The sequence below is a fragment of the Capsicum annuum genome, unplaced genomic scaffold (assembly GCF_002878395.1).
Source record: "Capsicum annuum cultivar UCD-10X-F1 unplaced genomic scaffold, UCD10Xv1.1 ctg3002, whole genome shotgun sequence".
Lineage (NCBI taxonomy): Eukaryota > Viridiplantae > Streptophyta > Magnoliopsida > Solanales > Solanaceae > Capsicum > Capsicum annuum.
Window position 1 is genome coordinate 83,694 of NW_025836553.1, and position 69,182 is coordinate 152,875.

At 31.4% G+C, this 69,182-nt stretch overlaps 3 protein-coding genes and 1 pseudogene across 3 annotated transcripts in view; 3 read left to right on the forward strand and 1 right to left on the reverse strand.

Moving 5' to 3' along the window:
- Positions 1-2,753, reverse strand: part of LOC107879291 — a 26,781-nt gene extending 24,028 nt beyond the window's left edge. The window contains exon 1 of the mRNA XM_047402894.1: positions 2,102-2,753. Within this exon, the coding sequence (XP_047258850.1) occupies positions 2,102-2,458 (357 nt within the window). The 5' untranslated portion in view covers positions 2,459-2,753. The remainder of the gene's footprint in view (positions 1-2,101) is intronic.
- A 30,187-nt stretch (positions 2,754-32,940) lies between these two features.
- LOC124891075 lies at positions 32,941-34,182 on the forward strand. The gene is made up of 2 exons (XM_047402895.1): positions 32,941-33,353; positions 33,880-34,182. The coding sequence occupies exons 1-2, from the start codon at positions 33,222-33,224 to the stop codon at positions 34,180-34,182; spliced, it is 435 nt and encodes a 144-aa protein (XP_047258851.1). The 5' UTR covers positions 32,941-33,221.
- Positions 34,183-36,998: 2,816 nt separating this feature from the next.
- On the forward strand, positions 36,999-38,767 carry LOC124891074 (calpain-type cysteine protease DEK1-like). The gene is made up of 2 exons (XM_047402893.1): positions 36,999-37,296; positions 37,681-38,767. Exon 2 carries the CDS (start codon positions 37,790-37,792, stop codon positions 38,333-38,335), a length of 546 nt encoding a protein of 181 aa, XP_047258849.1. The 5' UTR covers positions 36,999-37,296; positions 37,681-37,789; the 3' UTR covers positions 38,336-38,767.
- LOC107847374 lies at positions 38,354-52,688 on the forward strand (annotated as a pseudogene).
- Positions 52,689-69,182: the final 16,494 nt, after the last annotated feature.

Here is a 69,182-nt window from a genome sequence, read left to right on the forward strand (position 1 = left end):
CCAAATAACTTCAGAAGTTACACACAAAAGGAAAATGGTACAAAAACTAATTCCACCTTCATAATAACTATGTCTGTTTGATGTAAGCATAAACATTATCAGGAAAGACATCAAAGACTCTTATTGACATATAAATAATGGATCCCAAATAACTTCAGAAGTTACACGCAAAAGGAAAATGGTACAGAAACCAATTCCACCTTCATAATAACTGGGTCTTCTTGATGTAAGCATAAACATAAACAACATACTGACATACCAAAAAATTATCAAAATGTTCTACAATGTAGTGCATAGTTTTGTTTATTTTTTGAAATTGAATGTAGTGCATAGTTTACAAATGTGCAAACAACATTTAATGTGGCAAGTGAAACCTGGAAGGAAAATTTAAAACATAGTAGAGGCAAATGAAAGAAGGTATCTAAAAGAATGATCAGAGGGAAGGATAGAACTCCCTCATAGCAATTCAAATGAATTTTAAAACTATATAAAGAAGATGAAACTAGAGGCTTCTGTATGTGTCTCACATACTTGGCATAAACTATGTGTGAATGAGCATAATAGAATCAAATGTACTGAGACAAAGCAGGCATTTGATTACAGATCAAATGGAAGAGTCTGTTAACCGACCAGATTTAAGAGCAGCTCTGGTCCATGCACCATTTTGAGGTAAAGTTATATGGTTAAAAATTTGGACGTTACTTAATATATGCACAAACTGAACATGAACTGCCCAGTTAGACAAGTGCTTTTTGTAGCTACCCAATGACAACCTTAGTGAAAGAATACATCAATGAGAAGTTAACTCAGTAAGCTTAATGAGCTTTCCCCTGCAAGGAATGAAAGTGTGGATGACCCGACATGAAATATACGATTTTTATTATACACAAAATCTCCATACAACAACAACAACATACCTGATGTATATTCTGGCAGAATATATGCAAACCATACCTCTACCTCAGAGACGAGAAGAAAATGGTAGCATCAATCCTCACTAAATACTTCATAAGACAAAAAAAGGCCAATACTTACAAAACCAAATGAAGCAAAAGAAGTTCATGGTCTTGATCACCAGCAAGTAAAAGAAATGTTTATAATTGGAGATTCAAAAAGGTTGCAAAAGAAAGAAGAAAACTTTCTATTTAACAAGTATCAAAGGGGGGAAAGAATAAGAGTAAAACCAGTAAGTATACGAGAAGTATGAACACTATAGTTAATGAAAAAAATATGAATTGTAGTTTGGCCATTTAGCATCCATCACTCCAACAGAGAATCAGGACTTGCAAGATGGTCGAAAGGCTTGCCTATTGAGTCTTTCAAGATGTGATTTGACCCTCTTTCATAAGAAAGTCTTCGTCGAGGGTATCTACCTTCCTTTTCAACATGTTGATCTCATAATTGAACAACATGTTCATCTCACTATAGCTCTTAACCTCCTCCCACATGAAATCCCTCTTCTGAAACACTTTTGGTAGTATCGCCTTCACAACGCCAAGTTCCTTCATGCATTCGTGCAAATCATTAGTGATCTTGTTGATATTTTTGTCATTTTTAGCACATGCCAGAATCAATTGTAAACCATGAAAAAATAAGAAAGATACAAAGATCACCAATAATATTTCATCAGAAATTCAAAACAAACTCATAGCCTAGAAGTTCAACCAAATCATGAATCCTTTTTAACTGTTAAAATTCACAGTAGATAACTTGTGAGCTTGTCCAAGAATTAAGTCAGATGAATGAGCAAACTTACCGAAAACCCTTTGGGTAACTTTACCCTATCAGAGCACAATCAGATCAATGGGTTTGAGGATATCACAAAGTTTATCATGTTTTTGGTTGGTTCAAGTGATTACACATTAAGGCGATCAGACATTTCATAGAAGACTACCACATGCCAGCAACTCATGTATACAAGTTCATAAAGAAAACTGTGAACTTCAGATGGAACAAAGATGAACCTAAAATCAAACAGAAGTAGACAGCTAATGCAGAGAGAGTAATATGCGAACAGGCTATCATATATGAAGACGAGGTATTCAAAGTTAAAAAATAAAAAATATTCCATTGCAACAAAATCTTAACATTGTCTGCTTACCTGAAGCTCGAGATATTTCAACTTGGGTGTGGCATAAGAAAGAGCGTCCAGCGCATTTTGTACTTCCCATTTGAGAATGTCGTTACCTCTAACAGTTGTGGCTAGATCATCTTGAAGTTGCTTTATGTTCATCTCCTCGGAATAGAGCTTCTCCCTTAGCACAGTTGTCAGCAAAGTCTCAGATTTAAGCTCTTTAACCTTTTCCTGGTAGTTTTCCTGGACATAATCTCTATTGTCTTGAGCTACTCGATATTCTGCTTGTAACTGAGTGAGATGCTGCCTTAGATTTTGATTCTCCTCTGACACTTGCTCTATTGTCTTAGACAAATCTTCAAGGTGTTTCTCCGAAAATGACATCTTGATTCTATTATCTACTTCCTTCTCATTAAATGAAGAGACTTTCCTTTGTAGAGAGACATTCTACTCTGCAAGCTCCCTCGCCCTTTCACGGAGTCTATGTTGTTCAATTTGGTATTTCTCAAGTTTTAGAGACCAATCACTGGATCTTCTATCCAACTCCTTTTCTAGTACTGATTGTAACTCATTCTTTTTTGTCTCCAATCTTCGTGTCCGTGAATCTAATTCTGCCTATAATATGCTGGCTTCTTCCTTAGCAGAAGCCCTTTCAGCGACTTAATTCCATATCATGCTTGAATGTTCAGAAGCTATTTGTACCTTCTCTTTTGTCAATTTTCTAATAGTTCGAATCAACACTGGAACGCTAAGGTCTCTGCCGTAAAGAAACATTTGTCATTACTTTGGACAAGCAAATGCAAATTAAAACATTAGTTTAAGTGTGAAAAAGAAAGCTACAGCAAAATGATATGCATACCGACTTGAATCATGACCAGATTTCATAGGATGAACTTTCTTACTGTGACCATGGGGAGATTTGCTCAGATTCGTAAAATTCTTTTTTCCTGACACACTGTCATAGAAGGATCCAGATGACAATGAAACACTCCTCCAAAAAGAAACTTCCTTGGACTTTAATGGTGGTGAAGGGGTCTTGTTTGCATCATTAGTTGATGATCAAAAAAAGAAGAAGTTATTCTTCATCATCTCTATGTATGGAGACTGTACATGAATCAAACTAGTGTCCATGAGATTTAAAAGGACAAAGCAAAACAGTCATAAACAACCACTCACAAATCATTATCCATTCATGAAAATACTGCAAGCTAACTAAATACTTATGAGACAAAGCAAAACATCTCTCTTTCTACATGTTTCTTCTTCAACAACAACATACGTAACTACTACCTTGGCAAGTAGAAAATTTGTTTCCCATAAATCCTCAGTAAGAAAAGCAAAATCACGAGGATATTAACAACAGTAGCAAGTAAGAAAACAGAGGTATACGATACAACAAGTAGAAAAAAATATATATACCGATACTACTACCAGAAGAGGCATAATGCGAAACTAGTTACTACTAGTCTTCTAATGAAAATTAATAAAATACCCCACAAACAAATAGCACAAGAACAATTCAAAGAACTTATCAAATCCTTCTGATAAAACAAATAATCATGTTAAATAACAACAAAAAAAGAGAAATTACTAAATCAAAGAGTTGGAAGAGTAAGAGCTGGCAAAAGGTTGTCAGAATCTGTAGGATTTTGTCATTTTTTCTTGAAATGTAAAAATAGCAAAAGACTAGAATGGAGAAAAAAAAAATTCTGTGTCTTTCATTCATCATCGTACAATGCTTATATACAACTAACAAGGATCTATAAATTGCAAGTAAATATTTACAAGGATCTGTATATGACAAGTGAATATTTACAAGGATCCGGAAATATAGCAAGTGAATATTTACTTACTCATATTGAAAAACTTGATAAATACCCATGAGAGAGAGAGAGAAGAAAAGTGTAACAAATATTGTGTTATTCAATGGCTATAAATAGCCATATGAGGTCAAATTTTCCTTATAATAGAAATAAAATGTAAACTATAAAGTAACTCTTTCAAATTAGCACACAAATTAACTTAAATTATGAAATTTAAGATATTTATTTTTTCAAAATTTAACTTTTCCATATAAACATCACTGAATTGATATAAACAATATTTTGAAATGTGATAAATTAATTAAATAGCCCAAAATATTGTAATATTGTATTTCTTTTATCTCTAGATCTTTTTTTAATACATAAGAAATTCTAAAGTTATACAACGATCTCCTTTCTTTTTATAGTCTAAACTTACCATTTAAAAATTATTTCATTTGAATTAATAAGAACATAGTAGATTGTACAAAATTAGTTAATAAATGATATATATTTCCATTAAATAAATAAAGTACGATATAATTGTAATAAGACTACACAATTAACTAATTAACTTCACTTAATTAGATTAAATTTTATGATCATAATATATAGACTCAAGTTCCTTAAATTTAATGTTGTAAATTTTAAAATATATTTATGGCTAAAGTAGTAGACAGTGTTCGTTGTTTTTTTACCAATATATGTATATCAATTACGAAACTTTGCATATATTTTTTATTAAAATAATTGTCAATATTAACTGATTTCTATCTCAATTTGATCTAATTAATTTTATAACAATAAAATTATTATTAATATTATATGTTTATTTACCATAAATCTATCCTAATTTTATAACTTAATTATATTTAATTAATCTACAGTTAAATAAAGGACTCAAATATGAAAACAATTGATATTAATTACTTTTATAATTTCAAAAATTTAATCCCATGAATTTCATATATTCTTATAGTTTTGATATATCAAATTTATATTAAATTACCTTTATAATTTTGGGAAGAATTTTAAAAAGGTAACGATTATTTCTTTTCCTAATTACTGATTTATTCTTCAAAAATTTCTTATAAATTTACAATTTGATTATTTAACTATCTTTACAATTTGCTAAAAACTTAAATAAGGTGACAATTATTTCTTTTCTTAGTTACGGATTTTCTTATATTCAATCTTTCATTGTTTCACTAAAATAGTTCAAATTTAATTGTTTTGAGAGATGACCATTTTTATCTATAAATCTTTTTTAATACATAAGAAATGCTAAAGTCATACAATAATCACCTTTATTTTTATAATCCAAACTTATCATTCAAAAATTATTTTATTTGAATTAATAAAATCATAGTAGATTGCACAAAATCAATCAATTAATTATATGTATTATTATTAAATAAATGATGTATGAAATTGTTGTAATAAAACTATACAATCAAATAATTAATTTCAATTAATTAGAATCAATTTTATGATCATAATATATAGACTCAAGTTCCTTAAATTTAATGTTGTATGTAAATTTTAAAATATATTTATAGCTAACTTAAGCATGTTACTTGTTGACAATATTTATTCAAAATGGGTATAGTAAAACACTTTGAATTCTCACCGGAACAACCAAGGGAGCTGCTAATTCTCCACTCTTATGCATAGTTGTCGCAGAATTCACATTATGATTACTTATTGGCATCCAGGGTCGTACCCCTGATGGAAACCTATGATCATTTATCTGTGTCTGATACTGGGAGTCAGAAGAATCTGCATTTACCTTCTGTTAAAGACGATACCAAAATGTATTTCATCAATATAGGAATGGAACATCGGAAACTGATTCACAATAACCACAAAAGATCTTCCCATGGCCTTACATTATATGAAGAAGAAAAAGGTAAATTTGGGCCACCAGAACCAGGCATGTTGTTATTTGACATAGGAAGATTTCGATGAAAATCATGGGGAATAGGTGGTCCCTAAGGCATACTATGCATTCCTACTACAGTTCTACCAGTAACCTATTGCATAGGTTGAGGAAATTGGATTTGATAAGGTTGAGACATTGCAACATCTGCATGTCCAAGTGGCAGAAATTGTTGAGACGACCCGGAACCATAAGGTTGTGCCTGGTAGGCTGGAAACATAGGCTGGAGCTGCTAAAGATGTGGGGGGAAATAGTTATCATAATGTCTCTACATTCAAAAGTTATTTATCCCTCCCCCAAGCCTCCACAACTTTACCTGCAGTGACATGGATGGAATAGCACCAGGAGCAGTACCAGCCATAGGAGGTATAGGAGGCTTCTCAACCAATATCCATGTAAGGAAGAACATATGAAATTAAAATATAGCTACTTTTCAATAATATCTAGTTAATTTCCAATCAATGTTGAAATCTTGTATCCATGCGCAACTCCCTAAATTAATTTGAAGGACAAGGCAAGAATTTTGAAGCCAAACCACATAGTAACATGAAACCCTTTTCTTCATCTAATTAATAGAAAGCTTGAAATGAGAATGAAGAGAGATAGGAAATAGATGACCTATCACAGTGTTAGACGAGAATGGACAAAATGATAAGCATCTTTTCCATATGGATTGGGTTCAAAGGCTACTAATGGCCTAAGTATCTTTTCTTCGGGTGTAAAGAAGCACGTCTGTTAATGCAAAACTATGATCATGGAACTGAAACGTGAGGTATGAGTAGGTATTAGGATAACCAAAAAACACTGAGACTGGAATGGGTTGAGCCTCACCTTCCCTTCTGATGTTCAATGTCATACTGACATTACTACTATAATTTGAAAGCCTGACTTAGTTATTTGCTCTATTATCTCCCCCTTATCTTCAAGCCATCAAATTAAGTTTAGGAGATCCTTTACTAGACTCTATACTGAAGTACACTCACTGGATTCTGTGGTCTGGAAAACTACTATACACGCATATTATGGAACTTAACCCAAATGACTACACCTGAAAGTGGAAAACCCACTGTTAATACTACCTTCTCAGATAAACTTTATCATTCTATAGACCCAGTAGTCATCATATAATACTTTCATACTTACTAACTTCGGGTCTTCATGGGTATCCCCATAGTTGGAGTGCACGCCCTCTAGTGCTTTAACTCTTATTTCTATTAGTTCAACCTTCAAAAACTCAAACTTAGAATCTAGTACTCAACATGGATATCACCAAGCCTTCAATGAATCATACTACTTCCGACATAGCCTACCAATATCGCGACTCCAAACTTATATCTTTCTACTATGAGAATCAAGATCATATAAAAAGGCTCAACACTATCATCAAAACTCCTTAACTTGATTATCTAGAAAACCATATACCATCTAACTAGTCTTTCTCCACCTAGCAATTCAACGGTACCACCACCATTAATCTCATGCCACTATTTTTACCGCCACATTCTACATTAAATTCAAGCATATAGTCCTATACCAATCATCTATCACTACTAAAAAATGCAACATAATATGCTAGTCCATAAAATCTGGGACATACTATACAAGCACCTCAAAAATCACTACATACCTTCTCACAAGTAGTACTAGTTTACAATTACCAATGAAAAGAAGGTAAAGGGGTAAACTAACATAATAGATATGATCAACCTTAATCTTATATTACAACTTATTAGCTAATATAGCCATTTTCACACTTCAAGCAATCAAGAAATCACCCAAAACGACTAGTAGCCTCCTGCTTATAAGTGTGGTGCGCTACACACCCATAAATAAGACTCTACCCGATGAGATTTCATAGACACCCTGGGACCATGAAACGTACTTTGATACCAAGTTTTTCACGACCCAAATGGGGGCCCTAGCCATGACGACCATTCCAAACAGTGAAGGCCCAAAACACCCCTATCTATCTGGTAATCATGCACGTAATTCATATGATAATAAGATATGCGAAAGATACATAATATTACGGAAAACATGGTCATAAATCAAATGAAATCAATAAAGGGGAAATTATGTCCCACAACATATATCGATATCTGAACAACCGTCTGTGAAATCTCTAATACATGACTGAAATAAATTATTGTCTGAAAACTCGCACAAGGCCCCCAGTAGACTCAAAACTACTAAATGATAATTGAATTGATAGACATCAGGACTTCCAAAATATAGAAGGCTCACCACTTGATTCTGTAAATCTGTCGGAAGAGATCTACTGGTTATCTGGACCCCTAAACTATGCCTCCAAACCTGGGAGGGAAGGAGGTCAATACAAAAGTACTAGAACGCAGAGAAACCAAAAACAAAATATAATTTTTTTACCAAATATAGGTGAGAGCCACTATAAAGCAGTTCCATATCAAATCATTTGAAAACACATGGGCATAATGTAATAGTTTTCAACAATAATTTAATGCAGCTGAGCTAGGTGGAATTCCCTACATATAACATTTACACCAACTGTCAAATCTCGGTTGCCGCCAAGATTAAAGTATAAGTGAGGGGAAGACACACAAGATCACCTCGACCCAATAAAGTATAGTAGTGCCCAAGATCACTTAGCCTGGGCTCCTAACCATAGTCCTAATTTGGGAATGACATAAAGTCAAGTACACAAGATCACTTAGCCTGGTACCAAATCCCCATGTCGGCCAACACAGTTTCCAGCGATGAGCCCTTACACTCAAACGCCTTCTTTGGGCATCCACCTATCTCATGTAAAATTGCATCAAACTCCATTTAATTCAATCACGTATCTTATTCTATAGGGTATCGTCATATCCAACTTGCAAGCCATCAATATCACATCATTCTTTCATGAAAACATTATATTCATCATATTTCAACATAAAAACCCTCTCGTTGCAAGTCAAAACCATAACTATTTTCAAAATATTTCATGTCACGCTTGTCAAGATAATTTCAAACATTTCACATCATTTGAGAATTTAAAACGAGATCATATAAAAAGAGGGATTTCATATAATTCATGCTCTCAAGTTAATATCTTTTCGGAATACATACATATACATATATCATATATAAAACCACTTCGGGAATAGGCCTAAAGACCAAATCAATATCATAAAATGTTTAAAACGGGATTATATTCATAATTTCAAAACCCCCATTTTTAAAACATGAATTTTTAAGCCCATGAGATTTTTGAGATAACCCCACGTACCTCTATATGCGAAGATGATAGGTTCTTCTTGAAGCCTACGTTCTGGGGATTCCAAATATGCAATTAGTTTCAAAAACCATGGTTGAATCTTGAGTTGCTTGAGTTTTTATTTTGAAACCCTAAGGAGTGTTCTTGAGCAATTTTGATGAATGAAGGTGTATTTTGGGGTATTTTGGGAACTGAATTTTGTGTTTATGGCTAAATAAGGGTGGGAAAAGGACCATTTTTTTTTCCAAAAATGGAGTGTTTAGGTCACTTGAGTAATAATATATGCGGCGCAAACCTTATCGTATAATATAGGTTGTGCAGCGTACTCTTTATCGCACACATTAGGTTGTGCGTCGCACACCTTATGGCATAAGTTAGGGTGTGCGTCGCACACCTTATGGGATAAGTTAGGGTGTGCGTCGCACACCTTATGCTGCACGAAACACTCCATTTTGCAAAGCCATAACTTCTTCCTCGAATGTCAAAATTTTTGGAAATTGGTATCGTTGGAAAAATAATTTGAATACCTTTCATTTGATATGTAGTAGGCACTCTAATTCAATAAATACAAAGAGTAATGGTCCATTGAAGTTTATCTAAGTTTCAACACTCACTAAAATTTGAACGATAGGAAACTTTCAACTTGTTCTTGAGCTTGGGGACCTCTATGATTTCAATTCATGCTCAAATAGGTTTCCACACTACATAATTTATTAACATACTAAACTTGCATTGGATTTATGGCTTTTGGAACCTTTACGTGAAGAAAATGACGATTTTCATTCTCGTCCGAAATAAGGGGTGTTACAAAATTTTGTTAGAAAATGGAAAATACAACCATATGGACTACATTTTAGCTGCACCGTACTCCAAATACACTAAACTGAACTTTAAAAGTACTAATGCATTTCTTACTTGTTAGTGTGTAGCATTTAAAAGTTTTATTGTCTGTGGTCGGAAGATAGCCACAACGATGGTTTCAAGAATGGAGATTAAACTGAAAAGAAGCCATGCTCGCTCTGGAGTTCCTGCTACATGATGTAACACTACTCTACAATGTTGAAGACACTTTCCTAATCATTGGAGTCTAAGTTCTTCCAAGAATGAAATACGATTAGGTAACACATCCTCAACATTATTTTGAATCAGTGATAGGAGGGTTACTGTCGCGATGTTCTCGATCAGCATCCAAACTAATTCTTGCAACAAGGCTAGAATCATTAGGTCCAATCCATTCTCTTTCAGCATCACTACAAAATTAGGATTAAGCCCTTTATCTTGCAATAAATTAGCTAAGTCACGATCAGTGTGTCTTCCTTTCCGCTTTAACATAGATGTAATCCTGGGATCACTCAACTTTTCTTAAAATGCAAGAGCCAAATTCAAGTCCAGTATCTATTGGTTTGCAGAAGTGGATGTACTAGAATCACCGCCTTGGATTTCATGGCTACTGATAGAACAAACAACCAATGAACTATTATGCTCTAAATTTCTATCAACATATGATGATCCTATTTTAGGCTCTTGAACAACTGAACGATAGGAACTACTATGTAGAGCTAGACTTGGTCTTCCAATGTCTATGCTCTTATCACTATTAATCCCCTCAATATTATTCCAGGTACTGCCATCACCAGTGCAAGGCACAGTTGCATTACCAAGATGACTAGCATCAGCACTACTACTGCATTTGACACTTGAGAGCTTGCGGAGCTATTTTGGTCTTTTCTGCGGAAACCTTCTCTAAGGCGGATAACTGTGCTCTGCAAGGCATCTCGTCTAGCTACTAATGGGTCCATAATAGATAATGTCGTGAAACAGCAGCACCCAACAGCATAGATGCTACAACTGCATAACTGATACAATGCCCAAAGTACCTGAAAAAAAATTGTTGCAGTAAAAGACTAGAAGATTTGTTTTTTATAACAAAATATTAGAAGTTTCTATTCAACAAATAATATTAAAAGGGATGCATATTCCACAAGTATAAGAAGACTTGATTATGGAAGAAAATGAATTAGCGTGGGTTAACAACAAACCAGTAATGAACTCCAAAATACATTAGGAACACCCGATATGTACCGGCAATAAAAAGTACGACGACTAAACTTTTCAGAAGCTTAAAACCATACACGCAAGCTCCCAAGTTCTAATCTAATTCAATGAAAATCTAGTGAATTCATTACTTACCAAAAAGAAATAAGAAATTATTTCACAATACGAGTCAGAAAAGGAGACAGATATATGTAGGAAATGAACTACCAAGGATTATCACGGAAGCTGTTGTTGTAGCCCTAAGCCAGTTTGATTCCTTTGCTATCAGACTATACAGGATAGAATACACAAGAAGTACTACAACTGAACCAACATATAGAAGTCCAAGATGCAAAGCCCAGCAGAGCCTAAGTTCAAAGTGAAGAAGAGTAAATTATAGACTTCAGAGAAAATGTTGAAAAAATAGTACAGAAAATATGATGAGCAGTATAAATGAGAACCCACTGAACACATAATATAACAAGGTGACTTTCTAATCTAAAGCCGCATTTAAATTAATTTTCTTAGCAGTGGGATTTTAAGATCTACTTTTTTTACTGGACTACTGGAGAGTGTGTTTTGTTCTCTCAGAGTTAGTATTCCTTTTAATCAAATAGATTTGAGTTACACCAATTGTTTAGCGTTATTTGGCTCTTAATTTTAAAAGTTTGTTAGTTGAGAAAATTTTGGCCTATCTTTATATCTTCCATATCTTATAACAAAAATTATGTTCCATAAAAAAAAGAGTTGTCATATTAGTCATCCCTGTCCTTTATATAGAGCTCTTCCCATCTTTGTTCAAATCCCTAGCCAACAAGAATAATGTCCCCCTTCAAAAAGTATTACATCTTACTCTATATTTCTATTGACTATAAACAGTCTAGCACATCAATGATGTCTTCTGTTAGAGCTAATCATCGTGTTTACACTAAAAATAAAGAAGTTCTAAACTATTCCTGTTAATCTTCTGGACATCCTCAAAACAACCCTTGTTTTTTTCTATCCAAACTGTCCACCATATACATGTTGAAAAATTTTCCATCTCTCCTTCTTTATTACATTTACATCCCCATTCCAGCTGCTTAGTACTTTTTTAATGCTCTTAGGTTCTACCCATCTGATCACCTTTAGGTTGAAAACATTCTCTATAACTGTTCTGTCTGTTTCCAATGTAAGAAAAGATGGTTGATTGTGTAAAGAAATGATCTTGGGCCTAACTCAACCCCAAAAGCTAGCACATGAGGGAAGGATTGCTCAAGTCCATATAAGAAGACTAACAGTTCACTCCCCAATAATGTGGGACTTTCACCCACTCTAACACCACCTTCACGCCCAGGTCCAACAAGAGCGTGGTCTTGGAGCTCAAAAGTGGATGGACCTGCTGTTTGAGAAGGAATATCAACTGCTATTTGTATGTAAAAGAGAACAGATGAGCTGTTGTTACTGAATGCATTGGGTCTATCAGCACGCACAGGTTCATGCATTATGCCATTAGGTTTTGCAACAGTTCCAACATTTTTAGCAGCACCATAAGTTGAATTTTGATGTACTGCAGTAAGGAAATAAAACTTAAACATTAACTTGAGACAACAACACAAGCTTCTCAAATGCAGGTTCTAGCAAGAACAAAGATAACAAGTAAATAGAAGGCAATGAAGATAAGGATAAGTCTAGACGAGCTTAGGGACAGGCTCTAAACTAAACACAATGCTCATCATTCTTGTTGCAGATAAGATCAGACAACTTATTATTTTGATGATAAGAGTTTCTTGTAGAGGGTAATGAATCCATTTTGCAACTTTGGAGGCCTTGTAAAGCATAGAGAGGCTCATTTTTGTAAAGAAAATACTGCCAACATAGTATATATGCTATCATTTTCAAAAAAATATGGTGCTTGCTGGTTTTACCAATATCATGTATGCTTGTACCTTCCAATGCAACCTCCTAGCAAAAAAACTAACCACCAATAGGCATCTTTCAGTATAGAAGATTCTAAGACTGTCTTACTAGGAATTAGGTAAGTACAAGTTCTTGAAGGGAAATTGTTTGCATCATTGAAGATCAGAAAGCAAGGTATACAGGAGATTAGACATGTTAAAGAAAAAAATGACAGGTTTAATATCAGGAAAGACATTAAATACTCTCATTGACATATAAATGATGGATCCCAAATAACTTCAGAAGTTACACACAAAAGGAAAATGGTACAGAAACCAATTCCACCTTCATAATAGCTATGTTGCTTGATGTAAGCATAAACATTATCAGGAAAGACATCAAAGACTCTCATTTGCTTATAAATAATGGATCCCAAATAACTTCAGAAGTTACATGCAAAAGAAAAATGGTATAGAAACCAATTCCATCTTCATAATAACCGTGTCTACTTGATGTAAGCATAAACATAAAGAACATACTGACATACCAAAAAATTATCAAAATGTTCTACAATATAGTGCATAGTTTTTTTCGTCTTTTGAAATTCAACGCAGTGCATAGTTTAAAAATGTGCAAACAATATTTAATGTGGTAGGTAAAACATCAGGTACTGGAAGGAAAATTTAAAACATGGTGGAGGCAAATGAAAGAGGGTATCTGAAAGAATGATCAGAGGGCAGGGTGGAACTCCCTCATATCAAGTCAAATAAAGTTTAAAACTATATAAAGAAGATGAAAATAGAGGCTTCTATATGTGTCTCACATGCTTGGCATAAACCATTGTGAATGAGCACAACAGAATCAAATATACTGAGACAAAGCAGGCATTTGATTGTAGATCAAATGAAAGAGTCTGCCAACCGACCAGATTTAAGAGCAGCTTTGGTCCATGCACCATTTTGAGGTAAAGTTATATGGTTAAAATTTGGACGTTGCTTACTATATGCACACGCTGAACATGAACTGCCCAATTAGAAAAGTGCTTTTTGTAGCTACCCAGTGACAACCTTAGTGAAAGAATACATCAATGAGAAGTTAACTCAGTAATCTTAATGAGCTTTCCCCTGTAAGGAATGAAAGTGTGGATGACCCGACATCAAATATATGATTGTTACTATACACACAATCTCCATACAATAGAAACAACATAGCCGATGTATATTCGGGTTGAATATATGCAAACCTACCTCTACCTCAGAGATAGGAAGAAAATGGTAGCACCAATCCTCACTAAATACTTCATAAGACAAAAAACAGCCAATACTTACAAAACCAAATGAAGCAAAAGAAGTTCATTGTCTTGATCACTAGCAAGTAAAAGAAATATTTACAATTGGAGATTCAAAAAGATTGCAAAAGAAAGAAGCAAACTTTCTATTTAACAAGTATCAAAGGGGGGAAAGAATAAGAGTAAAACCAGTAATTATACAAGAAGTATGAACACTATAGTCAATGAACAAAATATGAATTGTAGTTTGGCCATTTAGCATCCATCACTCCAACAGAGAATTAGGACTAGCAAGAAGGTCAAAAGGTTTGCCTATCGAGTCTATCAAGATTGTGATTTGACCCTCTTTTATAAGAAAGTCTTTGTCGAGGGTATCTACCTTCCTTTCAACATGTTGATCTCATAATTCAACAGCATGTTAATCTCACTGTAGCTCTTAACTTTCTCCCACATGAAATCCCTCTCCTAAAACACTTTTAGTAGTATCGCCTTCACAATGCCAAGTTCCTTCATGCATGCTTGCAAATCATTAGTGAGCTGGTTGATATTTTTGTCCTTTTTAGCACCTGCTAGAATCAACCGTAAACCATGAAAAACAAGAAATACACAAAGATCACCAATAACATTTCATTAGAAATTCAAAACAAACTCATAGCCTAGAAGTTCAACCAAATCATGATTCCTTTATAACTGTTAAAATTCATAGTAGATACTCGTGAGCTTGTCAAAGAATTAAGTAAGATGAATGAGCAAACTTACCGAAACCCCTTCGGGTAACTTTACCACATCAGAGCACAATCAGATCAATAGGTTTAAGGATATCACAAAGTTTATCATGTTCTTGGTTGGTTCAACTGATTACACATTAAGGCAATCAGACATTTCACAGAAGACTACCACATGCCAGAAACTCATGTATACAAGTTCATAAAGAAAACTGTGAACTTCAGATGGAACAAAGATGAACGTAAAATCAAACTGAAGTAGAAAGCTAATACAGAGAGAGTAACATGCGAACAGGCTATCAGATATGAAGACGAGGTATCCAAAGTTAAAAAATAAAAACTATTCCGTTGCAATGAGATCTTAACATTGACTGCCTACATGAAGCTCGAGATATTTCAACTTGGGTGTGGCATAAGAAAGAGCATCCAGCGCATTTTGCACTTCACATTTGAGAATGTCATTACCTCTAACTGTTGCGGCTAGATCAGCCTGAAGTTGCTTTATGTCCATCTCCTCGGAATAGAGCTTCTCCCTTAGCACAGTTGTCAGCAAAGTCTCCGATTTAACCTCTTTAACCCTTTCCTGGTAGTTTTCCCGGACATAATCTCTATTGTCTTGAGCTACTCGATATTCCGCTTGTAATTGAGTGAGCTGCTGCCTTAGATTTTGATTCTCCTTTGACACTTGCTTTATTCTCTTAGACAAATCTTTGAGGTGTTTCTCCGAAAATGACATCTTTCTATTATCTACTTCCTTCTCATTAAATGAAGAGACTTTCCTTTGTAGAGAGACATTCTGCTCTGCAAGCTCCCTCGCCCTTTTATGGAGTCTATGTTGTTCAATTTGGTATTTCTTAAGTTTTAGAAACCAATCGCTGGATCTTTTATCCAACTCCTTTTCCAGTACTGATTGTAACTTATTATTTTTTTGTCTCCAATCTTCGTGTCCGTGAATCTAGTTCAGCCTGTAATATGATGGCTTCTTCCTTAGCAGAAGCCCTTTCAGCAACTTGATTCCTTAGCATGCTTGAAACTTTAGAAAACATTTGTACCTTCTCCATTGTCAATCTTCTAATAGTCCAAATCAACACTGGAATTCTAAGGTCTCTGTCGTGAAGAAACATTTGTCATTACTTTGGACAAGCAAATGCAAATTAAAACATCAGTTTAAGTGTGAAAAAGGAAGCAACAGCAAAATGATATGCATACCGACTTGAATCACGACCAGATTTCTTAGGATGAACTTTCTTACTGTGACCATGGGGAGATTTGCTTAGATCCGTGAAATTCTTTTTTCCTGACCCACTGTCATAGAAGGATCCAAATGACAATGAAACACTCCTCCAAGAAAAAACTTCCTTGGACTTTAATGGTGGTGGAGGGGTCTTGTTTGCATCATTAGTTGATGATCGGAAAAAGAAGAAGTTGTTCTTCATCATCTCTATGTATGGAGACTGTACATAAATCAAACTAGTGTCCATGAGATTTCAAAGGACAAAACAAAACACTCATAAATAGCTACTCACAAATCATTATCCATTCATGAAAATACCGCAAGCTAACTAAATACTTATGAGACAAAGCAAAACATCTCTCTTTCTACATGCTTCTTCTTTAATAACAACATACGTAACCCCTACCTTCGCAAGTAGAAAATTTGTTTCCCATAAATCTTCAGCAAGGAAAGCAAAAACATGAGGATATTAACAACAGTAGCAAGTAAGAAAATAGAGGTATATGGTACAACAAGTAGAAAAGAAAAATATATACTAATACTACTACCAGAAGAGACATGATGCGAAACTATTTACTACTAGTCTTCTACTGAAAATTAATAAAATACCCCACAAACAAATAGCACAAGAACAATTCAAAGAACTTATCAAATCCTTCTGACAAAACAAATAATCATGGTAAATAATCAAAAAAAGAGAAATTACTGAATCAAAGAGTTGAAAGAGTAAGAGTCGGCAAAAGGTTGTCAGAATCTGTAGGATCTAAACTTACCATTTAAAAATTATTTCATTTGAATTCGTAAGATCATAGTAGATTGTACAAAATCAGTTAATAAATGATATATATTTTCATTAAATAAATAAAGTACGATATAATTGTAATAAGACTACACAATCAACTAATTAATTTCACTTAATTAGATTAAATTTTATGATCATAATATATAGACTAAAGTTCCTTAAATTTAATGTTGTAAATTTCAAAATATATTTATGGCTAAAGTAGTAGTCAATGTTCGTTGTTTTTTTTAATCAATATATGTATATCAATTACGAAACTTTGCATATATTCTTTATTAAAATAATTGTCAATATTAACTGATTTTTACCGCAATTTAATCTAATTAGTTTGATAACAATACAATTATTATTAATAATATATATTTGTTAACCATAAATTTGTCCCAATTTTATAGCTTGATTATATTTAATTAATCTACAATTACATAAAGGACTCAAATATGGAAACAATTGATATTACTTACCTTTATAATTTCAAAAATTTAATCCCATGAATTTCTCATATTCTTATAGTTTGATTATATCAAATTGATATTAATTACCTTTATAATTTTGGAAAGAATTTTTAAAAGGTAACAATTATTTCTTTCCTAATTGTTGATTTATTTCTCAAAAAGTTCTTATAAATTTATAATTTGATTATAGTTAATTGATTATTTAATTATCTTTATAATTTGCTAAAAACTCAAATAAGGTAACAATTAATTTTTTCTCAATTACAGATTTTCTTAAATTCAATCTTTTATTGTTTTACTAAAATAGTTCAAATTTAATTGTTTTGAGGCATGACATCTTTTTGTCTATAAATCTTTTTTAACACATAAGAAATTCTAAAGTCATATAATAATCTCCTTTATTTTTATAATCCAAACTTACCATTTAAAAATCAGTTCATTTGAATTAATAAGATCATAGTAGATTGCACAAAATCAATAAATTAATTATATGTATTTTTATTAAATAAATGATGTACTAAATTGTTGTAATAAAACTATACAATCAACTAATTAATTTCAATTAATTAGAATCAATTTTATGATCATAACATATGGACTCAAATTCTTTAAATTTAATGTTGTAAATTTTAAAATATATTTATGGCTAAAGTAGAAGTCAGTGTTCGTTGTTTTTGTAACCAATATATTTATATCAATTACGAAACTTTGCATATATTTTTTATTAAAATAATTTTCAATATTAGCTGATTTCTAATTCAATTTGATCTAACTAATTTTATAACAATAAAATTAATATTAATATTATATATTTATTACCATAAATCTGTCCTAATTTTATAGCTTGATTGTAGTTAATTAATCTACAATTACATAAAGGGCTCAAATATGAAAATAATTGATATTAATTACCTTTATAAGTTCGGCAATTCAATCCCATGAATTTCTCATGTTTTTTTATTGATTGATTATATTAAATTGATATCAATTACCTTTTTAATTTTGGGAAGAATTTTAAAAAGGTAACGATTATTTTTTTTCCTAATTACTGATTTATTTCTCAAAAAATTCTTATAAATTCATAATTTAATTATTATCAATTGATTATTGAATTATCTTTATAATTTACTAAAAACTCAAATAAGGTAACAATTATTTTTTTTAAATTTTGAATTTTCTTTCATTCAATCTTTTATTGTTTTACGAAAATAGTTCAAATTTAATTGTATTGAGGGATGACAATTTTTTGTATCTAAATCTTTTTTAATACAAAAGAAATGCTAAAGGCATACAATAATCTCCTTTCTTTTTATAATCCAAACTTATCATTTACAAATTATTTTATTTGAATTAACAATATCATAGTAGCTTCCACAAAATCAATTAATTAATTATATTTATTTTTATATAAAAAATGATGTACCACATAATTGTAATAAAATTACACAATCAACTAATTAATCTCAATTAATTAGAATAAATTTTATGATCATAATATGTAGACTCAAGTTCCTTAAATTTAATGTTGTATGTAAATTTTAAAATATATTTTCACATATTCTTATAATTTGGTTATATCAAATTTATATTAATTACCTTTATAATTTTGGAAAGAATTTTAAAAAGGTAACGATTATTTCTTTTCCTAATTACTGATTTATTTCTCAAAAATTTCTTATCAATTTACAATTTGATTATTTAATTATCTATACAATTTGCTAAAACCTTAAATAAGGTGACAATTATTTCTTTTCTTAATCACAGATTTTCTTTTATTCAATCTTTCATTGTTTCACTAAAATAGTTCAAATTTAATTGTTTTAAGGGATGATATTTTTTGTCTATAAATCTTTTTTAATACATAAGAAATGCTAAAGTCATAGAATAATCACCTTTATTTTTATAATCCAAACCTATCATTTAAAAATCATTTCATTTGAATTAATAAAATTATAGAAGATTGTACAAAATCAATCAATTAATTATATGTATTTTTATTAAATAAATGTTGTACAAAATTGTTGTAATAAAATTATACAATCAACTAATTAATTTCAATTAATTAGAATCAATTCTATGATCATAATATGTAGACTCAAGTTCCTTAAATTTAATGTTGTATGTAAATTTTAAAATATATTTATAGTCAAAGTAGCAGTCAACGTTCGTTGTTTTTTTACCAATATATGCATATCAATTACGAATCTTTCCACATATTTTTTTATTAAAGTAATTGTCAATATTAACTAATTTCTAGTTCAATTTAATATAATTAATTTGATAGAAATAAAATTATTATTTATATTATATATTTATTTACTATAAATCTATCCTAGTTTTGTAGCTTGATTATATTTAACTAATCTACAATTGTATAAAGGTCTCAAATACGAAAATAATTGATATTACTTACCTTTATAATTTTGGAAATTCAATCCCATGAATTTCTCATGTTTTTATAGATTGATTACAGTAAATTGATAACAATTACCTTTTTAATTTTGAAAAGAATTTTAAAAAGGTAACAATTATTTATTTTCCTAATTACTAATCTATTTTTCAAATATTTCTTATAAATTTATAATTTAATTATAGTCAATTGATTATTATTATCTTTATAATTTGCTAAAAACTCAAATAAGGTAACAATTTTTTTTTTCCTAATTACGGATTTTCTTATATTCATTCATTTATTTGTTTACAAAAATAGGTCAAAATTAATTATTTTAAGGGATGACACCTTTTTTAAATAATTTTTATTTAGAATTATTACAATATTTTCTATATAAATTGATTAGTTACTATTTATTAATTGGTTATTCTCTTAAATAATTTTTTCTTGTAATATTTCTATTAGTCAATTGTAATGAAATCATTCATATTTATTTTCTTATAATACTATTATTAAAAACATATGAAATGTAATTTAATAAATATGAAATATGAAATATGAAATAATATTAAATAGTTAAATAATCAATAAAATAGTTTTCTGTTATGAAATGATGGTTTATTGTTGTAAAAATTCTAATAGGTAGTTCTCAATATGACCCTTGTCTTAGTTTTAGGCTAGACTATCCTCCTTTATTATATAGATAGATAATTTCAACAAAATTAATTAGAGTAATTTCTTATAAAAATAATATAAAATATTATTTTATAAAAATAATATAAAATATGGTATATTAATAATATTTGCATTAATTATGCTTCTATTTTCTTACGCAGTATTTGATTCTACATTTTAGACTTAACATTGAATCAATGGTGAAAGTGGAGGGACTTCTTTCTTTATTGGGGTTTTTCGTTTTGGGAAAGCTGACACTTTCTTGACTACCAACCACCTAACACAAAGCTGACACTTCTTGGTAGATTGACTATTTTTTTATACGGTACTAATTTATATATATTTTCTTTGATATTTGTTATATTGTTAGTTTTATTTTGCGCATCGTATTAGTTTATATGCATTTATCTTTTATGTTTCGTATATTATTATGATCCTAAGTTAGGGATCTATCGGAAACATCCTCTCTACTTCACCTGAGTAGTGATATGATCTGCATACACTAACCTCCCCAGACCACACTATGTGGAAATACACTGGGTGTTGTTGTTGCTGTTGTTGTTTCTTATACAGTATTTGATTCAATGTATTAAAAATAACACGAATTACATAATTTTTCTTTACATAATACCCCCACTTTAAGCATGTTAATGCATGCATTAGATTCATTGCATTACTAATGTCATAAATTTTGAGGTATTAGTAATACACACCTCAATACACAATAGAGTATATAACTAATTTTTGCATTAGTTATACATAAAATAAAAAGATATATATCAAACAAGGGACTACTAATACACATTAAATCAATGGATGCATTGATTTATACGTAATACATTCCATTCTTTATCACATATTTGATTATTATTCCTTGTCTTTAGCCGGGAGTCTATCGGAAACAACTTTTCTACTTCTCCGGAGGTAGTGATATGGACTACATACATCTTACCCTCTCCAGACTCCAATATGTGGAAATACACTGAATTTATTGTTGTTGTTGTTGTTATTAATTTTTTAATACACTCTATCAAAAGACTCCATGCTTCTCATTTAATTATACCTTTAGCTCCTCTTTAATTATGATAATTGCTCTCTGACTCCACCTTGCTTTTTTAAAATATAAATAAATAGCAATGAATTTAATTTTTCTCATTACTCTACTAATTGTAGTAATGTTAGGTGAATTCATCAACTTAAAATTAGAGTACATTCACTCATGCTACATGTTATAACTATAGTTCAAAAAAGGAATTATACGTTTGACATAATACATAAATGTGTTTTCAACTTGACATCATCAGCAAATATTATATATTTTAATTTTGAGTGTTGCACAAATAAATACTTAGACTATCATATAAAGTTAAAATAAATATATATATATATATATATATATATATATATATGTGTGTGTGTGTGTGAGTCTTGTATCGCAAATTGTCATGCAAAATGTGTGCATCTCATACAATTTGTCAAGTAATTAAAGCGTTTGTGTCTAGGGGAGTGCATCAGTTGGTTCGGTTGGGTTTTACATATTATCGTTAGATTTATCGGTTTTTGATTTTTAAATATGCTAAACCAATAACCAAACCAATAAAATATTTTTTTTCGGTTTTTAGTCCTTAACGATTCGGTTTTCGATTTAACCGATAAGAAAATACTCATAAAATAGAAATAGTAGTAACTAACATGTAAAAAATGAATCTTAGTTGCAACAAAATCCTACATGAAGTGTTTAATTTACAAAAATCTTCCAGTTTGAACTAAATGTTGTTAGGAGAAATTAAGAGTTTATATAATTGAAATAATAGGTTTGTTAATTTGTTAAAATAAAAGATAAATATATAATAAGTCATATATATTTTCTTATTGGGTTATTGGTTTACCCAATAACCCAATAAGAAAAAATCGAACCGGACCAATAACCCAATAATTTTTTGTAACATCCATACTTTCAGACTTGAACGTAAATTGTCATTTCTAGTTGTACACATTCCAAAAACCATAAATCTATTGTGAATATAGTATTTTAATCAACTATGTGGTGTATAAATCTAGTTGAGCATGAATTGAGATAATAGAGGTCCCCTAACTCAAGGACGAGTTGAAAGCTTTTCCATCTATTGAGTTTTAGTAAGCATCAAAACTTGGGTCAACTTCAATCGGTCATTACTCTTTGTATATATTTAATTATAGTGCCTACTATATATCAAATGAAATTCCTTTGAATTATCTTTCCAACGATACTAATTTCGCAAAAATCTGACACCCGAGGAAGAAGTTATGGCTTTACAAAGTGGAGTGTGTCGTGCAGCATAAGGTGTGTGACGCACACCCTAACTTATGCCATAAGGTGTGCGACGCACAACCTAATGTGTGCGATAAAGAGTGCGCCGCACAACCTATATTATTCGATAAGGTGTGTGCTGCATACATTACTACTGAAATGACTTAAACACTCCACTTTTTAGGGCAAAATGGTCCTTTTCCCACCCTTATTTAGCCATAAACACGAAATTCAGTCCCCAAATACCCCAAAATACACCTTTATTCATCAAAATTGCTCAAGAAATATCCTTCGGGTTTCAAAATAAAAACCCAAGCAACTCAAGATTCAACCGTGGGTTTTTGAAACTAATTGCATATTTGGAATCCCCAGAACATAGGCTTCAAGAAACACCTATCATCTTCGTATATAGAGGTGCGTGGGGTTATCCTAAAATCTCATGGGCCTTTAAATTCATGTTTTACAATGGGGGTTTTGAAACTATGAATATAATCATGTTTTGAACGTTTCTATAATATTGATTTGGTCTTTAGGCCTATTTCTGAAGTGATTTCACATATTATATATGTATATGCATGGGTTTCAAAAAGGTGTTAATTTGAGAGCATGAATTATATAGAATCCCTCTCTTGATGTGAATTTGTTTTAAATGTTCATATGATGTAAATGTTTGAAGACATCTTGAAAAGCATGACATAAAATATTTTGACAATTGATATGGTTTTGACTTAAAAATGATAGGGCTATTTGTGTTGAAACATGTTGAATACAATGGTTGAATGAGAAGAATGATGTGATATTGATGGCTTACAAGTCGGGTATGACGATACCCTACAAAATATGATATGTGATTGAATCAGATAAAATTTAAATGCATTAATTTTACATGAGATAGGTGGATGCCCGAAGAAGGTGTTTGAGTGTAAGGGATCATCGCTGGAAACTGTGTTTGCCGACATGAGAATTTCGTACCCTGCTTTGTGATCTTGCGTACCTGACTTTATGTCATTCCCAAGTTGGGACTATGGTTAGGATCCCTGATTTGTGATCTTGCACACTACCATTGGGTCGAGACACCCTGTTGTGTGATATTGTGTGTTTTCCGCTCACTTATACTCTAATCTCGGTGGCAATCGAGGTTTGATAGTTGGTGTAAATATGATATGTAGGGTATTCCACCTAGCTCAGTTGTATTACATTATTGTTGAAAACAATTACATTATGCCCATGTGTTTTCAAATGATTTGATATGAAACTTCTTTATAATGGCTCTCAACTATATTTTGTAAAAATATTATGTTTTGTTTTGATATCTCTGCGTACCAGTACTTTTTTACTGACCATCTTCCCTCTCAGGTTTGGAGGCACAGTCTAGGGGTCCAGAAAATCAATAGATTCCTCATACAAATTTGCAGAGTCACTTAGTGAGCCTTCTATATTTTGAAAGGCCTAATATTTGGTAGTTTTATTTATCATTTATTAGTTTGGATCTACTGGGGGCCTTGTCCCAGTTTTCAGATAGATATTTATTTCAGTCATGTAGTAGAGATTTCGCAGACTTTATAGAGATGTTGTGTTGAGATTGTGGGTCATTTTTCCCCGTTACTGATTTCATATGATTTTTGACCATGTTTTCGTGATATTGTTTATCTTCCATATTTCTTTTATCATATGAGTTATGTGCATGATTATCAGACAAATAGGGGTGTTTCAGGCCTTCATGGTTCGGAATGCTCATCACGGCCAGGGCCCCAGTTCGGGTTGTGACAAACTTGGTATTAGAGCACGATTCATAGTCTCAGGGTTTCTACAAAATCATGTCAGGTAGAGTCTTCTTTATGGGTGTGTAGTGCACTACACTTATAAGCAGGAGGCTACTAGGCATTTAGGAATGTCTCTCTTTCTTCATGTTCCAGTTCATGCAATAGAGTCAAAATATTCCTCTTTCATACTGTCATTCGAGCTATGGTGTCGCCCATATGAAGGTAAAGTCATCTCAAATTCTTTCCTTACTCTGATGTTCTCCGACATATCCCATTATTGGTGTGATTCAAGTGCAAAAAGTTTAGAATCTACATGATATAGTCTTTCCCAATTGTGTCATTATCACATTATTCTTCTTATTAAACCATTGTATTCAACATGTTTCAACACAAATAGCCCTCTCGTTTTCAAGTCAAAATCATATCAATTCTCAAAATATTTCATGTCATGCTTTTCAAGATGTTTTTAAATAATTTAAATCATATGAACATTTAAAACAAATTCACATCAAGAGAGGGATTCCATATAATTCATGCTCTCAAATTAACACCTTTTTGAAACAAATGCATACACATATATAATATGTCAAATCACTTTGGAAATAGGCCTAAAGGCCAAATCAATATTATAGAAATGTTCAAAACATGATTATATTTGTAGTTTCAAAAACCCCATTATAAAACATGAATTTAAATGCCCATGAGATTTTAGGATAACCCCACGTACCTATATATGTGAAGATGAGAGGTGTTTTTTTAAGCCTACATTCTGGGGATTACAAATATGCAATTAGTTTCAAAAACCACGGTTGAATCTTGAGTTTCTTGGGTTTTCATTTTGAAACACTAAGGAGAGTTCTTGAGCAATTTTGATGAATGAAGGTGTATTTTAGGGTATTTAAGGACTGAATTTCGTGTTTATGGCTAAGTAAGGGTGGGAAAAGGACCATTTTGCCCCAAAAATGGAGTGTTTAAGTCACTTGAGTAGTAATGTATGCGGCGCACACCTTATCGCATAATATAGGTTGTACGGCGCACTCTTTATCTCACACCTTAAGTTGTGCGTCGCACACCTTATGGCATAAGTTAGGGTGTGCGTCGTACACCTTATGCTGCACGATACACTCCACTTTGCAAAGCCATAACTTCTTCCTCAGGTGTCGGATATTTGCGAAATTGGTATCGTTGGAAAGATAATTTGAAGGCCTTTCATTTGATATATTGTAGGCACTATAATTCAATATATACAAAGAGTAATGACCGATTGAACTTGATCCAAATTTTGATGCTTACTATAACTCAATCGATGGAAAAGCTTTCAACTCGTCCTTGAGTTAGGGGACCTCTATGATCTCAATTCATGCTCAACTAGATTTATACACTACATAGTTGATTAAAATACTATATTCACAATAGATTTATGGTTTTTGGAATGTGTACAAGTAGAAATGACAATTTACGTTCAAGTCTGAAAGTATGGGGTGTTACAAAAAATTATTGGATTATTGGTTCGATTCGATTTTTTTTTTATTGAGTTATTGGGTAAACCGATAACCCAATAAGAAAATATATATTACTTATTATATATTTATCTTTTATTTATACAAATTAACAAACCTATTATTTCAATTATATAAACTCTTAATTTCTCCTAACAACATTTAGTTCAAACTTGAAGATTTTTGTAAATTTAAACACTTCATGTAGGATTTTTGTTGCAACTAAGATTCATTTTTTACATGTTAGTTACTACTATTTCTATTTTATGAGTATTTTTTAATCAGTTAAACCGAAAACCAAATCGTTAAATACTAAAAACTGAGAAAAATATTTTATGGATTTGGTTATTGGTTTAGCATATTTAAAAACCAAAAATCGATAAATCTAACGATAATATGTAAAATCCAACCGAACCGACCGATGCACTCCCCTAGACACAAATGCTTTAATTACTTGACAAATTGTATGAGTTGCACAAATTTTGCATGACAAATTGTGATACAAGACTCGCATATATATATTTATTTTAACTTTATATGATAGTCTAAGTATTTATTTGTGCAACACTCAAAATTAAAATATACATAGTCCATATCACTACCTCCGGAGAAGTAGAAAGGTTGTTTCCGATAGACTCCCGGCTCAAGACAAGGAATAATAATCAAATCTGTGATAAAGCATGTAATGTATTACATAAAAATTAATGCATCCATTAATTTAATATGTATTAGTAGTCCCTTGTTTGATATATATCTTTTTATCTTATGTATAACTAATGCAAAAATTAGTTATATACTTTATTGTGTATTGAGGTGTGTATTACTAATACCTTAAAATTTATGACATTAGTAATGTAATGGATCTAATGCATGCATTAACACGCTTACAGTGGGGGTATTATGTAAAAAAAAATCATGTAATTCGTGTTAGTTTTAATACATTGAATCAAATACTGTATAAGAAACAACAACACCCAGTGTATTCCCACATAGTGGGGTCTGGGGAGGTTAGTATATGCAGATCATATCAGTACTCAGGTGAAGTAGAGAGGATGTTTTCGATAGACTCCCAGCTTAGGATCATAATAATATACCAAACATAAAAGATAAATGCATATAATCTAATACGATACTCAGAATAAAACTAACAATATAACAAATATCAAAGAAAATATATATAAATAAGTACCGTATGAAAAAATAGCCAATCTACCAAGAAGTGTAAGCTTTGTGTTGGGTGGTTGGTAGTCAAGAAAGTGTCTTCTTTCCCAAAAAAAAAACCCAATAAAGAAAGAAGTCCCTCCACTTTGACCATTGATTCAATGTTATTTTTAATACGTAGAATCAAATACTGCGTAATAAAATAGAAGCATAATTAAAAATAATAGTTTATATTATTTTTATAAGAAAATACTCTAATTAATTTTGTTGAAATTATCTATCTATATAATAAAGGAGGATAGTCTAGCCTAAAACTAAGACAAGTTTCATATTGAGAACTACCTATTTGAATTTTTACAACAAAAAACCATCATTTCATAACAAAAGGCTATTTTGCTGATTATTTAAATATTTAATATTATTTCATATTTCATATTTAATAAATTACATTTCATATGTTTTTAATAATAGTATTATGAGAAAATAAATATGAATGATTTCATTTCAAATGACTGAAAGAAATATTACAAGAAAAATTATTTAAGAGAATAACCAATTAATAAATAGTAATTGATCAATTTATATAGAAAATATTGTAATCATTCTGAATAAAAATATATTAATAAAAGTTGTCATCCGTCAAAATAATTAAGTTTGACCTATTTTTGTAAACAAATAAATGAATGAATATAAGAAAATCCGTAATTAGGAAAAAAATAATTGTTACCTAATTTGAGTTTTTAGCAAATTATAAAGATAATAATAATAAATTGACCATAATTAAATTATAAATTTATAAGAAATATTTGAAAAATAAATTAGTAATTAGGAAAATAAATAATTGATACCTTTTTAAAATTCTTTCAAAAATTAAAAAGGTAATTGATATCAATTTAATGTAATCAATCTATAAAAACATGAGAAATTCATGGGATTGATTTTCTGAAATTATAAAGGTAATTAATATCAATTATTTTCATATTTGAGCCCTTTATACAATTGTAGATTAATTAAATAAAATAAAGCTACAAAATAAGGACAGATTTATGGTAAATATATATATAATATTAATAGTAATTTTATTGCTATCGAATTAATTAGATTAAATTTAACTAGAAATTAGTTAATATTGAAAATTACTTTAGTAAAATAATATATGGAAAGATTCGTAATTGATATGCATATATTGGTAAGAAAAACAACGAACGTTGACTACTACTTTAGCTATAAATATATTTTAAAATTTACATACAACATTAAATTTAAGGAACTTGAGTCTATATATTATGATCATAAAATTGATTCTAATTAATTGAAATTAATTAGTTGATTGTATAGTTTTATTACAACAATTTCGTGCATCATTTATTTAATAAAAATACATATAATTAATTGATTGATTTTGTACAATCTACTATGATTTTATTAATTCAAATGAAATTATTTTTAAATGATAAGTTTGGATTATAAAAATAAAGGTGATTATTGTATGACTTTAGCATTTCTTATATATTAAATAAGATTTATAGACAAAAAAGTATCATTCCTCAAAACAATTAAATTTGAACTATTTTAGTGAAACAATGAAAGATTGAATATAAGAAAATCCATAATTAAGAAAAGAAATTGTCATCTTATTTGAGTCTTTAGTAAATTGTAAATATAATTAAATAATCAAATTGTATATTGATAAGAAATTTTTGAGAAATAAATCAGTAATTAGGAAAAGAAATAATCGTTACCTTTTTAAAATTCTTCCCAAAATTATAAAGGTAATTAATATAAATTTGATACAACCAAACTATAATAATATGTGAAATTCATGGGATTAAATTTTTGAAATTATAAAAGTAATTAATATCAATTGTTTCCATATTTGAGTACTTTATGTAATTGTAGATTAATTAAATATAATCAAGCTATAAAATTAGGATAGATTTATAGTAAATAAATATATAATATTAATAATAATTTTATTGTTATAAATTTAATTATATCAAATTGATGTAAAAATCAGTTAATATTGACAATTATTTTAATAAAAAAATATATGCAAAGTTTCGTAATTGATATACATATATTGGTACAAAAACAACGAACACTGACTACTACTTTAGCCATAAATATATTTTAAAATTTACAATATTAAATTTAAGGAACTTGAGTCTATATATTATGATCATAAAATTGATTCTAATTAATTGAAATTAATTAGTTGATTGTGTAATTTTATTACAATTATGTCGTACATCATTTTTTTTATATAAAAATAGATATAATTAATTAATTGATTTTGTGGAAGCTACTATGATCTTATTAATTCAAATGAAATAATTTATAAATGGTAAGTTTGGATTATAAAAAGAACAAAGATTATTGTATGCCTTTAGCATTTCTTATGTATTAAAAAAGATTTAGAGATAAAAAGTTGTCATCTCTGAAAATAATTAAATTTGAACTATTTTAGTAAAACAATAAAAGATTAAATATAAAAAAATCCATAATTTAGAAAAAAAATAATTTTTACCTTATTTGAGATTTTAGAAAATTATAAAGATAATTAAATAATCATAATCAAATTATGAATTTATAAGATTTTTTTGAGAAATAAATTAGTAATTAGGAAAAAAAATAATCGTTACCTTTTTAAAATTCTTCCCAAAATTAAAAAGGTAATTGATATCAATTTAATATAATCAATCAATAAAAAACATGAGAAATTCATGGGATTGAATTGCCAAAATTATAAAGGTAATTAATATCAATTGTTTTCATATTTGAGCCCTTTATGTAATTGTAGATTAATTAACTACAATCAAGCTATAAAATTAGGACAAATTTATGGTAAGTAAATATATAATATTAATAATAATTTTGTTGTTATCAAATTAATTAGATTAAATTGAGTTAGAAATCAGTTAATATTGACAATTATTTTAATAAAAAATACATGCAAAGTTTCGTAATTGATATGCATATATTGGTTACAAAAACATCGAACACTGACTTCTACTTTAGCCATAAATATGTTTTAAAATTTACAACATTAAATTTAAAGAAATCGAGTCTATATATTATGATCATATAATTGATTCTAATTAATTGAAATTAATTAGTTGATTGTATAGTTTTATCACAACAATTTCGTACATTATTTATTTAATAAAAATGCATATAATTAATTGATTGATTTTGTGCAATCTACTATGTCTTATTAATTCAAATGAAATGATTTTAGAATGGTAAGTTTGTATTATAAAAATAAAGGAGATTATTGAATGACTTTAGCATTTCTTATGTATTAAAAAAGATTTATATACAAAAAGATGTCATGCCTCAAAATAATTAAATTTGAACGATTTTAGTAAAATAATAAAAGATTGAATTTAAGAAAATCTGTAATTGAGAAAAAAATAATGGTTACCTTATTTGAGTTTATAGCAAATTATAAAGATAATTAAATAATCAATTAACTATAATCAAATTATAAATTTATAAGAAATTTTTAAGAAATAAATCAGCAATTTGGAAAAAAATAATCGTTACCATTTAAAAATTCTTCCCAAAATTATAAAGGTAATTAATATCAATTTGATATAATCAAACTATAAGAATATGAGAAATTCATGGGATTAAATTTTTTAAATTATAAAGGTAATTAATATCAATTGCTTCCACATTTGAGCCCTTTATGTAATTGTAGATTAATTAAATATAATCAAGCAATAAAATTAGGACAAATTTATGGTTAACAAATATATAATATTAATAATAATTGTATTGTTATCAAACTAATTAGATTAAATTGCGGTAAAAATAAGTTAATATTGACAATTATTTTAATAAAGAATATATGCAATGTTCCGTAATTGATATGCATATATTGATTAAAAAAAACAACAAACATTGACTACTACTTTCGCCATAAATATATTTTGAAATTTACAACATTAAATTTATGGAACTTTAGTCTATATATTATGATCATAAAATTTAATCTAATTAAGTGAGATTAATTTATTGTTGTGTAGTCTTATTACAATTATATCGTACTTTATTTATTTAATGGAGATATATATCATTTATTAACTGATTTTGTATAATCTACTATGATCTTATTAATTCAAATGAAATAATTTTTAAATGGTAAGTTTAGACTATAAAAAGAAAAGAGATTACTGTATGACTTCAGTATTTCTTATGTATTAAAAAAAGATCTAGAGATAAAAGAAATACAATATTACAATATTTTTGGGTTATTTAATTAATTTATCATGTTTCAAAATAGTGTTTATATCAATTCAGTGATGTTTATATGGAAAAGTTAAATTTTGAAAAAATAAATATCTTAAATTTCATAATTTAAGTTAATTTGTGTTGTAATTTGAAAAAGTTAATTTATAGTTTACATTTTATTTTTATTATATGGAAAATTTGACCTTATATGGCTATTAATAGGCATTGAATAACACAAAATATTTGTTACACTTTTCTTCTCTCTCTCTCATGGGTATTTCTCAAGTTTTTCATTATGAGTATGTAAATATTCACTTGCCATATTTCTGGATCCTTGTAAATATTTACTTGCAATTTACAGATCCCTGTTAGTTGTATATATGCATTGTACGATGATGAATGAAAGACACAGAAAAAAAAGTTTTCTCCATTCTAGTCTTTTGCTATTTTTACATTTCAAGAAAAACTAACAAGAATCCTACAGATTCTAACAACCTTTTGCCAGCTCTTACTCTTTCAACTCTTTGATTTAGTAATTTTTTTTTTTAATTATTTACCATGATTATTTGTTTTATCAAAATGATTTGATAAGTTCTTTGAATTGTTCTTGTGCAATTTACGTATGTTGTTTTTGAAGAAGAAGCATGTAGAAAGAGAGATGTTTTGCTTTGTCTCAAAGTATTTAGTTAGCTTACAATATTTTCATGAATGGATAATGATTTTTGAGTGGCTATTTATGAGTGTTTTGCTTTGTCCTTTGAAATCTCATGGACACTAGTTTGATTCATGTACAGTCTACATACATAGAGATGATGAAGAACAACTTCTTCTTTTTTCGATCATTAACTAATGATGCAAACAAGACCCCTTCACCACCATTAAAGTCCAAAGAAGTTTCTTCTTGGAGGAGTGTTTCATTGTCATCTAGATCCTTCTATGACAGTGGGTCAGGAAAAAAAGAATTTCACGGATCTGAGTAAATCTCCCCATGGTCACAGTAAGAAAGTTCATCCTAAGAAATCTAGTCGTAATTCAAGACGGTATGCATATCATTTTGCTATAGCTTTCTTTTTCATACTTAAACTGATGTTTTAATTTGTATTTGCTTGTCCAAAGTAATAATAAATGTTTCTTCATGGCAGAGACCTTAGCGTTCCATTGTTGATTCGTACTATTACAAGATTGAAAAAAAAGAAGGTAAAAATGTCTTCGGAAGTTTCAAGCATGCTACAGAATTAAGTTACTGAAAGGGCTTCTGCTAAGCAACAAGCCAGCATATTACAGGCAGAACTAGATTCATGGACACGAAGATTGGAGGCAGAAAAGAATGAGTTACAATCAGTATTAGAAAAGGAGTTGGATAGAAGATCCAGCAATTGGTCTCTAAAACTTGAGAAATTCCAAATTAAACAACATAGACTCGTGAAAGGACGAGGGAGCTTGTAGAGCAGAATGTCTCTCTACAAAGGAAAGTCTCTTCATTTAATGAGAAGGAAGTAGATAATAGAATCAAGATGTCATTTTCGGAGAAACACCTTGAAGATTTGTCTAAGAGAATAGAGCAAGTGTCAGAGGAGAATCAAAATCTAAGGCAGTATCTCACTTAGTTACAAGTGGAATATCAAGTAGCTCCAAACAATAGAGATTATGTTCGGGAAAACTACTAGGAAAAGGTTAAAGAGCTTAAATCAGAGACTTTGCTGACAACTGTGCTAAGGGAGAAGCTCTATTCCGAGGAGATGAACATAAAACAACTTCAGGCTAATCTAGCCATAACAGTTAGAGGTAACGACATTCTCAAATATGAAGTGCAAAATGCGCTGGACGCTCTTTCTTATGCCACACCCAAGTTGAAATATCTCGAGCTTCAGGTAAGCAGGCAATGTTAAGATCTCGTTGTAATTGAATAGTTTTTATTTTTCAACTTTGGATACCTTGTCTTCATATATGATAGCCTGTTCGCATGTTACTCTCTCTGCATTATCTTTCTACTTCTTTTTTATTTTAGGTTCATCTTTGTTCCATCTAAAGTTCACAGTTTTCTTTATGAACTTGTATACATAAGTTGCTGGCATGTGGTAGTCTTTTGTGAAATGTCTGATCACCTTAATGTGTAATCACTTGAACCAACTAAGAACATGAAAAACTTTGTTATGTCCTCAAACCCATTGATCTAATTGTGCTCTGATGTGGTAAAGTTACCCGAAGTTTGCTCGTTCATCTGACTTAATTCTTGGACAAGCTCATGAGTTGTCTACTATGAATTTTAATAGTTAAAAAGGATTCATGATTTGGTTTAACTTCTAGGCTATGAGTTTGTTTTGAATTTCTTATGAAATGTTATTGGTAATCTTTGTGTCTTTCTTGTTTTTCATGGTTTACGATTGATTCTCGAAGGTGCTAAAAAAGGATGAAAATATCAACCAGCTCACTAATGATTTGCAAGAATGCATAAAGGAACTTGGCATTGTAAAGATGATACTACCAAAAGTGTTTCAGGAGAGGGATTTTATGTGGGAGGAAGTTAAGAGCTACAGTGAGATGAACATGCTGTTGAATTATGAGATCAACATGTTGAAAAGAAAGGTAGATACCCTCGACGAAGACTTTATTATGAAAGAGGTTCAAATCACAATCTTGAAATACTCGATAAGCAAACCTTTCGACCTTTTTGCAAGTCCTGATTCTCTGTTGGAGTGATGGATGCTAAATGGCCAAACTACAATTCATATTTTGTTCATTGACTATAGTATTCAGACTTCTCGTATACTTATTGGTTTTACTCTTATTTTTCCCCCCTTTGATACTTGTTAAATAGAAAGTTTGCTTCTTTCTTTTGCAACCTTTTTGAATCTCCAATTGTAAACATTTCTTTTACTTGCTGGTATCAAGACAATGAACTTCTTTTGCTTCATTTGGTTTTGTAAGTATTGGCTGTTTTTTATCTTATGAAGTATTTAATGAGGATTGGTGCTACCATTTTCTTTTCGTCTCTGAGGTAGAGGTATGGTTTGCATATATTCTGCCCGAATATACATCGGGTATGTTGTTGCTGTTGTATGGAGATTGTGTGTATAATAACAATCATATATTTGATGTCAGGTCATCTACACTTTCATTCCTTGCAGGGGAAAGCTCATTAAGCTTACTGAGTTAACTTCTCATTGATGTATTCTTTCACTAAGGTTGTCACTGGGTAGCTACAAAAAGCACTTTTCTAACTGGGCAGTTCATGTTCAATTTGTTCATATATTAAGTAACGTCTAAATTTTTAACCATATAACTTTACCTCAAAATGGTGCATGGACCAGAGCTGCTCTTAAATCTGGTCGGTTGGCTGACTCTTCCATTTGATCTGCAATCAAATGCCTGCTTTATCTCAGTACATCTGATTCTGTTATGCTCATTCACATATGGTTTATGCCAAGTATGTGAGACACATACAGAAGCCTCTAGTTTCATCTTCTTTATATAGTTTTAAACTTCATTTGACTTGCTATGAGGGAGTTCCACCCTACTCTCTCATCATTCTTTCAGATACCCTCTTTCATTTTTCTCCACCATGTTTTAAATTTTCCTTCCAGTACTTGATGCTTCACCTGCCATATTAAATATTGTTTGCACATTTTTAAAGTATGCACTGCGTTCAATTTCAAAAAATGAAAAAAAAATATGCACTACATTGTAGAACATTTTGATAATTTTTTGGTATGTCAGTATGTTCTTTATGTTTATGCTTACATCAAGCAGACATAGTTATTATGAAGGTGGAATTGGTTTCTGTACCATTTTTCTTTTGCTTGTAACTTCTGAAGTTATTTGGGATCCATTATTTATATGTCAATAAGAGTCTTTGATGTCTTTCCTGATAATGTTTATGCTTACATCAAGCAAACATTGTTATTATGAAGGTGGAATTGGTTTCTATACCATTTTTCTTTTGTGTGTAACTTCTGAAGTTATTTGGGATCCATCATTTATATGTCAATGAGAGTTTTTGATGTCTTTCCTGATATTAAACCTGTTATTTTTTCTTTAACATGTCTAATCTCTTGTATACCTGGCTTTCTGATCTTCAATGATGCAAATAATTTCCCTTCAAGAACTTGCACTTACCTAATTCCTAGTAAGACAGTCTTAGAATCTTCTATGCTGAAAGAAGCCTATTGGTGGTTAGTTTTTTCGCCAGGAGGTTGCATTAGAAAGTACAAGCATACATGATATTGGTAAAACCAGCAAGCACCATATTTTTTTTAAAATGATAGCATATATACTATGTGGACGGTATTTTCTTTACAAAAATGAGCCTCTTTGTACTTTACAAGGCCTCCAAAGTTGCAAAACAGATTCAGCTCCCTCTACAAGAAACTCTTAACATCAAAATAATAAGTTGTCTGATCTTATCTAGAACAAGAATGACGAGCACTGTGTTCAGTTTGGAGCCTGTCCCTAAGCTCGTCTAGACTTATCATTATCTTTATTGCCTTCTATTTGTTTGTTATCTTTGTTCTTTCTAGAACCTGTATTTGAGAAGCTTGTGTTGTTATATCAAGTTATGTTTAAGTTTTCTTTCCTTACTGCAGTGCATCAAAATTCAACTTGTGGTGCTACTGAAAATGTTGGAACTGCTGCAAAACCTAACGGCACAATACATGAACCTGTACGTGCTGATAGACCCAATGAATTTAGTAACAACAGCTCATCTAGTCTCTCTTGTATAAAAATAGAAGTTGATATTCCTTCTCAAATAGCAGGTCCATCCACGTTTAAGCTCCCGGACCACGCTCTTGTTAGGCCTGGGCGTGAAGGTGGTATTAGAGTGGGTGAAAGTCCTATATTGTTGGGGAGTGAACTGTCAGTCTTCTTATATGGACTTGATAAATCCTCCCCTCATGTGCTAGCTTTTAGGGTTGAGTTAGGCCCAAGATCCTTTCTTTACACAGTCAACCATCTTTCATTACATTGGAAACAGATAGAGCAGCTGTAGAGAATGTTTTCAACCTGAAGGGGATCAGGTGGGTAGAACTTGGGAGCATTAAAAAAGTACTAAGCAGCTAGAATGGGGATGTAAATGTAATAAAGAAGGAGAGATAGAAAATTGTTCAACATATATATGGTGGATAGTTTGGACAGAAAGAAACAAGGGTCGTTTTGAGGATGTCCAGAAGATCAACATAAATAGTTTAGCACTTCTTTATTTTTGGTGTAAACACGATGATTAGCTCTAACAGAAGACATCATTGATGTGCTAGAATGTTTATAGGCAATAGAAAGACAGAGTAAGATGTATACTTTATGAAGGGGGACATCATTCTTGTTGGCTAGGGATTTGAACAAAGATAGGAAGATAGGCCAAAATGTTCTCAACTAACAGACTTTTAAAATTAAGAGCCAAAGAATGCTAAACAATGGGTGTAACTCAAATCTATTTGAATAAATGGAATACTAACTCTAAGAAAACAAAACACACTCTCCAGTAGTCTAGTAAAAATAGTAGATCTTAAAATCCTACTGCTAAGCAAATTAATTTAAATGCTGCTTTAGATTAGAAAGTCACCTTGTTATATTATGTGTTCAGTGGGTTCTCATTTATACTGCTCATCATATTTTCTGCACTATCTTTTCAACATTTTATCTGAAGTCTATAATTTACTCTTCTTCACTTTGAACTTGGGCTCTGCAGGGCTCTGCATCTTGGACTTCTATATGTTGGTTCACTTGTAGTACTTCTTGTGTATTCTATCCTGTATGATCTGACAGCAAAGGAATCAAACTGGCTTGGGGCTACAACATCAGCTGCCCTGATAATCCTTGGTAGTTCATTTCCTACATATATTTGTCTCCTTTTCTGACTCATATTGTGAAATAATTTCTTATTTCTTTGTGGTAAGTAATGAATTCACTAACATTTCATTCAATCAGATTGGAACTTGGGAGCTTGCTCGTATGGTTTTAAGCCTCTAAAAAGTTGATTCATCATACTTTTTGTTGTCGGTACATCTCGGGTGTTCTTGATCTGTTTTGGAGTTCATTATTAGTTTGTTGTTAACCCATGCTAATTCATTTTCTTCCATAATCAAGTCTTCTAATACTTGTGGCATATGCATCCCTTTTAATATTATTTGTTGAATATAAACTTCTAATCTTTTGTTATAAAAAAAAATCTTCTAATGTTTAACTGCAACAATTTTATTTCAGGTACTTTGGACATTGTATCAGTTATGCAGTTGTAGCATCTGTGCTGTTGGGTGCTGCTGTTTCACGGCATTTATCAGTTACAGACCCATTAGCAGCTAGACGAGATGCCATGCAGACCACAGTTATCCGCCTTAGAGAAGGTTTCTGCAAAAAAGACCAAAATAGCTCCGCAAGCTCTTCTGAGGGGTGTGGCTCAAGTGTCAAATGCAGTAGTAGTGCTGATGCTGGTCATTTTGGTAATGAAACTGTGCCTTGCACTGGTGATGGCAGTACCTGGAATAACATTGAGGGGATTAATAGTGATAAGAGCATAGATAGTGGAAGACCAAGTCTAGCTCTACATAGTAGTTCCTGTCGTTCAGTTGTTCAAGAGCCTGAAGTAGGATCATCATATGTTGACAAAAATTTAGAGCATAATAGTTCATTGGTTGTTTGTTCTAGCAGTGGCCTTAAAAGCCAAGGCAGTGATTCTAGTACATCCACCTCTACAAACCAACAGATACTGGACTTGAATTTGGCACTTGCATTTCAAGAAAAGTTGTTTGATCCCAGGATTACATCTATGTTAAAGAGGAAAGAAAGACACACTGATCGTGAATTAGCTAATTTATTGCAAGATAAAGGGCTTGATCCTAATTTTGCAGTGATGCTATAGGAGAATGTATTGGACCCAATGATTCTAGCCTTGTTGCAGAGAAGTAGTTTGTACGCTGATCGAGAACATCGCGATAGTAACCCTCCTGTCACTAATTCAAATGATGTTGAGGATGTGTTACCTAATCATATTTCATTCTCGGAAGAACTTAGACTCCAAGGATTAGGAAAGTGGCTTCAACGTTGTAGAGTAATGTTGTATTATGTAGCAGGAACTCCAGAGCGAGCATGGCTTCTTTTCAGTTTAATCTTCATTCTTGAAACTGTCGTTGTGGCTATCTTCCGACCAAAGACAATAAAACTTTTGAATGCTAAACACCAACAGGTAAGAAATGTATTAGTACTTTTAAAGTTCAGTTTAGTGTATTTGGAGTACGGTGCAGCTAAAATGTACTCCATATGGTTGTATTTTCCATTTTCTAACAAAATTTTGTAACACCCCGCATTTTGGACGAGAAAGAAAATCATCATTTTCTTCACGTAAAGGTTCTAAAAGCCATAAATCCAATGCAAGTTTAATGTGTTAATAAATTATGTAGTGTGGAAACCTAGTTGAGCATGAATTGAGATCATATAGGTCCCCAAGCTCAAGGACAAGTTGAAAGTTTTCCTATCATTCGAATTTTAGTAAGAGTTGAAACTTAGGTCAACTTCAATTGACTCTTACTCTTTGTATGTATTGAATTACAGTGCCTACTATATATCAAATGAAAGGTATTCGAATTATCTTTCCAACGATACCAATTTCAAAAAATTCAAACACCAGAGGAAGAAGTTATGGATTTGCAAAGTAGAGTGTGTTGTGCAGCATAAGGTGTGCGACGCACACCCTAAATTATGCCATAAGGTGTGAGACGTACAACCTAATGTGTGCGATAAAGAGTGCGCCGCATAACCTATATTATTTGATAAGGTTTGCGCCGCATATATTATTATTCAAGTGACTTAAACACTCCATTTTTGGGGAAAAATGGTCTATTTCCCACCCTTATTTAGCCATAAACACGAAATTCAGTTCCCAAAATACCTTAAAATACACCTTCATTCATTAAAATTGCTCAAAAACTCTCCTTAGGGTTTCAAAATAAAGACCCAAGCAACTCAAGATTCAATTGTGGGTTTCTGAAACTAATTGCGTATTTGGAACTCCTAGAACGTAGGCTTCAAGAAGAACCTATCATCTTCGCATATAGAGGTACGTGGGTTTATCTCAAAAATCTCATGGGCTTAAAAATTCATGTTTTAAAAATGGGGGTTTTGAAATTATGAATATAATCCCGTTTTAAACTTTTTATGATATTGATTTGGTCTTTAGGCTTATTCTCAAAGTGGTTTGATTTAAGATATATGTATATGCATGTATTCTGAAAAGATTTTAATTTGAGAGCATGAATTATATGAAATCCCTCTTTTTATATGATCTCGTTTTAAATTCTCATATTATGTGAAATGTTTGAAATCATCTTGACAAGAGTGACATGAAATATTTTGAAAATGGTCATGGTTTTGAATTGCAATGAGAGGGTTGTTATGTTGAAATATGATGAATATAATGGTTGCATGAAAGAATGATGTGATATTGATGCCTTGCAAGTAGGGTGTGACGATACCCTATAGAATAAGATATGTGATTGAATTAAATGGAGTTTGATGCATTGATTTTACATGAGATAGGTGGATGCCCGAAGAAGGTGTTTGAGTGTAAGGGCTCATCGCTGGAAACCGTGTTTGCTGACATAGGGATTTGGTACCAGGCTAAGTGATCTTGTGTACTCGACTTTATGTCATTCCCAAATTGGGACTATGGTTAGGAGCCCAGGATAAGTAATCTTGGGCACTACTATACTTTATTGGGTTGAGACACCCTGCTATGTGATCTTGTCTGTCTTCTCCTCACTTATACTCTAATTTTGGCGGCAATTGAGATTTAACAATTGGTGAAAATATTATATGTAGAGTATTCCACCTAGCTCAGCTGCATTACATTGTTGTTGAAAACTATTACATTATGTCCATGTGTTTTCAAATGATTTGATATGGAACTGCTTTATAATGGTTCTCACCTATATTTGGAAAAAAAATATTATATTTTATTTTTGGTTTCTCTGCGTACTATTACTTTTATATTGGCCCCCTTCTCTCCCAGGTTTGGAGGCATAGTTTAGGGGTTCAGATAACCAGTAGATCTCTTCCGACAGATTTGCAGAATCAAGTGGTGAGCCTTCTATATTTCGGAAGGCCTGATGTCTGTCAGTTCATTTATCATTTAATAGTTTTGGGACTACTGGGGGCCTTGTCCTATTTTTCAAACAATAATTTGTTTCAGTCATGTATTAGAGATTTCATAGACGGTTGTTCAGATGTCGATATATGTTGTGGGACATTATTTCCCCTTTGTTGATTTTATTTGATTTATGACCATGTTTTTCATAATATTGTGTATCTTCCGCATATCTTATTATCATATGAATTATGTCCATGATTACCAGATAGATAGAGGTGTTTCAGGTTTTCATGGTTTGGAATGCTCGTCATGGCTAGGGCCCCGGTTCAAGTTATGACAAACTTGGTATCAAAGCATCGTTCACGGTCCCAGGGTGTCTATGAAATTGCATCGGGTAGAGTCTTGTTTATGGGTGTGTAGCGCGCCACACTTATAAGCAGGAGGCTACCAGGCATTTAGGAATGTCTCTCTTTCTTCATGTTCTAGTTCATGCGATAGAGTAAGAATGTTCCTTTTTCATACTCTAATTCGTGCTATGGTGTCGCCCATACGAAAGTAAAAAAAAAGTCATCCCGAATTCTTTCCTTACTCTAACGTCCTCAAATATGTCTCATTATTGAGGTGATTCAAGTGCAGAAGTTTAGAATCTAAATGGTATGGTCCTTTCTGATTGAACCATATAAGAGTTAGAATTTATGCAAGCACTTGAGAAGAGTCTGTTAGTGCTTTAATGTGTATTGATTACGATGTAAACACTGATCCTAATGGAATCGTGCTTTTCAGCTTGAGGTATTAATTGCATTTAGTCCCCTTCAAATTTATGTTACAAATGTCTTGCATAAGGGGGGGATGATGTGTAGTAGAATTTTGGAACTGTATTTCCACCCGAATAGTAGTATGCGTTAAAGTGTTGTTTTTATGACCTATTGGTAGTGAAATTAGACCAAGAAGTTAGTGATGTGAAGTCACAAAATTAGAAGTCAGAGCAAGGGTGACTTTTGTGTAAATGAATATTTTAGTTGAATAACTGATGTTTGAGAATGATTTACCCCCTTATGGTGATAGACTAATATGGTAACTAGTAGCATGTGTGGATGGTATAATAGTCCTTGAAGGAAGTGTTTGATTCTGATTTTATTTATACAGAGTAAGATGTGTATTCTTAGTTCATTGGATATTGAGTATTAAATTTCTATCTCATGTAATCTTGTCATCAAGGTGTTGTTTAAAATAATAAAGTCTAGTGAAGCCCGTGTGGGGCTCTTTCAATTCACTAGCATAGTTGACTTGTCATTCATCTCATTTTCTTGTTCAAAATACAAAATCAAAGTCTAGTGAAGCCGTGTGAGGTTATAATATAAGATTAAGGTTGATCATGTCTATTATGTAACTTTACCCCTTGACCTTCTTTTCGCTGGTAATTGTAAACTAGTACTATTTGTGAGAAGGTATGTAGTAATTTTTGAGGTGCTTGTATAGTATGTCCCAAATTTTATGGACTAGCATATTATGTTGCATTTTTCAGTAGTGATAGATGATTGGTACATGACTATATGCTTGAATTTAATGTAGAATGTGGTGGTAAAATAAATGGCATGAGATTAATGATGTATGATTTGTGGGAAAAAATTAGTAGGCTTGATGTGTTAAAATATTAAGGCTAATGAGTTATGATAAGGAAGATCGTAAGGTCAAGATCAATTATTTGTTGTTTGGAAGTTCTAGTGTACTAGTGTTTCTTGATGTCTATTTCATGGTATCCAAGTGAGAATCATGCATAAGGTTGGGTTGTAAAATCATGTCTAGCACTAGACATTAAGTTTTGAACAATTGATGTCCATGAAGGTGGATGTGATGATTTCTTGGTTAATGATACTAGTTTTATGGAAGTAATCTAATAGGCTTGAACGATATATGCAAGAGCTTAAGTTTATTTGATTCGTAGTGAAGTATGATGTTGCATATATAATATAGAAGTATGCCCAAGGTGATCTAAGGTTGCAGTATTTTCTAAGACTATTACACGTTTTGTGTGATGAGTGGTACCGTTGAGTTGCGAGGTGGAGAAAGACTAGTTAGATGGTATATGGTGTTCTAAATAGCCAAGTTAAGGAGTTTTGATTGATCGTGTTGAGCCTTTTTATATGATCTTGATTCTCATAGTAAAGAGATGTAAGTTTGGAGTCGCGATATTGGTAGGCTATGTCGGAAGTAGTATGATTCATTGAAGGCTTGGTGATATCCATGTTGAGTGCTAGATTCTAAGTTTGAGTTTTTGAAGGTTGAACTAATAGAATTAAGAGTTAAAGCACTAGAGGGTGTGCACTCCGATTGTGGGGATACCCATGAAGACCCAAAGTTAGTAAGTATGAAAGTATTATACGATGAAAGTATGAAAGTATTATACGATGACTACTGGGTCTATAGAATGATAAAATGTATCTGAGAAGGTAGTATTAACAGTGGGTTTTCCACTTTCAGGTGTAGTCATTCGGGTTAAGTGCCATGATATGCGTGTATAGTAGTTTTCCAGACCCCACAGTGCAGTGAGTGTACTTCAGTTTAGAGTCTAGTAAGGGATCTCCTAAACTTAATTTGATGGCTTGAAGCTAAGAGGGAGATGATAGAGCGAATAACCAAGTCAGGCTTTCAGATTAATAGTGATGTCACATGACATATAACATCAGAAGGGAAGAGTGAGGCTCAACCCATTCCGGTCTAAGTATTTTTCGGTTATCCTAATACCTACTCATACCTCACGTTTCAGTTCCATGATCATAGTTTTGCATTAACAGACATGCCTCTTTACACCCGAAGAAAAGATACTTAGGCCATCAGTAGTTGTTGAACCCAAGCCATAAGGTAAACATACATATCATTTTGTCTATTCTCGTCTAATACTATGATAGGTCATCTATTTCCTATCTCTCTTTGTTCTCGTTTCAAGCTTTCTGTTTATTAGATGAAGAAAAGGGATTTATGTTACTATGTTGTTTGGCTTCAAAATTCTTGCCTTGTCCTTTAAATTAATTTAGGGAGTTGCGCAGGGATACAAGCTTTCAACATTGATTGGAAAATTTACAAAATATGATTCAAAAGTAGCTATATTCTGATTTCATCTGTTCTTCCTTGCAAGGATATTGGTTGAGAAGCCTCCTATACCTCCTCTGGCTGGTCCTGCTCCTGGTGCTATTCCATCCATGTCACTACAAGTAAAGTTGTGAAGGCTTGTGGGAGGGATAAATGACTATTGAATGTAGAGATATAATGATAACTATTTTCCCCACATTTTAAGCAGTTCCAGCCTATGCTTCCAGCCCAGCAGGCACAACCTTATGGTTTCGGGTCATCTCAACAATTTTTGCCACTTGGACATGCAAATGTTGTGATGTCTCAACCTTCTCAAATCCAATTTCCTCAACCTATGCAACAGATTACTGGTAGACCTGTAGTAGGAATGCATAGTATGCCTCAGGGACCACCTATTCCCCATGATTTTTAGCAAATTCTTCCGATGTCAAATAACCATATGCCTGGTTATGGTGGCCCAAATTTACCCCTTTTTTCTTCATATAATGTAAGGCCTTGGGAAGATCTTTTGTGGTTATTGTCAATCAGTTTCTGATATTCCATTCCTATATTGATGAAATACATTTTGTTATCGTCTTTTAACAACAGGTATATGCAGATTCTTCTGACTCCCAGTATCAAACACAGATAACTGATTATAGGTTTCCATCAGAGGTACAACCCTGGATGCCAATAAGTAATCATAATGTGAATTCTACGATAACTATGCCCAAGACTGGAGAATTAACAGCTCCCTTGGTTGTTTCGATGAGAATTCAATGTGTTTTATTATACCCATTTTGCATAAATATTATCAACAAATAGCATGCTTAAGTTAATGGATTAATGGGTGTGTGTTGACTGAGACAGTCAACATTTAAATTCTATGATAGTTTTTTGTAAGCAAATTAAGATTCAGTGAACAAAAAAGGTGTAAAACCGCAGTATTCAAGAAAAGGAGCTCTGCAAAAATATCATTTTTATTCAGATCCAATCTTTTTACCACTTTGTGTTCTCCAGACAGAAAAAAAAAGCATGTCGATTTGTCTTTCCGGAATTCTTGCTTTTGGATTATATTCACATAGGTCACTCATATGAATAGGTTAATGTCTGCATCACAAACACTTAATGTCTTGTCTATGAACAAGTGGTGGATATGTTGGCCCCCATTACTGCCAAGAAATCCCTCAAGTATCCACATCTAGTGCTTTGTACATCATTCTGCTTCCATTAGCACTGGAGATAATAGGCCACTTTGTTTCAGTCCTCTTTGTCAAAGTTATCATATGGGCTTCTGTTCACTGCTACCAAATTCTACCTGACTGTTGATCAGCAGAACTTGATACACCTCTACCGATAACTTCATTTTGACCATATTTCTCTATTATCATACATATTTTACATGTGGCTAAATGCTAGTAGGTATTGCTATTTTTAGCATCTTTTGATGATCAGTAGGCCAATTATGGTTGTTAATGTTGTCATATTTCCTATGGATTTATTACTCCAACCAATTAATAACATTCTTACAATTCTTGAATTGATTTTTAGATACTATTATAATAGAAGGACAAGAATCTCTACCTGGGAGAAACCTCGAGAGCTAATGATAGAAATTGAGGTGAGGTCTCGTGTCATCGAGATTTTTATGGGTAGTTTTATCTAGTTTCCTGTGCTTATCAATGAAAAAAGAAGTAGACAATTCTTTTTCTATGAAGCTTCGTAGAATCACTTTTTCTTTCCTAAGTATCTGTGATTTCTGTTGAAAGTTTGTTTAGCGAGCAGACTTCCTCGATCTTACTATACTATGTAGGCTTCATTTGGGATTTGCATTGACCTTTTATTTCCAATATAGTTCTAAAAGATTTTATATTTAACACTATTGTTCTAAAAAATGTGTTTAAGCATACACGACAGGATTATATTTGGTCTATTTTAAACAATTTTATTTACTTTCTGATTAATGTAATGTTATTGTAACTCTATGGCGATATGGAGAGAGGAAACTTGATATAATATTGTGGTTCACACTTCTCATTATGGTTTATTAGAATAATAGTTTGGCTGGTCGCACACTTGCACCTAAGAGTGTGACCTAGTGGTCAATGAAGTAGATTGAGAACCATGAGGTCTCAGGTTTAATTTCCAACAAAGATAAAAACACTAGGTGATTTCTTACCGCCTGTCCAAGCCTTGATGGATAGACTTACCCTGTATCTGTGCTGGTGGGAGGTAGCAGTACCTGGTGTAACTAGTGAAGGTGCAACCTGGCCCAAACATGGCGGTTATCAAAGAAAGTTTGGCTGGTTGTGAGGGACAAGTATTAAGGGACCAAGAACTAGAGCTGTAAGGAAGTTTGAACATTTTTATTCTTTTCTTTTTGAGATAAATAGTTATTTTCCGGAGATATTATTTTGTATTCATCAACGTTAAGGTTATGCTATCAGTCCAAATGAAATAAAAAATAATGAAAATAATGCGAGGATTCGAAGAGATCTACTACCTGTTATGCATCCCGTACACATTGTCCCTTAAACAAAAAACAAAAATCTACAATGCTATTCCATTTAACTTTCTGAATGGAATTATATTTATCTTCAAAATACCTTCAACTTTTCTCGCTCCATACAGTCCACCAAATACAAGGAAGGATTGTTCTCCCCCATTTCTTCTAACTCTTGCTAATCCTCTCTAATCCAACAGCTCAACAGATTGTTGTGTATCCTTTGATAGTCCACTTTACTTCAACTCAATAGATCTGGTACGTGTTCTGGAATGGTCCACTTTTCTTCTATTAAACTAAAGGTGTCAAATGGGCAGGGTTGGCTGGATTTGGACGGATCAAAGAGGTCTAAGTTAATAAATGGGCGAGTTATTAACCCGTCCTAAAGCTACTTGGGCTGAAATAGGTTGGGTTGAAATTCTCTAATATGCGGGTCATAACCCAACCCACCTAATTTGAACTCAAATTTAATTGCTTTATTTTTTAATTTATAAACTTTTAGTACTTGAAAAATTATTTTTTTTTTCAAACTTGGTAACTTTGTATTATATCACACAGTACATGGGTTGTACTGAAACCTTTATGTACAAGAGTACTCCTAAATCGACTGTTCTATATCTAAATTTAGTCTAGAACATCAATTATCGAGGCAGTATCATTAGAGTATAGTTGATTACACCAAAAACACAAAAGGAAAATGCAGTTGAGTTTAACCTTCTGCACACTATTCTCTATGCTCTCAAAATATCTAGAATTCCTTTCTTTCCATATAGCCCACCATATAGCACCAGGGATAATTCACCATCTACCCCTGTCCTTCGCATTTACACCTGCTTCTCCCAGCACATTAAAGTCTCAGATACTTTCCTAGGCATTGTCCTGGAAATGCCTTTTAGTCTTAAGACGATTCTCCAAAGTTGTTGGGTGTACTTACAATGTAAAAATACATGGTTAACCATCTCTAAAGTTTCTCAATAGAGGAAACATCTGGAGCACAAGGTTTTCCCTTTCTTCATGACATTATCTTATGTAAGAACTACTTTCTTGGTCAGTAACCAGACAAATACAAAGCACAACACTGTGAGAGGTATCCTACTTTTCCATATTTGCTTCCATGGCCATCTTGGATCCAGGTGATTTATTTGGTTCAGCATCTTGTAGGCTTTTTTAAAACCAAACATTCCTTTTTCATTTCCCATCCACCATAACACGTCCTTCACTGTTGCAGTCTATTGAATAAGTCCACGGTATTAAAAAATTCAACTACTCTCATTACCTCCCGGTCATTAAGTTGCCTTCTGAAATTGAAGTTCCATCCATGTGTTGTCCATAATTCTGCTATAGTCCTCTATTGAAACAATACCAAGTTGTAGATATCTAGAAAAATCACTTCTATATTCCCATTCTCATGTCAGTTATCCTTCCAGAACCTAGTCTTGTTTCCATCCATCACTTTAACCTCTGAGTTTCTTTTAACTTCATTCCACTAGTGTCTGATAGATCTCTAGAGGCTAACCTCATATAGTGTGGTCACTTCTTTAGTTATCTATCTATCTTCTTCAGATATTTATCCCCAATCACTTTCCTCCATAGCAGTTGGTTATTGTTTGCATATTTCCACAACCATTTCATCACGAGAGCCTTACTTTGAATCTTTAGGTTCTTTATCCCCAACTCTCTATCTTCTTGTCAATTGTCCACCACAGAGAGAACTACCATTTTTCTCGTATATCTTTGTTCCTTATTCTATCTCTCCTAGTATGCCCCCACACCAATCTTAACATCCTTATTTCTGCTACGTCTATCTTTCGAACATACGAGCTCTTGACCAACCAAACACTCTGCCCCATGCAATATAGCTAGTATAACAACCACTTTATAAATTTACCTTTAAGTTTATTTTAACAAAATTCTTATACATGGCATTCTAGTTACTAGCTCTTTTGTAAGAGCTAATTGGGACAAAAACCACATGTTCAGAAATTGATTCATCGAAAAAAGCATAACTGTAGTTTATGAGTTTCAAACGTGTCAAAATGGAAAAAAAATTATGGTGGGCTATGTTGAGTATGGAACTTAGAACCTCAGTGCAGGATTTGAACACCCTTACTGTCACACTCAGTCTTCTTTTTTGTGGAAAGGGTGTTCATTAAAAAATACTCAGAAATGACAAAATTTGACCTATGTATAAATATAGTTGTAGCTCGGCCGCATCTTGGAAATGTTTCCACCCTGCTTGTATTTATATTCTACACAGTACATTCTTGTCCTTTTCCATTTAGGATATTATATCATTCATATTCTAACACTTCCATCCAATATTGTACTTCTGGAAGTTACTGATTTCTACTCTCAGGGCACTATTTATGTTTTGTTTTTTGACTTGACCTGCTTTCATGCTGTTTTCATTGGGACAGAGGGCAGACACAACAACTGACTGGAGAGAATTTACAAGTCCTGAGGGAAGAAAGTATGTAACTTATATATTTTCTTGGCCTCTTTCCAATTGTTCTTCTACAGTGGGTACTTTTGTGTGTTACTTGTGCATAATGCTAATTGCTTTGTTTGTTTTCTGTAGGTATTACTACAACAAGGTTACTAGAACGTCCAAATGGAGAAGACCTGATGAAGTCAAGGTGATGTTAGATTTAAATCCAATATGGGTTTGTTCCGTCCTTTAAATAGCATGATAAGAAGGGATTGTTCTGTGCTTTAAATAGCATGATAAGAAGGGACAGTATTCTGTTTTCTTGGATGCTCTAGTTCTGATAAAATCTTTATGCATTCACAGTTGCTAGCATGATAAGAAGGGGCAATATTCTATTTTCTTGGATACTCTATTCTCATAAAGTTTAATTATTTATAAATTCACAGTTGGCTCGTGAAAAGGACACTATTTCACACGCTTCTAATTTTGGATCTATTTCTGTTGTTAAAATATCATCCCCGGGTGCAGATGGTTCATTAGTCTCGGCACACGGTGCTAAATCAAGCCCAATTACTGTGTCACCAGCTACTAACTTACCAACTATTGTGTCTTCAGAATCATCAAGTTTATCTAGTAAGGTTTCTTCTCCGATGATTGAAATAGTCAAAATGAAGAATTCTTCAGGACCTACTTCGCCATCTGTTGCTAATTCAGAGAAAATTGGAATAGCAGTAACCTTGGGAAATTCTGTCGCACCACCGGTGTATATTTTTAGATATATACGTTATAATTTTGCCTCAGGTTTGTGTTGCTTCTTATTTGGAATTCAATTTTTCTGTAGTTCTGAGACTACTACAACTCAAGATGCAGTAGTGTATGGTGATGGATTTTCTTCAAAGAATAGAGAGGTACCTTCTCCTTCTGAAATACTTATGCAATTAGTTAATTACTACTGGTTACTGGTTAAAACACCAAGAAAGCTTTTCGTAGCTGTTATGCTGGATGTTGATCCAACAATTTTGTAGTGCAGTTGTTAGTCAACTGCTAACAGGTGAAGAATATGCTCCAAATTCCAATGAGGTTTGCTTTTGTCATTTGTGCTTGATGTTGTGCCTAAAATGCAGAATGTCAAGAAAGATGCTGCAATAACTGAAATCGGAGGTGCTACTCCATCAGATGAGAAAACAGTCAAGCTGGGACCATTAGTTTATGAGAGCAAAGCGGTAAAGTTGATTATTGCTTTTTGTCTCGCTTAATGTACGTTCTCAAAATATCTCTTATTTCTATTTTAAGTATCTGATTTTATTTAAGAGGCAAAGAGTGCATTCAAAACTCTTTTGGAATCTGCAACTATTGGGTCTGATTGCATGTGGGATCAGGTTTATTACTTGACTATTTTGTGCGTACCAAACAACTGAGGGAGAGCATTTGACATGAATTGTATTTGTCAGGCCATGAGAGCAGTAATTAATGACCGGAGATATGGTGCTCTAAAATCCCTTTGTGAGTGGAAGCAAGCTTTTAATGAGGTATCTCTCCAAGTCGGCATTGGAATGGGTTAATTGCTGCTTCAATGTTTCAGCATACCGTATTGCAAAAAGATAGATTGTGTTTGATACCCAATTGTTTCATGTTTGGTTGACTTAAATATTTTGGAAAATGTTTTCCAAATCAACTTATTTTCCTTAAATTTAAGGAAAATGAATTCCCTTCAAAAAGTAGAAAAAACATTTTCCAAAACTCTCTTTCAATCTCACTCTTAAGTTGAAATGTTTATACAACTCTCAAATGTATTTTCTGAAAAATATTTTTTTATTCACCAACCAAACACTAGAAAACATTTTCTGAAAAATGTTTTCCTTTCATCAACCAAACATAAGAAAACAAGTAAGAAACCAACTTGTTTTCCAGGAAAAATTTTCCTTCATACCAAACACACCCAAGGTCTATAGTGATCATTTAGAAGTTGTGTGTCTGTCCAGTATCTGAGCCAAAAGAAAAAACTGGAAGCTGAAGAGAGGCGTGTTAAATAGAAAAAAGCTCGGGAAGATTTCAGGATAATGTTAGAAGTAAGTGAAATTTTCTTTTGTGGGTGTCTTCTATTTGATATATCATGATATTCAAATTACCAGTTTCAAAAATAAAAAGATATTACCATAATATTCATGATGTGTTAGAGATTGGTATTTGACTTGTTCAAAAGAATAAGTGGTATTTTTCAAAACAATGTCCGTTGTTCTCAATCTTACGTCAAGATGGAGGTTTGTCTTTCACTTGTAATGTAAAGTTGTCTGCTGCTTGTTTTCTAATCTTGGTCATTGTTTGTATGTGTTTTGGTACCTTGAAGTTGATCCATTACTTGTGTAAGTTCCATTTGATCCACTAACTATTTGCTATTGATTATTTAGTAAGGCAATCTCCATATTCAAACATGATGAACGTTTTAAAGCTGTTGAGCGAGCTAAAGACCGTGAGGACCTTTTTGAAGATTATGTGGAGGAACTTGAGAAAAAGGTGAAGCTCCTTTTGCAGAACTTTGTTGTAAGCTTCTATATGTTAAAAACTAAGTGTGCGGACTATAGTTTCCTTATATGGTCTTTGGCTCCTCATAAATTAAGTTAGCCTTTCATTTGAGATAGAAACAAGGTCCAATTTCTTAAATATGGTATTAGAGGCAGATCTATCTTGATATTAGACTATTAGATGTTATCCAACCTAGGTTAACTAATGCTACAAATGTCTAGTCTTGGTGTGCAATTAATGTATAAAAATCCTACACTAGTAAGGTGTATGTGCTATAGTTTCCTTATATGATCTTGGACAATCTTCACCACCTGACCTAGTTTTCGAAGTTGAGTTAGGCGTTGGTCCACTTGATTAACAACAGTTATTCCATTCTTTTCCTTTGTAGGATGTCTTTTAGTTTGTTCCATTTTTTTGTTTTGCTTAAAGAGTAGAAAGAAGGAATGTTGTAGATATTCAACTTAAAATCTTGTGTTCTTTGATTACATTTTTAATGGCTTCTCATGGGTACAACATTTAAATTTGTTCACCATTGAATTCCAATTTAAACAGACTTCCATGTATTGCATGTAATTTTTCTTGAAACTTGAAACTATGATATGCTTCTTCCTCTCCCCCCTCCATCATAAAATAGAAAAAGTTTTTCAATACTTTCATGCAAGTGTAGTTAAAGTCTCTTTGTAAATATTGTCTTCTTTATAGAGATATTTTATTTTTTTTACTTTGTACTAGATTTTATTAGGAACATGCGAAGGCATTGGAGGAGCAGAAGCGCAATAGAGTGGAGTAGTTAGAATTTTTAAAATCCTGTGACTTTATTAAGGTATTTATTCTAGTGGAATTAGCATCAGTTCCTAGATTATGTTTTTCTATTTCCAGGAGATAGAACTTCCATAGTTTCATTGTTGCTGACTTCTTTTGTTCAGGCCAGTAGGTAGTGGCGGAAAGTTCAGGACTGCTTGGAAATTGATGAAAGATGCTCCCGCCTTTAGAAAATCAATCGGTTGGAGATTTTCCAGGTACTATTCACTTTTCTAATACATCATAAATAACTTTTTCCAAGAATCTCATTTGTACACCTTAGTTTTAAAGTTATGTTGCAACCTTTTCTGTTTTAGGAATACATACGTGATTTAGAGAGCGAAGAGGGGGAGCAAAGGAAACTGCGGATGGTATATTTCTTGTTAGACTTGGGGGTTAAAATTAAATTTATGTTTGGAGACTTTGATTTATCTCTTTCTCACTGGGCATACACCATTAATTCAAATAGGAAGAATTGAGAAAAGCTGAACGTAAAAATTGTGATGAGTTCCGAAAACTGATGGAAGAGTATGTTGCTGCAGGATTACTTAATAAAAAAACTAACTGGCGTGATTATTGCATCAAAGTTAGTTTTTATTTCTTGTGTTCAGTGAGTGATTACCTTCATGAGTTCCCTTTTCATCTTTTTGAATTTTTCATCCAATAATTTCCATCTTTATTTTGTGCTTGCAGATTAAAGATTTTGCTGCATATCTAGCTGTCTCATCAAATACTTCAGGATCAATAGCAAAATACTTATTTACAGATGTAATGGATAAGCTAGAGAAACAGGTGAAATAGGTTGCTAATAGGAGTATTGAATTGTGTCAACTACATTTGTTACACTAAGCCATATTTATAGACTTTACACTACAATCCCTTTTCATTTGCTTTAACTTAATGAAGGTCTGAATCTGAATGGTTAAGATATCAGCCCATTAAGTGCTTTTTTTAAAAAAAAAGTTTCAACCTGTTAATACATCTTAATGAATCAGATGTTAAACAAAGTCTGAAAATCATTTAGATCCTCACTAAAAAGTTCAATTCATTAGGTAAAAAAGGAAGTTAGTGCATTACTAAGTGGGAATATAATGGGTTTGTTTTTGTTGTTGTTGTAGTGCATTAAAGAATAAAACATATTTGGTAGGCTAAAAGTATGAGATTGAGATTTGAGAGTTACCCCTCTGCTTGCTTTTTTTTTTTAAATAACACATATTTTGTTGAGATAAGAACAATGACCGGTTGTTCCTATTAAACATCTGTGTTGTTTCTCTTTATGCCAATTAGTTTCATCTCTTTTTTTTACTAGATAGTAGGTATTTAGGCTGATAGGAATGGTATTGTCGTAAACTTTTAAGTTAGGGGTTCCATGCTCTTAATGTAGTATAGATATAGATGATTCTTTTAATCTAGCCAAGCTGCATTAAATGCTACTTCACGGATAATTGTAATTGACTTCTCCTCTGTTGAATGCTATTAATGGTTATATTACCTTAATTGTTATAGTTTCTTGAGCAGAACAACTCTGAGAAGTGATCATCAAACTTCCATGTTTTTACGTAGTTTCTTTGACTTTGGAGGACTCCTTTAAAGTATCGCATAACCACACCATTTGTTTCAGCTAAGACTGCATTTTTTTATTAATATTCAGACATTTGAATCACTTTGAATGCACATCTGAATGGTTAAGATATTGTCTCTAGATCTGAAAACTAAATGATTAAGGTTGGGTGTTTCTCAATATCTGAATGTGCAAAATTTATTTATTTCTAAATATAATATAATTATATATTAGAAATTTTTTTAATTTAATCCAATTAAATTATTATTTGATTAAAAAAAGAAACATTTATGTTTGTTAGTGATAGTAGAGATGGTTTGTAATGGTGGTGGTGGTTGAAATAAATTAATTGATGTTAGTGATTAGCCATGTTGGTGATGATAGTTGTGATAGTAGAGATAGTTGGCATTGTAGTAACTGTCATGATATTGGCGATTGGTAGTGGTGGTGGTGGTTGTGATGTGAAGTTGGTTAATGTTAGTAGTTGGAGGTGTTGATCGTGGTGATGGAAAACTATATGCATAACGGTTGACGATGTGTTGGTGGTCGTTGGAGACGTTGTTAGCTATGATGGTGGAATGGTTATTAGTATAGATACTGTAGCGAGTGTAGCGGATGGTAGTGGTAGAGGTGGTGACGCCGGTGACAGTGGTGGCGATGGTGTCTGAAGACTGTGTGGAAGTTGATGATGTGTTAGCAGTTGTTAGCAATGAGCCCTTACACTCAAACACCTTCTTCGGGCATCCACCTATCTCATGTAAAATCAATGCATTCAAATTTTATCTGATTCAATCACATATCATATTCTGTAGGGTATTGTCATACCCGACTTTCAAGCCATCAATATCACACCATTCTTCTCATTCAACCATTGTATTCAACATGTTTCAACACAAATAGCCCTCTCGTTTTCAAGTCAAAATCATATCAATTCTTAAAACATTTCATGTCATGCTTTTCAATATATCTTCAAACAATTTACATCATATGAACATTTAAAACAAATTCACATCTAGAGAGGGATTCCAAAAAATTCATGCTCTCAAATTAACACCTTTTCGAAACAAATGCATATACATATATAATATGTCAAATCACTTCGGAAATAGGCCTAAAGACCAAATCACTATTATAGAAACGTTCAAAACATGATTATATTCGTAGTTTCAAAACCCTCATTGTAAAACATGAATTTAAAGGCCCATGAGATTTTAGGATAACCCCACGTACCTCTGTATGCGAAGATGATAGGCGTTTCTTGAAGCCTACATTCTAGGGATTCCAAATATGCAATTAGTTTCAAAAACCCACGGTTGAATCTTGAGTTGCTTGGATTTTATTTTGAAACCCTAAGGAGAGTTCTTAAGAAATTTTGATGAATGAAGGTTTATTTTGGGGTATTTGGGGACTGAATTTCGTGTTTATGGCTAAATAAGGGTGGGAAAAGGACCATTTTGCCCCAAAAATGGAGTGTTTAAGTCACTTGAGTAGTAATGCATGCGGCGCACACCTTATTGCATAATATAGGGTGTGTGGTGCACTCTTTATCACACACATTAGGTTGTGCGTCGCACACATTATGGAATAAGTTAGGGTGTGCGTCGCACACCTTATGCTGCACGACACACTCCACTTTGCAAGGCCATAACTTCTTCCTCGGGTGTTGGATTTTTGCAAAATTGGTATCGTTGGAAAGATAATTCGATGTCCTTTCATTTGATATAAGTAGGTACTCTAATTCAATATATAAAAAGTGTAATGACCGATTGAAGTTGACCCAAGTTTTAACGCTTACTAAAACTCAATCGATGGAAAAGCTTTCAACTCGTCCTTGAGTTAAGGGACCTCTATATCTCAATTCATGCTCAACTAGATTTATACACCACATAGTTGATTAAAACACTATATTCAAAATAAATTTATGGTTTTTAGAATGTGTACAAGTAGAAATGACAATTTACGTTCAAGTCTGAAAGTATGGGGTGTTACAAAAAACTATTGGGTTATTGGTTTGGTTCGATTTTTTCTTATTGGGTTATTGGGTAAACCGATAACCCAATAAGAAAATATATATGACTTATTATATATTTATCTTTTATTTCTACAAATTAACAAACCTATTATTTCAATTATATAAACTCTTAATATCTCCTAACAACATTTAGTTCAAACTTGAAGATTTTTGTAAATTTAAATACTTCATGTAGGATTTTTGTTGCAACTAAGATTCATTTTTATATGTTAGTTACTACTATTTTTATTTTATGAGTATTTTCTTATCGGTTAAACCGAAAACCGAATCGTTAAGGACTAAAAACCGAAAAAAGTATTTTATTGGTTTGGTTATTGGTTTAGCATATTTAAAAATCGAAAACCGATAAATCTAATGATAATATATAAAACCCAATCGAACCGACCGATGCACTCCCCTAGACACAAACGCTTTAATTACTTGACAAATTGTATGAGATGCACATATTTTGCATGACAAATTGCGATACAAGACTCGCATATATATATTTATTTTAACTTTATATGATAGTCTAAGTATTTATTTGTGCAACACTCAGAATTAAAATATATAAATATTTGCTGATGATGTCAAGTTGAAAACACATTTATGTATTATGTCAAACGTATAATTCGTTTTTGGAACTATAGCTATAATATGTAGCATGAGTGAATGTACTCTAATTTTAAGTTGATGAATTCACCTAACATTACTACAATTAGTAGAGTAATGAGCAAAATTAAATTCATTGCTATTTATTTATATTTTAAAAAATCAAGGTGGAGTCAGAGAGCAATTATCATAATTAAAGAGGAGCTAAAGGTATAATTAAATGAGAAGCATGAAGCCTTTTGATAGAGTGTATTAAAAAATTAATAACAACAACAACAATAAATTCAGTGTATTTGCACATAGTGGGGTCTGGAGAGGGTAAGATGTACATAGTCCATATCACTACCTCCGGAGAAGTAGAAAGGCTATTTCCGATAGACTCCCGGCTCAAGACAAAGAATAATAATCAAATCTGTGATAAAGCATGGAATGTATTACGTAAATATTAATGCATCCTTTAATTTAATGTGTATTAATAGTCCCTTATTTGATATATATCTTTTTATCTTATGTATAACTAATGCAAAAATTAGTTATATACTCTATTGTGTATTGAGGTATGTATTACTAATACCTCAAAATTTATAACATTAGTAATGCAATGAATCTAATGCATGCATTAACATGCTTAAAGTGGGGGTATTATGTAAGAAAAATTATATAATTCGTGTTATTTTTAATATATTGAATCAAATACTGTATAAGAAACAACAACAACAACAACAACACCCAGTGTATTCCCACATAGTGGGGTCTGGGGAGGTTAGTGTATGCAGATCATATCACTACTCAGGTGAAGTATAGAGGATTTTTCCGATAGACTCTCCGCTTAGGATCATAATAATATAACAAACATAAAAGATAAATGCATATAAACTAATACGATACACAAAATAAAACTAACAATATAACAAATATCAAAGAAAATGTATATAAATTAGTACCGTATGAAGAAAAAGCCAATCTACCAAGAAGTGTCAGCTTTTTGTAGGGTGGTTAGTAGTCAAGAAAATCTCAGCTTTCCCAAAAAGAAAAAACCCAATAAAGAAACAAGTCCCTCTACTTTCACCATTGATTCAATGTTATTTTTAATATGTAGAATCAAATACTGCGTAAGAAAATAGAAGCATAATTAATGCAAATATTATTACTATACCATATTTTATATTATTTTTATAAGAAAATACTCTAATTAATTTTGTTGAAATTATCTATCTATATAATAAAGGAGGATAGTCTAGACTAAAACTAAGACAAGTGTCATATTGAGAACTGCCTATTTGAATTTTTAATACAAAAAAAAATCATTTCATAACAAAAAGCTATTTTGTTGATTATTTAAATATTTAATATTATTTCACATTTCATATTTAATAAATTACATTTCATATGTTTTTAATAATAGTATTATAAGAAAATAAATATGAATGATTTCATTACAATTAACAAAAAGAAATATTACAAGAAAAAATTATTTAAGAGAATAACCAATTAATAAATAGTATCTGATCAATTTATATAGAAAATATTGTAATCATTCTGAATAAAAAATATTAAAAAAAGGTGTCATCCCTCAAAATAATTAAGTTTGACCTATTTTTGTAAACAAATAAATGAAAGAATATAAAAAAATCCATAATTAGGAAAAAATAATTGTTACCTTATTTGAGTTTTTAACAAATTATAAAGATAATAACAATCAATTCACTATAATTAAATTATAAATTTAGAAGAAATATTTTAAAAATAATTTAGTAATTAAGAAAATAAATAATTGTTTCCTTTTTAAAATTCTTTCCAAAATTAAAAAGGTAATTGTTATCAATTTAGAGTAATCAATCTATAAAACCATAAGAAATTTTTGGGATTGAATTTCCAAAATTATAAAGGTAATTAATATCAATTATTTACGTATTTGAGCCCTTTATACAATTGTAGATTAATTAAATATAATCAAGCTACAAAATTAGGACAGATTTATGGTAAATAAATATATAATATTAATAATAATTTTATTGCTACCAAATTAATTAGATTAAATTGAACTACAAATTAGTTAATATTGACAAATACTTTAATAAAAAAAATATATGTAAAGATTCGTAACTGATATGCATATATTGGTAAAAAAACAACGAACGTTGACTACTACTTTAGCAATAAATATATTTTAAAATTTATATACAACATTAAATTTAAGGAACTTGAGTCTACATATTATGATCATAAAATTGATTCTAATTAATTGAAATTAATTAGTTGATTGTGTAGTTTTATTACAACAATTTCGTAAATCATTTATTTAATAAAAATACATATAATTAATTGATTGATTTTGTGCAATCTACTATGATTTTATTAATTCAAATGAAATAATTTTTAAATGATAGGTTTAGATTATAAAAATAAAGGTGATTATTGCATGACTTTAGCATTTCTTATGTATTAAAAAAGATTTATAGACAAAAAAATGTCATCTCTCAAAATAATTAAATTTGAACTATTTTACTGAAACAATAAAAGACTGAATATAAGAAAATCCATAATTAAGAAAAGAAATAATTTTCATCTTATTTGAGTTTTTAGCAAATTGTAAAGATAATTAAATAATCAAATTGTAAATTGAGAAGAAATTTTTGAGAAATAAATCAGTAATTAGGAAAAGAAATAATCGTTATCTTTTTAAAATTCTTCCCAAAATTATAAAGGTAATTAATATAAATTTGATATAACCGAACTATAAGAATATGTGAAATTCATGGGATTAAATTTTTGAAATTATAAAAGTAATTAATATCAATTGTTTTCATATTTGAGTCCTTTATGTAATTGTAGATTAATTAAATATAATCAAGCTATAAAATTAGGATAGATTTATGGTAAATAAATTTATAATATTAATAATAATTTTATTGTTACAAAATTAATTAGATCAAATTGAGATAGAAATCAGTTAATATTGACAATTATTTTAATAAAAAATATATGCAAAGTTTCGTAATTGATATACATATATTGGTAAAATAACAACGAGCATTGACTACTACTTTAGCCATAAATATATTTTAAGATTTAGAACATTAAATTTATGGAATTTGAGTCTATATATTATGATCATAAAATTGATTCTAATTAATTGAAATTAATTAGTTGATTATGTAATTTTATTACAATTATGTCATACATCATTTTTTATATAAAAATATATACAACTACTTAATTGATTTTGTGCAAGCTACTATGATCTTATTAATTCAAATGAAATAATTTATAAATGGTAAGTTTGGATTATAAAAAGAAAGGAGATTATTGTATGCCTTTAGCATTTCTTATTTATTAAAAAAGATTTAGAGCCAAAAAGTTGTCATCCCTCAAAACAATTAAATTTGAACTATTTTAGTAAAACAATAAAAGATTGAATATAAGAAAATCCATAATTTAGGAAAAAAGAATTGTTACCCTATTTGAGCTTTTAGCAAATTATAAAGATAATTAAATAATAAATTGACTATAATCAAATTATGAATTTATAAGAATTTTTTGAGAAATAAATCAGTAATTAGGAAAAAAAATAATAGTTACCTTTTTAAAATTCTTCACAAAATTAAAAAGGTAATTGATATCATTTTAATATATCAATCTATAAAAAAACATTAGAAATTTATGGGATTGAATTGCCGAAATTATAAATGTAATTAATATCAATTGTTTTCATATTTGAGCCCTTTATGTAATTGTAGATTAATTAACTACAATCAAGCTATAAAATTAGGATAGATTTATGGTAAATAAATATATAATATTAATAATAATTTTATTGTTATCAAATTAATTAGATTAAATTGAGTTAGAAATCAGTTAATATTGACAATTATTTTAATAAAAAATATATGAAAAGTTTCATAATTGATATACATATATTGGTTACAAAAACAACGAACAGTGACTTCTACATTAGCCATAAATATATTTTAAAATTTAAAATATTAAATTTAAAGAACTTGAGTCTATATATTATGATCATAAAATTGATTCTAATTAATTGAAATTAATTAGTTGATTATATAGTTTTATTACAATAATTTCGCACATCATTTATTTAATAAAAATACATATAATTAATTGATTGATTTTGTGCAATCTACTATGATCTTATTAATTAAAATGAAATGATTTTTAAATGGTAAGTTTGGATTATAAAAATAAAGGAAATTATTGTATGACTTTAGCATTTCTTATGTATTAAAAAAGATTTAAAGACAAAAAGATGTAATGCCTCAAAACAATTAAATTTGAATTATTTTAGTAAAACAATAAAGGATTAAATTTAAGAAAATCTGTAATTGAGAAAAAAATAATGGTTAACTTATTTGAGTTTTAGCAAATTAGAAAGATAATTAAATAATCAATTAACTATAATCAAATTATAAATTTATAAGAAATTTTTGAGAAATAAATCAGCAATTAGGAAAAAAATAATTGTTACCTTTTAAAAATTCTTCCCAAAATTATAATGGTAATTAATATCAATTTGATATAATCAAACTATAAGTATATGAGAAATTCATGGGATTAAATTTTTGAAATTATAAAGGTAATTAATATCAATTGTTTCCATATTTGAGTCCTTTATGTAATTTTAGATTAATTAAATATAATCAAGCTATAAAATTAGGACAAAATTTATGGTTAACAAATATATAATATTAATAATAATTGTATTGTTATCAAACTAATTAGATTAAATTACGGTAAAAATCCGTTAATATTGATAATTATTTTAATAAAAAATATATGCAAAGTTCTGTAATTGATATACATATATTGATTAAAAAAAACAATGAACATGGACTACTACTTTAGCCATAAATATATTTTTAAATTTACAACATTAAATTTAAGGAACTTTAGTCTATATATTATGATCATAAAATTTAATCTAATTAAGTGAAATTAATTAGTTGGTTGTGTAGTCTTATTACAATTATATCATACTTTATTTATATAATGGAAATATATATCATTTATTAACTGATTTTGTACAATCTACTATGATCGTATTAACTCAAATGAAATAATTTTTAAATGGTAAGTTTAGACTATAAAAAGAAAGGAGATTATTGTATGACTTTAGTATTTCTTTTGTATTAAAAAAAGATCTAGAGATAAAAGAAATACAATATTACAATATTTTTGGGTTATTTAATTAATCTATCACATTTCAAAATATTGTTTATATCAATTCAGTGATGTTTATATGGAAAATTTAAATTTTGAAAAAATAAATATCTTAAATTTCATAATTTAAGTTAATTTGTGTGCTAATTTGAAAAAGTTAATTTATAGTTTAAATTTTATTTCTATTATATGGAAAATTTGACCTCATATGGTTATTTATAGCCATTGAATAACACAAATTATTTGTTACACTTTTCTTCTCTCTCTAATGGGTATTTCTCAAATTTTTAATTATGAGTATGTAAATATTCACTACCATATTTCTGAATCCTTGTAAATATTCACTTGCCATTTACAGATCCTTGTAAATATTTACTTGCAATTTACAGATCCTTGTTAGTTGTATATATGCATTGTACGATGATGAATAAAAGACACAGAAATTTTTTTTTCTCCATTTTAGTCTTTTGCTATTTTTACATTTCAAGAAAAAATGACAAGAATCCTACAGATTCCGATAACCTTTTGCCGGCTCTTACTCTTTCAACTCTTTGATTGAGTAATTTCTCTTTTTTGTATTATTTACCATGATTATTTTTTTTATCAGAAGGATTTGATAAGTTCTTTGAATTGTTCTTGTGCTATTTGTTTGTGGGGTATTTTATTAATTTTTAGTAGAAGACTAGTAGTAAATCGTTTCGCGTCATATCTCTTCTGGTAGTAGTATTAGTACATATTTTTCTTTTCTACTTGTTGTATCGTATACCTCTGTTTTCTTACTTGCTACTGTTGTTAATATCCTCGTGTTTTTGCTTTCCTTGCTGAAGATTTATAGGAAATAAATTTTCTACTTGCCAAGGTAGGGGTTACGTATGTTGTTGTTAAAGAAGAAGCATGTAGAAAGAGAGATGTTTTGCTTTATCTCATAAGTATTTAGTTAGCTTGCAGTATTTACACGAATGGATAATGATTTGTGAGTGGCTGTTTATGAGTGTTTTGCTTTGTCCTTTGAAATCTCATGGACACTAGTTTGATTTATGTACAGTCTCCTTACATAGAGATGATGAAGAACAACTTCTTATTTTTTCGATCATCAACTAATGATGCAAACAAGACCCCTTCACCACCATTAAAGTCTAAGGAAGTTTCTTCATGGAGGAGTGTTTCATTGTCATTTGGATCCTTCTATGACAGTGGGTCAGGGAAAAAGAATTTCACGGATCTAAGCAAATCTCCCATGGTCAAAGTAAGAAAGTTCATCCTAAGAAATCTGGTCGTGATTCAAGCCAGTATGCATATCATTTTGCTGTAGCTTCCTTTCTCACACTTAAACTGATGTTTTAATTTGCATTTGCTTGTCCAAAGTAATAAAATGTTTCTTCACGGAAGAGACCTTAGAGTTCCAATGTTGATTTGGACTATTAGAAGATTGACAGAGGAAAAGGTACAAATGGCTTCTAAAGTTTCAAGCATGCTACGGAATCAAGTTGTTGAAAAGGCTTCTGCTAAGGAAGAAACCAGCATATTATAGGCAGAACTAGATTCATGGACACGAAGATTGGAGACAGAAAAGAATGAGTTACAATCAGTACTTAAAAAGGATTTGGATAGAAGATCCAGTGATTGGTCTCTAAAACTTGAGAAATACCCAATTGAACAACATAGACTCCATGAAAGGGCGAGAAAGCTTGTAGAGCAGAATGTCTCTCTACAAAGGGAAGTCTCTTTGTTTAATGAGAAAGAAGTAGATAATAGAATCAAGATGTCATTTTCGGAGAAACACCTTGAAGATTTGTCTAAGAGAATAGAGCAAGTGTCAGAGGAGAATCAAAATCTAAGGCAGCAGCTCACTCAGTTACAAGCGGAATATCGAGTAGCTCAAGAGAATAGAGATTATGTCCGGGAAAACTACCAGGAAAAGGTTAAAGTGGTTAAATCGGAGACCTTGCTGACAACTGTGCTAAGAGAGAAGCTCTATTCCGAGGAGATGGACATAAAACAACTTCAGGCTGATCTATCCACAACAGTTACAGGTAACGACATTCTCAAATATGAAGTGCAAAATGTGCTGGACGCTCTTTCTTATGAGACACCCAAGTTGTAATATCTCGAGCTTCAGGTAAGCAAGCAATGTTAAGATCTCGTTGCAACGAAATAGTTTTTATTTTTCAACTTTGGATACCTCGTCTTCATATATGATAGCATGTTCGCATGTTACTCTCTCTGCATTAGCTTTCTACTTCTGTTTGATTTTACGTTCATCTTTGTTCTATCTGAAGTTCACGGTTTTCTTTATGAACTTGTATACATGAGTTGCTGGCATGTGGTAGTCTTCTGTGAAATGTATGATCACCTTAATGTGTAATCACTGGAACCAACCAAGAACATGATAAACTTTGTGATATCCTCAAACCCATTGATCTGATTGTGCTCTGATATGGTAAAGTTACCCAAAGGGGTTTTAGTAAGTTTTCTTGTTCATCTGACTTAATTCTTGCACAAGCTCACGAGTTATCTACTGTGAATTTTAACAGTTAAAAAGGATTCATGATTTGGTTGAACTTCTAGGCTATGAGTTTGTTTTGAATTTCTGATGAAATATTATTGGTGATCTTTGTGTCTTTCCTATTTTTCATGGTTTACAGTTGATTCTGGAAGGTGCTAAAAAAAGGACAAAAATATCAACCATCTCACGAATGATTTGCAAGAATGCATGAAGGAACTTGGCGTTGTGAAGGAGATACTACCAAAAGTGTTTCAAGAGAGAGATTTCATGTGGGAGGAAGTTAAGAGCTACAGTGAGATGAACATGCTATTGAATTATGAGATAAACATGTTGAAAAGAAAGGTAGATACCCTTGATAAAGACTTTCTTATGAAAGAAGGTCAAATCACAATCTTGAAAGACTCGATAGGCAAACCTTTCGACCTGCTTGCAAGTCTTGATTCTCTGTTGGAGTGATGGATGCTAAATGGCCAAACTACAATTCATATTTTGGTCATTGACTATAGTGTTCATACTTCTCGTATTCTTACTAGTTTTACTCTTATTCTTTCCCCCCTTTGATTCTTGTTAAATAGAAAGTTTGCTTCTTTCTTTTGCAACCTTTTTGAATCTCCAATTGTAAACATTTCTTTTACTTACTGGTGATCAAGATAATGAACTTCTTTTGCTTCATTTGGTTTTGTAAATATTGGCTGTTTTTTGTCTTTTGAAGTTTTTAGTGAGGAATGGTTCTACCATTTTGTTCTCGTCTCTGAGGTAGAGGTATGGTTTGCATATATTCTGCTCGAATGCATATATTCTGCTCAAATATACATCGGGTATGTTGTTGCTATTGTATGGAGATTGTGTGTATAATAACAATGGTATATTTGATGTCGGGTCATCCACACTTTTATTCCTTGCAGGGGAAAGCTCATTAAGCTTACTGAGTTTGATGTATTCTTTAACTAAGGTTGTTACTGGGTAGCTACAAAAAGCACTTGTCTAACTGGGCAGTTCATATTCAGTTTGTGCATATATTAAGTAACGTCCAAATTTTTAACCATATAACTTTACCTCAAAATAGTGCATAGACCAGAGATGCTCTTAAATCTGGTCGGTTGGTAGACTCTTCCATTTGATCTGCAATCAAATGCCTGCTTTATCTCAGTATATTTGATTCTGTTGTGCTCATTCACACATGGTTTATGCCAAGTATGTGAGACACCTACAGAAGCCTCTAGTGTCATCTTCTTTATATAGTTTTAAACTTCATTTGACTTGCTATGGGGGAGTTCCACCCTGCCCTCTGATCATTCTTTTAGATACCCTCTTTCATTTGCCTCCACTATGTTTTAAATTTTCCTTCCAGTACCTGATGCTTGACCTACCACATTAAATGTTGTTTGCATATTTTTAAACTATGCACTGTGTTCAATTTCAAAAAACAAAAAAAACTATGCACTACATTGTAGAACATTTTGATAATTTTTTGGTATGTTAGTATGTTCCTTATGTTTATGCTTACATCAAGCAGACATAGTTATTATGAAGGTGGAATTGGTTTCTGTACCATTTTCCTTTTGTGTGTAACTTCTGACGTTATTTGGGATCCATCATTTATATGTTAATGAGAGTTTTTGATCTATTTCCTGAGATTAAACCTATCATTTTTTCTTTAACATGTCTAATCTCCTGTATACCTGGCTTTTTGATCTTCAATGATGCAAATAATTTCCCTTTAAGAACTTGCACTTACCTAATTCCTAGTAAGACAGTCTTAGAATCTTCTGTGCTGAAAGATGCCTATTGGTGGTTAGTTTTTTCGCCAGGAGGTTGCATTGGAAGGTACAAGCATACATTATATTGGTAAAACCAGCAAGCACCATATTTTTTTTGAAAATGATAACATATATACTATGTGGGCAGTATTTTCTTTACAAAAATGAGCCTCTCTGTGCTTTACAAGGCCTCCAAAGTTGCAAAATGGATTCAGCACCATCTACAAGAAACTCTTAACGTCAAAATAATAAGTTGTCTGATCTTATCTGCAACAAGAATGACGAACACTATGTTCAGTTTGGAGCCTATCCCTAAGCTCGTCTAGACTTATCCTTATCTTCATTGCCTTCTATTTGCTTGTTATCTTTGTTCTTGCTAGAACCTGCATTTGAGAAGCTTGTGTTGTTTTCTCAAGTTAATGTGTAAGTTTTCTTTCTTTACTATAGTGCATCAAAATTCAACTTGTGGTGCTGCTGAAAATATTGGAACTGCTGCAAAACCTAATGGCATAATCCATGGACCTGTACGTGATGATCGACCCAATGCATTTAGTAACAACAGCTCATCTATTCTCTCTTGCATACAAATAGAAGTTGGCATTCTTTCTCAAACAGCAGGTTCATCCATGTTTGAGCTCCTGGACCACGCTCTTGTTGGGCCTGGGCGTGAAGGTGGTGTTAGAGTGAGTGAAAGTCCCACATTATTGGGGAGTGAACTGTCGGTCTTCTTATATAGACTTGAGAAATCCTCCCCTCATGTGCTAGATTTTGGGGTTGAGTAATGTCCAAGATCCTTTCTTTACACAATTAACCATCTTTACTTACATTGGAAACGGACAGAGCAGCTGTAGAGAATTTTTTCAACCTGAAGGGGATCAGGTGGGTAGAACTTGGGAGCATTAAAAAAGTACTAAGCAGCTGGAATGGGGATGTAAATGTAATAAAGGAGGAGAGATGGAAAATTGTTCAACATGTATATGGTGGACAGTTTGGACAGAAAGAAACAAGGGTTGTTTTGAGGATGTCTAGAAGATCAACATGAATAGTTTAGCACTTCTTTATTTTTGGTGTAAACACGATGATTAGTTCTAACAGAAGACATCAATGATGTGCTAGACTGTTTATAGGCAAAAGAAAGACAGAGTAAGATGTAATACTTTTTGAAGGGGGACATCATTTTTTATGGCTAGGGATTTGAACAAAGATGGGAAGAGCTCTATATAAAGGGCAGGGATGACTAATATGACAACTCTTTTTTTGGATGGAACATAATTTTTGTTATAAGATATGGAAGATATGAAGATATGCCAAAATGTTCTCAACTAATAGACTTTTAAAATTAAGAGCCAAAGAATGATAAACAATGGGTGTAACTCAAATCCATTTGAATAAAAGGAATACTAACTCTGAGAGAACAAAACACACTCTCCAGTAGTCTAGTAAAAACAGTAGATCTTAAAATCCCACTACTAAGCAAATTAATTTAAATGCTACTTTAGATTTGAAAGTCACCTTGTTATATTATTTGTTCAGTGGGTTCTCATTTATACTGCTCATCATATTTTCTGCACTATCTTTTCAATATTTTCTCTGAAGTCTATAATTTACTCTTCTTTACTTTGAACTTGGGCTCTGCAGGGCTCTACATCTTAGACTTCTATATGTCGGTTCACTTTTAGTACTTATTGTGTATTCTATCCTGTATGGTCTGACAGTAAAGGAATCAAACTGGCTTGGGGCTACAATATCAGCTGCCGTAATAATCCTTGGTAGTTCATTTCTTACATATATCTGTCTCTTTTTCTGACTTGTATTGTGAAATAATTTCTTATTTCTTTTTGGTAAGTAATGAATTCACTAGCTTTTCATTCAATCAGATTGGAACTTAGGAGCTTGCTTGTATAGTTTTAAGCTTCTGAAAAGTCGAGTCATCATACTTTTTATTGTTGGTACCTCTCGGGTGTTCTTGATCTATTTTGGAGTTTATTACTGGTTTGTTGTTAACCCATGCTAATTCATTTTCTTCCATAATCAAGTCTTCTTATACTTGTGGCATATGCATCCCTTTTTATATTATTTGTTGAATAGAAACTTTTAATCTTTTGTTCTCTAAAAAATCTTCTAATTTTTTACTGTAACAATTTTGTTTCAGGTACTTTAGACATTGTATCAGTTATGTAGTTGTAGCATCTGTGCTGTTGGGTGCTATTGTTTCATGGCATTTATCAGTTACAGACCCATTAGCAGCTAGATGAGATGCCTTGCAGAGAAGTAGTTTGGACGCTGATCGAGAATATCACGACAGTAACCCTCCTATCACTGATTCAAATGACGTTGAGGATGTGTTACCTAATCAAATTTCATTCTCGAAAGAACTTAGACTCCAAGGATTAGGAAAGTGGCTTTAACATTGTAGAGTAATGTTGCATCATGTAACAGGAACTCCAGAGCGAGCATGACTTCTTTTCAGTTTAATCTTCATTCTTGAAACCGTTGTTGTGGCTATCTTCCGACCAAAGACAATAAAACTTTTGAATGCTACACACCAACAGGTAAGAAATGCATTAGTACTTTTAAAGTTTAGTTTAGTGTATCTACAGTATGGTGCAGCTAAAATGTACTCTATATGGTTGTATTTTCCATTTTCTAACAAAATTTTGTAACACCTCGCATTTCGGACGAGAACAAAAATCATCATTTTCTTCACATAAAGGTTCCAAAATCCATAAATCTAAAGCAAGTTTAGTGCGTTAATAAATTATGTAGTGTGGAAACCTATTTAAGCATGAATTGAGATCATAGAGGTCCCCAAGCTCAAGGACAAGTTGAAAGTTTTCCTATCGTTTGAATTTTAGTGAGCGTTGAAACTTAGGTCAACTTCAATCGACTAGTACTCTTTGTATATATTGAATTAGAGTGCATACTATAGATCAAATGAAGGGTATTCGAATTATCTTTCCTACGATACCAATTTCACAAAATTTCGACACTCGAGAAAGAAGTTATGGCTTTGCAAAGTGGAGTGTGTCATACAGCATAAGATGTGCGACGCACACCCTAACTTATGCTATAAGGTGTGCGACGCACACCCTAACTTATGCCATAAGGTGTGCGACGTACAACCTAATGTGTACGATAAAGAGTGCGCTGCACAACCTATATTATGCGGTAAGGTTTGCGCCACATATATTATTACTCAAGAGACTTAAACACTCCGTTTTTGGGGCAAAATGGTCCTTTTCCCACCCTTATTTAGCCATAAAGACGAAATTCAGTTCCCAAAATACACCTTCATTCATCAAAATTGCTCAAGAACTCTCCTTAGGGTTTCAAAATAAAAACCCAAGCAACTCAAGATTCAATCGTGGGTTTTTGAAACTAATTGCATATTTGGAATCCCTAGAACATAGGCTTGAAGAGGTACCTATCATCTTCGCATATAGAGGTATGTGGGGTTATCTCAAAAATCTCATGAGCTTAAAAATTCATGTTTTAAAAATGAGAGTTTTGAAATTATGAATATAATCCCGTTTTAAATGTTTTATGATATTGATTTGGTATTTAGGCCTATTCCCGAAGTGGTTTGATATATGATATATGTATATGCATGTATTCCAAAAAGATGTTAACTTGAGAGCATGAATTATATGAAATCCCTCTTTTATATGATCT

Excerpts from the sequence above, each read along its gene's own strand:
- LOC124891074 (XM_047402893.1), top strand. The coding sequence starts at position 37,790 with ATGCAGACCACAGTTATCCGCCTTAGAGAAGGTTTCTGCAAAAAAGAC.
- LOC124891075 (XM_047402895.1), top strand. The coding sequence starts at position 33,222 with ATGAACATAAAACAACTTCAGGCTAATCTAGCCATAACAGTTAGAGGT. Across the intron at positions 33,354-33,879 it reads TGAAATATCTCGAGCTTCAG|GTGCTAAAAAAGGATGAAAA; the intron begins GTAAGCAGGCAA and ends TGATTCTCGAAG.